The sequence below is a fragment of the Gossypium arboreum genome, chromosome 7 (assembly GCF_025698485.1).
Source record: "Gossypium arboreum isolate Shixiya-1 chromosome 7, ASM2569848v2, whole genome shotgun sequence".
Taxonomy (NCBI): domain Eukaryota; kingdom Viridiplantae; phylum Streptophyta; class Magnoliopsida; order Malvales; family Malvaceae; genus Gossypium; species Gossypium arboreum.
The window spans coordinates 72,397,700-72,469,788 of record NC_069076.1 but is presented as its reverse complement, the minus strand read 5'-3'; the positions used below and the strand labels follow the sequence as shown (position 1 = coordinate 72,469,788).

The window sequence follows — 72,089 nt, the reverse complement described above, 5'->3', positions numbered from 1 at the left end:
CCTCTTCGAACATATTTCTAAACTTTGTTCTTCAAGTGTTTTAATCATTTTTCTTGCACTTTTTCCTTTATTAGGACAATTTGATGCTATATGTCCTTTTTCATCACATATAAAACATTTACATATTTGTTTTTAGGTTTTTAGAAGTTTTCTTCTAATAAATCTTTTCTTTTTATTATAACTAAAATTTTCTTATTTCCTAGTTTCTATTTAACCACTTATATCTTCTATTTTTCTTTTTATTTTTCTTATAAGTATTAGGACGTCATTGATTTACATCCAAATTCCCATTCATTTTCTAGAATTTTTGTACAATGCTTATTACTTAATTTATGCTTAACTTGTTTAGAAGCCTTACTTTGTAAATAATGCATGCAGTTATTCTTTCTTTTGCAAAATTAATTCCATTTCCTATAGAATCTATACTTTTGATTCTACACTAGCTATTTTACTATGCTTTTCTAAATAAGAATCGTACTTTTTTATACAAATCTCATCCCATGGTGGTGGTAATTTATGAAAATATTGGTTTTTCCGAAATTTATATTTTTATTTTTAGTTTTTGATATTCATGAAGAAATTTTTTAGAAAATTCTTCTAGGTATCTTATGTCACATAATTTTATTTTTGACAATACATAACTAGACAGACAATCCTGATATTTTTTATTAGTATATCCACAAAATTTTGTTTTTAGAATAAAAATTAATCCTTTTAATAAATCTTTAGAAGTTCCAATCTGGTTGATTAACTGCCCTTTTTGTTCTTTTCCTTTTTCTGATTCTTCTCATCTTCTTAGGAATTGTAAAATATCATCTTGAAATGTTCCAACAAAGTAGTTTAAATTTTTTTCTTTTGACCACATGTTATTGTTAACAACTATAGTCATAGATTGTGCCCAATCATCTATGGTTTTTTCATAGTCTGCTATAGGAATATTAGTTAGATTTAAATATATTCCTCCTTGAACAACATTTCTTTTGTTTAGATCATCTATTCTATGTGGAACTGGTTGAGTAGATGATTCTCCTAAATTTTCAGATTTTATTTCATTTGTAGCAATATTTTCGATTTGATTACCAAAAATTCTAGTTGTATTTTCAACTTGTTCATAGATTTTATTAAAAGATAAATTTCATGGAAGAAACTGATTGTCTATATAAGGATAAAATTTGCAATCATGCTATGCATATTAATTCAAAAATGAAAACAATGTTTCAACTCTTAATAAGGGTTTTAATAGCTTAATAGATATTACTTCTATATATTTTCATAAGTTATATAATAAAGTAACTAAAATAGAACAACAAGTAAATAATTTAGGAGAAGTTATGAATTAGACTTGAACAACGAATTTAAAGAAATCTTATCTGAAGTTAATAATAAATTAGAACAAGTTCTTATTAATAAAAAATAGAATAAGAAATAGATTTAGGACTTTTATATTATGGAAACAGTAATATAATATTAACTCCGTCGAAGAAGAAGATACTTCCTCAAGAATCGTCTTCTACAAACAAAAGACATAAAAAAACTGAAAAACAGAAAATAAGATATACTCATCAACAAAATATGATTTCCAATCCTATAAACAACTTATAGAATATTGGAAGAACAAATTTACTAAGACATCGATAATAATGAAAGAATAGAATATCTAAAACTAATAGAACAACTTTATGAAAAACATAAAGATCTGCTTACATTATTTAATTATCATTATTTGTTAAATTATGACACTACTGCATGTAGTAGTAGTTCTAATAATTCGCTAATAATTCTATAAACTTAGAAGACATAAAGGTTACAAGTTACAATTCTAATAAAGAAAATACTTCAACAGATGAGGAAGAAAATATAGAAATACCAGAACCAATGGATACTGATCAAATAGATCCTCATGGAAAATGAAAATATAACACCTCAAACCCGGCCTAGACGTTATGGCTGAATCTGGAGATGTCACATGGAATGGAATTTTGAAAACTAATTTATTACTATAAAACCATGTCCGTTTACTACTCCTATTAGTTTCGAAAATCGCTTACTCATCTAGTCGATTGTTTTAAAACACAATTCGTTGCGAAAGCTTTAGAAATCATTTATTCTAATTAAGATAATTCATTTCATAGAAAACCTTGGTTATTAGTAAAATCTGTATTTTGTTAAGTCTGAAGTTGTAAGTCCATAAAAGTAGTTATAATTTCCAAAGTTAAAGCAAAACAGATTATAAAGTCCAACTATAAAAAAATACCCCATAATCAATAAACCATAAACGAAAGTAAAGCAGTTTAACTATGTGTGGCCACTGTCAAGTCTTCCGCCGCACCAAAACCGTCAGGTCTGGGGATTACCTGTATAGTTAAAACAGAAAGGTGAGTTTACGTAAACTCAGTGTGTAATCCCCACAGATAAGATGCATGCAGTCAATCACAATCAAACAGTCAAATGCAGTTTGGGCCTAAGCCCATTTCAGTCTCAGTAGCAGTTCGGGCCTTAAGCCCTTTCAGTTCAGTATCAGATATGCATTAGGGCTTTAACCCATCACAGTGATAGTAATGCAAACAGTAATCAGTAAACAGAGTCCTACCCAACTAGCCTCTACACACTACCTCCGTTCAACCCTACACTCCATGTGGGGATTAAATCAACCCACCCATCCCTATACTCCAAATAGTACCGAATGCGACACTAAAAAGTAGTTTGCAGTTGAGTTGCAAGTATGTTAGGCTTAAGAGCCTTTCTGTACACTTCCGCCAAATAAAATCAACCCAAACCCATGCAATGTAACATACAATAGAATGTCATGCTATCACAGATCTATCAAATATACATACAATTCAGTATACATACTTATATGTATAACATGCTTAGTACATAATTCACGTAATCAATTTCACACAGATAAGGGTTTAAGTAGTGCTTACCGACCCTATGGAAGGTTCACAGTCGACTTGGGCGACTCGTGTAACCTTAACAAGCATTTCAGTGAAAATGGGCTTACAAGCCCATGTGGGCCCAGATGGCCCAAATTTGCCTTGGCCGTATGGATCACACGGTCTGGCCCAAAATTCCACACATCCGTATGGCCCACACGGCCTAAGTTAGTCTAGCATGTGTGTCGCACATGGCCTAGTTGGTCATCACACGGTCATGTCTTGTGCGCACGGCCTAGCCTCATCAACCACACGCTCATGTTATGTCACACAACCTACCATATGAGGGATCACACGCCAGTGTGGCGTCGACAGTGAGGTTTTTTACTTTTGTCAAAACCTCATTTTCTGAGCAACCAGTACACACTTGTATTATTTTTTATGCAAAAGCCGCTCCTAAGTACTTCAAGGCCACTAACAATAGCTCCCTGGAAAGGATACCAAGACACGGTATACATGATTTATCACCCACAGCCTCTTCCTATGCCATTAATAGAAGAATAAACGCATTATTAAGTAATCACTATCAACCACGACGGCAGAGATCATGTTAGCCAAATAATTTTGGCGTTCTCTTATGATGAACACCTCATTATCCTCCTCAGTTCTCAATACGACCTTCTTGGTCGCACAATCCAAATTGACACAATGCTTAACCAACCAATCCATTCCCACTATTAAATAAGACTCCCCAAACGGAAGCTCAATCAGATCAGCTAGAAAGGTTGCCCCTTGAACCTCTAAAGGGATTTTTTTAAATAACTTGTTAACCTTTTATAGATTGCCCCAATGGACTCAATACAATAACCTCACTCGTAGTGCTCTTAACCAATATCCCCAAGTTTTCAGACACAGTACAGGCTATATAGGAGTGAGTGGATCCTATATCTATCAATGCAATATAAGGTACATCATGAATAATGAACGTACCCGTAATAACGTTAGGAGCATCTCTATCCTCTCGGTAACGTATAGCATATACTAGAGCCGGCTGCCTTGCCTCAGTTTGTCCAACACCTCTACCCAGTGCTCTCTGCCCACAGCCCATGCCATTACCACCCCTAGCCTGACCACGGCTTCTCAGTGGTTGTTGTACTACCCTCTGTGGCTGTGCCATACCAGTACCCGGAGCTTGCATCTAATCGGCCCTTAGCGGACATTCCCTAATACGGTGCCTCAATGACCCACACCTCAAAAATGCCCTAGTCATCCTCCAACACTCGCCCTGATAGCATCTACCACAATCAACACATGGCTTCTATCTAGTAGCAGCAACAGGGGGCCCAACTCTAACTGGCCCATCAGCTCTGGCCTTTTTCTTAGGCCTTTGCACAAAACTCAAGGGCTCCGAATCCCTCTTATTCCTATTCCTCTCGCAATCCTTGTTTTGGCGCTCAGCGCGCTTAACCTCTTAGGCAATCTTCGCCTTCTCAACAAGAACTAAGAACTCTTGCTCCCTCTGTAGAGCTATAAGCACCCTTAAATTATCTCTGAGGTTATCCTCAAAGCGGACACATCGCTCATACTCAGTTGCCACCATACCTCGTGCATAGCGGCTCAGTAGTAGAAATTCGGTCTTATACTTGGCCACAGATCAATCTCCCTGGGTAAGGTTCAGGAACTCCCTCCTATGGGTATCCATATAGCTCACCCCCACATATTTCCCCTAGAAAGCAGTCTTAAAAAACTTTTAGGTCAGACGTTTAGGCTGAGTACCCTTCTTAACAGTCAACCACCACTAATAAGCCTTATCCCGCAGCAGTGAGACTGTACCCTTTAATTTTTGCTCGGGGTTGCAATCTAGATCATCTATGATCCTCTCTGTGGCCTCAATCCAGTATTCGACCACATTAGGGGCGACTCCAGTGACACCCTTAAAGAGCTTAGCTCCATTGGACCGGAGTCGTTCCGTAACTGACCCTCGGCCTCCAGATCTAGTATTGGGCCTAACGACCCTTTCCAATATCCTTAACATAGCCTGGGACAATACGTCATCCCCAGCCATGAAATCTAGAAACCCAGTCTCAGTAGCAGACGACATTGGCATCTCACTCGTGTCTAGATTTGGCATACTACCCAATGAAGATGACTCAGCTCGAGCCCCTCTACGGCCTCTACCTCAGCCTCTAATACCACGTCCACGGATATCTCATGCGTTCATCGCAGATACGAGATTTTATCTACATTAACAGTTTTATGAATCAGTTACAATTTCGATATTTATTAGCAGGTGTTTTATGTAAACAGTTTCAGTAATTAAGAATGATTTTCGTAAATCGTAGTCTCTATCAGTTTCACTACAGTTTTAGTGTACAGTAACTAAAGTGTTTTCAGAATAGTCTATATCAATGTCTTCAGAATAAACTATCAATAGTTTTTAATCAGTTTATCAGCATATAAAAAACTTATAGGGTGAGCGTCGGAGACTCGGTGTACCACACACTTAGTTCAAAAAATCTCAAATCATTTGAAAATCAATTCTAAAAAATCAGGTTTTAAACCTAAACCCACAACCGAATTTTATAACTTGGCTCTAATACCATTAAATGTAACACCCTAAACCCAGCTTAGACATTATAGCCGAATCTGGCGATGCCACATGGAATAGAATTTTGAAAACTAATTTATTACGATAAAACTATGTTCGTTTATCACTCCTATTTGTTTCAGAAACCGCTTACTCATGTAGTCGATTGTTTTAAAACACAATTCACTATAGAAGCTTTAGAAATTATTTATTCTAAGTAAAATAGTTCATTTCATGAAAAACCTTAGTTATTAAAAAAATTTGTATTTTGTTAAGTCTGAAGTTGTAAGTCCGTAAAAGTAGTTATAATTTCCAAAGGTAAAGCAAAATAGTCTATAAAGTCCAACTACATAAAAATACCCCATAATCACTAAAACCATAAACGAAAGTAAAGCAGTTTAAATATGTGTGGCCACCGTCAAGTCCTCCGCTGCACTGAACCGTTAGGTTTGGGGATTACCTGTATAGTTAAAACAGAAGGGTAAATTTATGTAAACTTAGTTTGTAATCCCCACAGATAATATACATACAGTCAATCACAATCAAATAGTCAAGTGCAGTCTGGGCCTAAGCCTATTTTAGTCTCAGTAGCAGTTCGGGCCTTAGCCCTTTTCAGTTTAGTATCAGATATGTATTAGGGCTTTATCCAATCACAATGACAGTAATGCAAACAATAATTAGTAAACAGAATCCTACCCAACCAGCTTCTGCACACCATCTTCGTCCAACCCTACACTCCATGTGGGGATTAAAGCAACCCACCCATCCCTACACTCAAGGTAGTACCGAGTGCGGCACTAAACAGTAGTTTGCAGTTGAGCTGCCAGTATGTTAGGCTTAAGAGCCTTTTAGTACACTTCCGCCAAATAAAATCAACCCAACCCTATGCAATGCAACATGCAACAGAATGTCATGCTATCACATATCTATCAGATACACATACAGTTTAGTATACATGCTTATATATATAACATGTTCAGTACATAATTCACGTAATCAATTTCACACAGATAAGAGTCTAAGTAGTGCTTACTGACCCTACAGAAGATTCACAGTCGACTTGGACGACCCAAGTAACCTTAATAAACATTTCAGTAAAAATGGGCTCACATGCCCATGTGGCCTGCCCGTGTGGGCCCACACGACCCAAATTTTCCTTGATAGTGTAGATCACACGGCCTGACCCAAAATTTGACATGCCCTTGTGATTTACCCGTGTGGCCCACACGGCCTAAGTCAGTCTAACCCGTATGTTGCACACGGCCTACCTGGCCATCACACGGTTGTGTCTTGTGCACACGACCTGGCCTCATCGATCTTCCGCCTGTTTTGTGTCACACGGCCTACCATACGAGCCACCACATGCCCGTGTGGCATAGACAATGAGGTTTTCAGCTTTCATCGAAACCTTATTTTCTGTGCAATCGAGTACACACTTGTATCATTTTTTTATGCAAAAGTCACTCCCAAGTACTCCAAGGCCACCAACAATAGCTCCTTGGAAACAATACCAAGACACGATATACGCGATTTATCACCCACAGCCTCCTCCTACATCATTAACAGAAGAATAAACGCATTACTAAGTAATCACTATCAACTACGACAGAAGAGACGAGGGAGACTTACCGAACCCGAATCAAAATATAGATCTATCTAGCAGTTTAAACTTACCTTCGATCGAACCACCGCGATTCTCACGAATCCAAAATCTCCAGCAATTGATTATGTGTCCTTAAATATTCCCGAAACTGACATTAACACATTCCCATTAATCACCAATTTAAAAGAAACAAATAGAAACTTCGTCAACAGAAACTTACCAAAAAGGGGGAGAGAACCGTTGTACAGGAATGAAGCAAAATAAAGACCAAAAAGGGGAAGAGAAGCAAGGAAAAATTTCGACAGGGAAAAGATGAGGAAAAAGGTCAAAAAATTCCTTCAGTAAGAGGGAGAAAACTGAATTTGAGATGGGAATAATGATTAAACTAAAACACTAACCTAATCCCTTAATTCCCTCCCCACACTTCCCTCTACACATCCACTACTCGACATTTTAGTTCAGTTGAAACTACTACATGGCACAAATAGCGAAAATAACTCCCTTGCACGCACAGGTTTTTGAACTCAAGACCACCAACATACCAACATATTACTTAACCACCAGACTAGTAGGCCCATTCTGATATAAGTTTATCAACAATTAAATAAAAGCCTATTGACCAAAGGTTGGGCTTTAATCATAAAAGTACCAAAATTTGCCCAAGTCATGGCTTGAACGTGGGACCTCCCACACATACCCAGAACACTTAACCACTCAAGTAGATAGATATTTGTATCACACATTCGCAAAAAATTAAATTTTGGGGCGTTACAGAAAAATAGAGCAGATCTTCAAAAAGATGATTATTTAAGATCTTTTAATAAAATCTATGAACAAGTTGAAAATACAACTAGAATTTTTGGTAATCAAACTGAAAATATTGCTTCAAATGAAATAAAATCTGAAAATTTAGGAGAATCATCTACTCAACCAGTTCTATATAGAATAGATGATTTAAACAAAAGAAATGTTGTTCAAGGTGAAATATATTTGGATCTAACTAATTTTCCTATAGCAAACTATGAAAAAACCATAGATGATTGGGCACAATCTATGACTATAGTTGTTAACATTAACATGTTGTCAAAAGAAAATTTTTTAAACTACTTTGTTGGAACATTTCAAGGTGATGTTTTACAATTCCTACGAAGATGGGAAAAATCAGAAAAAAAGGAAAAGAATAAAAAGGGCAGTTAATCAACTAAATTGGAACTCCCAAAGATTTATTAAAAGGGTTAACTTTTATTCTAAAAACAGAATTTTATGGATATACTAATAAAAAATATCAGGATTGTCTGTCTAGTTATGTATTGTCAAAAATAAAATTATGTGACATAAGATACCTAGAAGAATTTTCTAAAACATTTCTTCATGAATATCAAAACTAAAAAATGAAAATATAAATTTCGGGAAAATAATATTTTCATAAATTACCACCACCATGAGATGAGATTTGTATAAAAAATACGATTCTTATTTAGAAAAGCATAGTAAAATTGCTGGTGTAGAACCGTAAAGTATAGATTCTATAAGAAATAAAATTAATTTTGCAAAAGAAAGAATAATTGTGCATTGTTTATAAAGTAAGGCTTCTAAACAAGTTAAGCATAAATTAAGTAATAAGCATTTTACAAAAATTTTAGAAAATGAATGGGAATTTGGATGTAAATCAAGACGTCCTAATACTTATAAGAAAAATAAAAAGAAAAATAGAAGATATAAGCTTGTTAGATAGAAACTAGGAAATAAGAAAAATTTTAGTTATAATAAAAGAAAAGATTTATTAGAAGAAAACTTCTAAAAACCTAAAAACAAATATGTAAATGTTTTACATGTGATGAAGAAGGACATATAGCACCAAATTGTCTTAATAAAGGAAAAAGTGCAAGAAAAATGATTAAAATACTTGAAGAACAAAATTTAGAAATATATTCAAAAGAGGAAATAAATCCGAGGAAATATTATACTAATTAATATAAAACAGATTCTAATACGATAAAGAAGAATATATATTTATGTTTAATATAGGAAGCAGTTCTAAAAATCAATTAGAAGAAATTCCTAAGAATAAACAACAAGATTAAAATTAGAAAATATAATCGGAGAAGAAAAGACTTTTCTAATGAAATGATAAAATAATTAATAAAAACATATTGCTAAAGAAGAAATTTATAAAATATCTAAATATAAGATATGGTGTCAAATACATATAGAAAAAATAAATGGTAATACAATAGCTAAAGATACTAGAAGCGGATTAATAGAAATTCCACTATTTAATAAAGATAAAAATTAAGAGGATTAAAAAGAAATATCCCCAAGTTGGATATATATATTTAGGAATAATAATGATAACTATAAGAGCTTTGTTTAGAAAAGATCATGATATATCAATAATAGCAGTTTTATTAGATAAAAATTTGAAAATCCAATAAAAGCACTTATTACAGAATTCAATCAAATTTACTGCCGGAGTAATAGGAAATCCCAATATTTTACACCACCAAGAAAAGAACAAATTAAACAATTTGAAATAAGTCATTGGTTGTTTAAAATATTATAAAATAATTTTAGTGAAGAACCATTAAAATTATAACAAAATAGCCTTAAATATTGTGAAATTAAATTAGAAAATCCCAATAAAATTATTAGAATTAATCCAATGATCTATACTAAATAAGATATAGATGAATTTAATATACAAATATTATTATCAAATTTACTCAGGTGTAAAAATAACATTATATGTCCATTTACACCTGTGTAAATGAAATTTTCTAATCAACACCTGTGTAAATGGACATATAGTAAGTAAATTTTCCTTTCCACTGGTATTAGGTTAGTACTACTAAAGCATTTACGAAAGGTAGAATACTGTATTCAAAGCATTCACATCCAAACTTAATATTTTTCAAAAAAACCTGGCTTCTATCAATCAACATTGTTCCCAATTGGACAAAAGATGGCGTACGAAGTGCATTCCTAGATAGGTGATTTAAATCACACCATAGTAGACTCAAACTTATTGTCATAATAGCTGACGAAGTTGATCATGCAAGATCCCAGTTTAGCTAAGTCAGTAAACGCTTGGCTTGCCAACTGATTATGTTGAGGTTTATTTATTTATTTATTTTATCAAGTGTAGTAGAATTCAGTTTAAAATTTTTCTAACTGATTAAGCCATCATACTCATCAAGGCTAAGCAAGATATTAGTTAAATCGAAAAAATCAAATCGAATAAATGAAAATAATTCTGTTTATGTGCCCAACTCAATTAATTAATTAATTTTATAAATAAATATTTGAAAAGTCCTTAAAAATTGAAAAAGTTTATTAAAATAATTCGAGAAATTTTGATTTGTTTGATTCAGCTTTAGGTCAGTTTATTTTGTTTTTATTTTAATGATTTAATTAATCTATTTGTAAGGACACGATTTTAATTGATATTGGAAAATGCAATTATGAAGTCGGATTTCGTAAATTGAATTAGTGAAAATATTAATTTAAGAATTTATGTTTATAGTATATGATTATAATATTAAATTATCGAGTAATAAAATTAAGTAAGCCATTAATTCTAGTACAATGACTAAATTTCAAGTATCACAAATGAGATTAGATTAGAGAAATGTGGGAGACCGTTTTCTTTTTCCTTTTTTTTTTTTTGAATTACAATAACAAGGTAAAGTCCAAACAATAAATACGATTGACGAGACTCGAACTCAGGCCACACCTGAGGCAATGAATACCCTTAACCATTAGGCCATCACATGGGGTTCGTGAAAACCTTTTTGACAATTGAACCAAAGACCAAATATATATTGTACCATCACTTTTTCGTAATTAGTGGATTGGATGATCCCATCCATCCATTTCCATTAAGTAAACTAATTTTAAATCTTACTGATCCATTAAGTGTTAATTAAAGATTAATTAATGTTAATTAGACTACTAATTATAAATGACCCGAATTTCAGTGGTGTTGAAAAATAGGTTCTAGAATTTCATTTTCGTAAATTGAGTTCGCAAATATAAGATAAGAATATTTACGAAGTTAATATAAAAATATATTGGCATTCAGTAATTTAACCAAAAAATGGTTAATTAAAGCTCAAAGGCTAAACTGTGAAAGTCCAAATTTTAATTAAGAAAAGGCTTGGGGACTTAGGTTGCAATTATCCAAAGGACCAAAATAGTTATTTAACAATTATTTATCATGATTTAGTGGATGATGACTATTTTTACTAATGATAAGCTTAATAATTTATTAATGAACTAATTAAGATTAAATAAACTAATGTAAGGTTAATCATAATATAAAAGCTAAGATGAATGGAGGATTGTCATCTTCTCCATCATCCACCGTCCACCAAAATAAAAAGAGAAGAAAACTTCCATTTTGAAGCTATCATTTGACCATTACAAATTATAAGGTAACCAAGCATTTTTTTTTTGTAATTTCTATAGATTTATGTTCATGAGAGCTTGATTTAGCTAGCTCATGTATCAATTTGTTCAATTTTTTAATTTTTTAGCAAGTTACCATTATAGAGAAATTGATGAATTAGGCTTTAATTTGATAGATATTAAGCTTAGATTAGGAAAAGAACTAGATTGTAAAACTAATAAAGCTTGTTAGATAACTTTGTAACATTAGTGACTAAATTGAATAAATTAAAAACTTGACCTAAAATTATGATATGAATAGAGAATTTAAGGTCCCTAATGAAATAAAGTGAAATCAGGTTTTGATCCGACGCTAGATATCGAAAGATACGCATATCCGGAGTATAAGGACTAAATTGAATAAAATGAAAAATATACTTAAACTTGTATTTGAATGTGAATTGAATGAAACCTGGTATTTTTTTATTTATTGATTTGCTGAAAGTATCTAAAGACGATGTCCGGCCATCAAGAAGGAAAGGAAAAGTGAGAGTCATTGACAAGTGATGAGAGAATTCAGTTTGTACTTTTATGATTTGAGATCATACTATTTATATGCATATACATATTAAATGCATGATTAATTATCGAGGTAAGCTTATGCTTGTCATATAAATTAGTGAATGGTATTGAATATTGGGAAATTGGACTGGATTGAATGAAGTAGAAAATATTATGATATAAAAGATGCATGATATATGTTATGAATATGGAATGAAACATGGTATGTGATATGAGATATTTATGATTTGATGATAAATTGAAATGAGATTATGATATTGAATATGGAATGGTAAATGAATTATATTGTATAAAGTAATTGAACATTGAATACTTTATTAACTGTTCAAGCAGAGTCGTATATAGTTAGCATGTCATAGAATAGATTGTGTATGAGTTACTTTTGTTAAATTGATAAGCAATAGGCGCATTTTTCTTCGGGCGTTCCAATGAGTGTTGGGTTCACCATTTACTTCAGTTATGCCGATGAGCACTGGGTGCAATTTATATACTTCAGACGTTTTGATAAGGTATTCGGTGCTAGATTTGTGTGTTGGTTGGAATCCATGTATCCTTCCCGAGGCCAAATAAGGTTAATAGGGAACATAAAATGTGAATCAATAAAATGATGCTCAAATTGATTTAATTATAAAAAATGATACTGCAAATGTATTTATGTGATATAAAGATATTGATAGCATGTGAAAGACTATGCGAACAAATTATACGAGCTTGAAGGGCCGATATGGAAACAAGGAAAATCAATGGGTTCAATATGGAAATGGAATAATGATACGTATAAATGGTGGGAATTTAATTAAAATTTGTTGATGTTAGATAGAAAGGGGTGATATGTTACATTGATTGCTAATAGTGATAGTTGATAAATTTGGCTAAAGCTGAATGCGCATTATCCCAGTTTTTGATACATGAATGGTGATGATTTTAGTTGAAAACTAGATGTTACATGGGATGTGTTATACATGATGTTGTTGATGTTTAATTGACCTGAATCATGAAAGTACCACTGATCTTTATCACCAGCATAGAGTTGTTACTCTGTGTGCTGGTATAGGCAAACCTCGAGGCTACAAGAAGTGACCCAACATCTAAAGCACGAAATTCGACTCAACAATGTTTGTATAGCTTCTTTTGTTTCAATAAATGGCATATACCTAGGTTTTTAGTTAATTTTGTATAAAAAATGGTCATTTTGGAAGTTTGGCTAATTAAGATTAACTTGAATCAAGATTTTGGTATATTTTGGCATGTATGGAATTGGCATGCCATTTGAAATGGTTGAACTGAGGCTATTACACAATTTTTTTCAAGTGTTTTAACTTGGTACCATATGTTTTTTTTTTGGAAATAGTAAGCTACGTCGCAAGAATGTACTCTCAACGTCATGACGAGATCAAGTCAGTGGGATTGCATTGCAACGAGGATCCCTCAAAGTCGCAACTTTAGCCCGATAATTTAAAAACTTTATAATTTGGTGCTTTTTCGACTCCAAGTCATCTTAAGAGCTTTCGTAAGCTCGTAAAGACCCAAAAATGATTGTATAATATATTGTAAATGAGTAATATAATTAGTAGAGTGTATACATGGTTAAATTGAATTGAATTTGATCATAGTTACTCCGACAACGGATGTGGCATCTCGTAACTCAGACCCAGCAATCGGGTTGGGTATGGCATGTTACAATATATATTAAGTGAGTGGAAAGAGAATTAAATTACCTTCATCTTCTTCAAGTGTCGTTTATGCCATTTTCATACCTAAATCCATCAAGGTAAGAAGATTTTCTTTGTTAATTTTTATGGATTTTTTTTTATCATGGAAGCTTGATTTAGTTTACCAACTCTTAGATTTTTCAATTATAAAGTTTCATTTAAGTTGTCATAGTTGAATTCTTGGTGATATGGGATCTTATATGTCATGAATGATGATAACTATGTTTAGATTATGTTAAGCCCATGTTAGAACATAGTGGGAAGTGGTAAATTAAGGTTGAATTTATGTTAAGCTATATAGTTAATTTTATAACATTAGGGACTAAATTGAATAGAATGAAATTTTTTATTTCAAAGTCGATCTCAATTTCTTCCTTCTATAACCTTTTAATATCTAAAATTTTAGTAATTTCATGTCACATTCAAAATTATTACACTTTAGTTCCTAGGTTCAAAACTAATAATTTTCACTTTACAAATAGATTCTTTTTCACACCTAAGCTCAAAATCTATCAATTTAACACTAAAAGCTTAAAGATTCGACAATGGTAACTTTTGTGAACTTTAACAGTTTCACAAATTAATCCTTAGGCTAGCTAAATTAAGCTCCCGAGATTCCAAAAACATAAAAATTACAAGAAAATGACTTGAATAACTTACCAATTTAAGGAACTAAATATCCAAAACCCTAACATGGTCTTCTTCCCCATTGAGCCTTATGAAATTTTGGTGGAATAAGTTGAGAAAGACTTTGTTTTTCTCTTTCCATCCACCACCCTTTTGTTTTTTTTTTACTATTTAATTATAATTTTAACATAATTTATAACTTAATAAAAAAAGGGTTTAATTACCATTTTAAGTCTTGGTTTAATAACTAAATAAGCCCTTTAGCAATTAAAATCTATGGCGATTAACTTTTGTCACTTATACGTTTTAGTCTTTGTACTATAATTAACCATCCATTCAAAAAAAAAATTCCAAACTGAAATTCAAAATAACACTATGATAGACTCATAAATATGAATTAATAATATTTATGAACTCGATCATTGAAAAATAAGGTTTAAAAACACCATTTTTGACACCACTGAAAAATGAGTTGTTACAATAGTATTGGTGTTTTGTCTCATGAATGGTAAAATTTACCTATGACTTGACATTTAGTTGAAACGGTGACTTGTTGAACAATTGAGATGTTGTGATTATGTATGTGACTGAGTTCATGCTATGATATATTGAAATGTTGTGATAAATAGATGAATGAAATAAATGTTATATGATAATGTGATTCCATTATTGAATAATATAAAGAAGTATGATAATGAAATGCAAATTATATGAAAATGATATGTAATTAGGAAGTGATATGTGAACTTGTATATATTGAAATGATGAATTCCCTATTAAACTATCTCGGATAGGGTTCGAATATTCGTAGTTTGCATGTGAATTTTGATTCATAAATTATAAATCATTCACTTTGCAAGTACATATGAAAACGTCTTTTACTCTTAAGATAAGTGGTAGATCCCTATCCTTCAAGCGAAGCCATTGAGCTTACTCTCATGACACATATCCCTATCCATTAATATTAAGCCATAAAAAGCTCTCTTCTTTTACTCCAATGGCATGTAGTAAAACCTTATCCCTCAAAGGAAGCTATCAAGCTAAAAAATGACTTTTATTTCTACTATTCTTATGGCATGTGGTAGATTTCTATCCTTTAGAGAAAGTTATCAAGTAAAGAAAAAATGGCTTCCATGTCTTTTGCTCTCGCATGACGTGGTAGAGCCCCCTTATCTCATAACAAAAGCAATTAAGCCAAAAAATGGCTCTTATTTGCTTTTCTCCCACAACATTTGGTAAATCCATATCCCTTAACAGAAGTTATCGATCCAAGAAATTACTTTCAATTCTTCTACTTGTATTCTTTCCCTATCTCTCAAGAGAAGTTATAAAGCTAAAAAAAAGGCTCTTTTCTTTTACTTAATTGCTACATGGTAGAGCCCTATCTTCAGGAGAAATTATCAAGCCAAAAAGTGGCTATCAATTCTTTTGCTTTCATGCCAAGTGGTAGATAGGATAAACTATTAAGCCAAAAACTGGCTGCCATTCCTTTCAACCTCCATGAAAGATTAGGTCTTCATTAGGCCACTTATAACTTTCTTTAGACTTAAATGAGGGCATATGTTACTCTAACCCATAAAATAAGCATTATAGCCCAAACAATAAGTGACCAAGATGACCCAAGCTCAATTACCACCTATCACAACATGACACTTAACAGTTTAAGGATAAACGTCACAACTTGATAAACATTTGAATCAAACATAAAATAGGACAATGATTAATTCCTTGGGCATAATCTTGCAGAATAAAAATGCTCTAACCAATAAATGTAGTGTCTTGAAATGTGATATTGACAAGTAAGTAAGTCTCAACCAATTAGGAGAAGACCAAGTACTCCTGTGCAAGAAATTAATGAGTAACAAAAGGAATGAAGCTAAATCTCAACTACAAAGAAATATGTATAACTGACTAATATGGATCATCTTTTACCACCTTTATACTTTAATATTATAATTCCTTATAAAAATACCTATTTATTTAAGCATTAGATAGTGCTCAGCATAATTTCTGGCCCCTCAACAAATTTCCCGTGTGCTCCTAAGTCAATCTTAACCATCTTATAGCCCATCTATAGTCAAATCCAATCACATCACCAAAAGGTGTAAACACATCCAATTAATTTTATATATTAATTATATATTTATAAATTTATATAGAGAGAGATCCACTTACACAAGTGTAAAACTAATTTTAACTATTGGATGAAAATAAATATAAGGTTGAGATTAAATTAACACTATTTTTACACTAAAACCTTACCATGTTATCCCTATTTTCATGATAGAATTAAATTTCCTCTTCTCATTTCCATTCTAAAGTAAAACAATCAATTTTTATGAAAGAAACTTTAATACACTTTCCTCTATCTGTTCTTTGTCCCCAACTTTCATTGACTACCCACAGTCTTTTGATTAATCAAAGTTTTTAATTCTTTGACAAATGAACCATATGTGTTTGGTAAGAGTCCTTGGTGGTTGTTGTCTCGAACTTGTAGCACCCTTACCCAACCCGATCGTCGAGTCTGAGTATGGAGTGTCACAATTGAACCCATCTGGTCTAATACTTACATGGATACTTCACCGAAAACTTTACTACTTTATCTCAAATATTTCTTACAACAAAAATCTTAAGCCAAACATGATTTGACTACCTTGAAATTTTAAACTCTAAGAAACTACTTAATTACAATATATCAACCCCGAGGCAAAACCTCTAAAGATACCCCTTCCTATGTACATGACACCTTACTGACAATGAATCCTTGATCTAACACGGTCTGGCTTGGTCCTTCTATAAGCTCTTTACTCATACAATTACTCCTGCAACATAAACCAAAATCCTATAATTTCAAAAGAACTTAGTAAGTTTCTTTACTGCATTACTAAAAAATAAACCCCGTCTTGTAAGGAAATTAAAAATGTTCAATTCCCTGATAACTTTGGGACGATTTCACTTAATCTAGAGTGGAAGTCTCTGATTCATTTTTTGATCTTATCTATTGGTAGATAGATCATTAGGCGATCTTCACCTGATCGATCCGATAGTTATTCAACTAGCTTTAATGGTTACACAGATGTCTCACAATAACTGCGAACTCAATTCATTCTTCATATACATTCTTTCTTCCAACCATCCCTTATTCTAGATATCCATCTACCTGTAACTTTTATGTTTGATCCTTAATTATAAGGTTTGAAGGTTAGTTACCACCATAGTTTTTCTTTCTCACCATGTACTTAAATAGTTGTCCTCCTAAACTTCCATCCTAAGGACCTTTTGATTTTGTCCCCCTTGGCGAACATTCTTAATTTGACTAGTCCTCGGTAGACTCTGTTTTCTTACTGTAATCCTGAAGGATTTCCTAATATCCCATTAATCAAGTTAACTAATGAGGACCCACGCCACTTTAGCGGTCTAAGTCCCATTTCACCCTACACTTGGGTTGAATGGTTGTTTGGATTACTTCCTCATAATCTGCCCTATTTGTAATACCTTACTTTTAAGGTGAAACATATCTATCTATAGAAGACCATTTTGGTCTACCATATTTAGCCGACTGTTATCTAAACGACTATTCGAGTCCCTACGGAACTAATTCTAAGGCGAGTACTTTCGCAATAGATTCTCTTCAAAGAGGTATAATCTTGACAAACATATATGTCACTCAGTTTATCCTTTTTAGTATCTCTTTCTGTCAATAGGTTCTAACTAACCCCTATTTATCAATTAGTTTATCCGGAGTACATACGATTAATATTCATTGTATAAACTACGGTTTCAATGATCCTTATATTAGGAGTGAATCTCCCGTTAACCTTCCAAAGTTTTCCTCTAACATACAGAGTTTCTTTGAGCATTTCTTGGTAGCTCTTAATGGCGGATTCTTACCCGTGATCCATGGCTAAATCTTCTTTCATTGCCTACATACAAGTCATTATCGACATATTATACCCCTAAATGATTTTAGTTGGGTTAACACCATATGTCTTATTGGCCTCATTGTTTATCATTTTGGTAGACTTTGTTTTTCCATTTCTTTTTCTTTTCTTCTTTTTCTTTGATGAATTCCTCAAACCTACTGATTAACTATCACTTTTCAATGTTTGCATTTTTCCTCATTTTCATTATCTTTCCATGATTACCACCTTGGTGGGTTACTTCATTTTTATTGTCCTGGTAGACTATTCCATGTTTAATGTCTTGGCAGACTCTCTATGTTGCCATAATCGAGCTATGATCTTACACATTATCCCTCATGTTTAATGTTATTGTAGACTACCCAATGTTTACTATCCTAGCGGACTCAATTAGTTGCCATAGTCGAGCTATGATCTTTCATATTAAGCCTCTTTCAGGTGTTTCCCCGAAGGACCTTACTGCCGTTGCGGTGTTGCCCCACAGAGCCTATTGATCGCTGTTGTGGTGTTGCTCTATGGAACCTAGTAATTGTTATCATGGTGTCGCTCTATTGATTGATAACATTTTATCTCACATCTAACCTTAATGCTTGAACACCACAGTGTCCCCTCCGCAAGGCCCGGAGCTTCCCACATCATGGTTTACACTTAGCAACACCGAATTGCAAAATTTAAAGGAAACTTTATTTCCTTATCCATCCTCCCATTCCTCCATTTCACCATCTCTAACATTGATGCTCGAATATCACAATGTCCCCTCCGCAAGGCCCGGACTTCATACAACACTATTTGCACCCATCAGTCCCGGATTGTAGTATATAAGAACATCATTTCATCTAACATGTCTATAATTTCCCCTCCGTACCCCACTATTATAATCATACAATACATGCATTTAATTTACATACTATCATGGAGTACCCTATCTTTTAGATATGGAATCATAACTATTTCATGCTTATTGAACTATATTGGTGGATACCCATATACCTAAACATTCTATATATGCTTAGCATTCATAATAAGCAGAAATCATACATCATCGCAGAACTCAACACAAAATCATGCTAGCCATACAACATCTCAAGAATGGAGAACAAAAACTCACTTGATGTTTTTTCATCTCCATAACTTAGCTTTTTCGAATGCCAGAGCTTTCATCCTCCTGGTAGCTAAGCATTTTAACCAAAATCATAAGTTAAACCTAATATTCCAGCTCAAACTCAGTTTCTAGAAGCATACAAATCCCCTCAAAGATTTTGGAAATTTCTAATTTTATTTCTTAAATTTACGAACACTAAAGGACTTAGAACCTTACCAGCTCATTGGATTCTTTATTTTTTTTGACTCAAACCTCACAATTACTACTTCATACAGAGCTTCCCTTAACTATCTCTTCTTTGGAGAAACCAAGAAGAAGATGAAGAAGGGAAGAAAATTAAACAGAATTGAGAAGAATCCACCCGAGAATTCCTTTCTTCGTTTTTATAGTCTTTCATGCATGATTATCAATCCTATAAAAATCATCCATTGATAATCATTTTGTCTCCCACTAATGAACCAATTGGTTCTCATCCAACCGAACCAGAATTGGATCTCAACTATGTTTAGATCGGTCACTAAATTTTTCCTATTTTTTAGTAAAGCCCGCCAACTTACTTCTTCTTTCATTTTAACCCCCCAATTATTCCATAATTTATGAACTTAAAGAAAATTGAGTGTGATAGAACTTGACCAACCTCTATTGATATATAAGTTCATCCCCAATAGAACCTTATTTGATCACCTCCATTGTATCTTTCTAGAACATATTCTCTTCTATCTATGCCAACTTAGCATTACTCACCAATCTTTTTAAGGTCTTTATCTCCAATCCGCAACAATGTTTCCCATTTACCATTCAGATGTGAAGTTAAGTAACATTTCAGTTCATGAAAAATCAAGTTACTAAAGAGGTTTTTGAGTTGTAAATGTGAGGATTCTCAAAGCTATGATTTTTTCTTGTCTAATTGGTATTGCCCTAATTAATTGTTAAAAGTAAAATGATGTCATCCCAAATATTTCGCCAATTCTATATCTCATATTTACAGTCTTCATGATTAATGTTAAGGGTTCTTTTGGTAAGGTGAAGACATGTTACAATCCAACAAAATAACATAATAAGAGGCTGAGAAAGATGGAGAGATGGTGGAGCAGACTCTAGAAAACAAGTGTGGTGGCAAGTGGTGGTGATGAACACAATAAAAGGCTAAGAAAGATGAGTGCCAGAGTGATTGTTATGATTGTAGAAAGAAAGTTGCAAAGAGAATTTTAGAGAGCTAAGTTTGTCAAAAGATTCAAAAGTCCCCCAAAACAAGACCTTCAAACCTCTATTTATAGGCCTTGGAAAGGAAATTATCTCAAAGAACGATTATGAAACAATTGACTTATTTTATGGAATGTGGGAGAAATGTGAATTAATTCACAAGAACGTGTTATGAACTATTGGATAATGAAAATGAATGAAATCATGTTCACGTTACCTGTAGGGAGTAATGGGAGAGAATTTATAAAAAAAATAGCAGATATAATGGTAGTTTAATAGAAGTTACGCACATGTAACTTATTTTAACAATGAGACTATTACTTACAAACTTAAGTGCAAGTGCACCGTTTGATCAATGAGGAGAGGGAGCGATAAAAACACTTAGTGCTCCAGAGAAATGTTAAGAAGTAGAGTTCTTAACAATATCCATATCTGAGCCTTCAAGTCATGCTCTTCAAGATATCCCAACAATGAAGCAAACCAAAAAATCTTGCCAACCTTCTTAAGCATAGCTCCACAACCTTCTCATTATGGACTAATTCTACAAGAAATAATATTTCTTAATACTACTATTGATAAAAGCATTAATAACAAAAAATGAGTATCTACATTTTACCTTTGGACGAATTTTTTTTTGATGAAAAGAAATTCTAGAAAAGTAATAGTGATAATGATATATTACAAGTTACCAACAAAGTCCAATAAATAAATAATTTACTGCCCCCTTGTAAGGCATCTACTGATGATTGCTTTATTCATCTAGGTAGGAGCAATTAAAAATATACATGTGTGTGTGAAGAAAGAGAAAATAATAATATGACAGAACCCAATTATGTGTAAAAATTAGTAAAAGGAAAAAAAGCAATAAATAATAAATAAAGATAATGATATGACAACATACCATCCCATTCACTCGAGGTGCCGTGACTTTGATGATGATTTTTTATTAACATTTTTAAAAAAATATATATTAATCTAATATCATATATATATATATAATAAAAACTTTTAAATAAATAGATGGTTGAAATATTTAGATGAAATTTAATTGCAACTAAGGTCTTAGGATTGAACTTACCAGCATGAGAAGTTAGTGGGATCAAAGCTAGCTAGATTTTATGCTAGTGGCAGAGGGGATTCTAACATGGGCCCGGCCTCTTCAAAAATAAAATTATTATTTAAGTTTTTAAAATTTTAAGTAAAATTATATTTTAACTCTCTTAAAATTATAAAATTTAATTTAATAATTTAAAATTATAAAATATTAAAATTTCATTCGGTTTTCTATAAAAAAATTATTCTTGACTTTGTCCCTTACTACTGGGATCTGAAGCCAGCGGATTGCAGAGTTAGCGATATGCGAAGTTAGTGGGACGCGAAACAAGCGGGATGCGAAGCTAACGGGATCAAAGTTAACAGGATGTGAAACTAGTAGGATGCGAAGCTAGCGGAAGTGAAACTAGCAGAAAGCGAAGCTAACGGGATTGAAGCTAGCAAGAAGCAAACAAGTGGGATCGAAGCTAGCGGAAAGCAAAGCTAGCGAGATCGCAGCCAGCGACATTAAAACTTTTATCAAGATTAAAGTTTATTTCGAAGTAAATAGTAAAATTTGTAATAAATGTAAATTTGAAAACCCTGCTAGGTGCCTAAACCGTAGCATATATAGACAAAAACTATGGAATTGACTAATAATAAAATAAATTAGAAAACGTATACTTAACAGTTGATTTATGTTGACAACTTCCAGTTTAATTCCTTTTAAATAACTATATATTAATCACATCTTAATCTAAAGCCTGTGAATTATAGAGTATCAACTATATCTACAGATTAAGTAAGAATTTTAGCATTTACCAAGGAATAATATCGCTACTCGTGAGGTATGGTGATCATATCTCTCAAGATTACAGTCATAAGGAGTAAATATAATTTAACGTAGATCTCTCCCTTTTTTTTTTTTTAATTATACTTTAAAGCATTTAGGTGCAACAATTACTTTTCAATTATATAACAACTTTTAATTCAATGTGTTTATTTCAAAATTTTCGAAGTGAGATTGGAAACTCATATTAGACCATCTTACATGAAATTCTAGCAAAACATATCATGTATCTCCAAAATTGTGAAATTTGAAGGTATACTTACCTGGCTTTTAGTTGTTTTGCAAAATTTCCAGCAACCATTTTTTAAGAATAATGTCAACTACTTCATTGGCAGAACACGTATATATATATATATAACTGCAAAAGCGGTGCTTTCACCATAATCGTCGACTTTTTTTACTAAGAATATTTTTATTTTAGGGGATCAAAGGAAGTGGTGCTTTGACCATAAAGGGCGACTTCTCCATTAAGAGAATATGTATCTAGCGAGCAAGGAGTGACTTTCGTATAGAAGAAATTTTATTTTTGGAGACTGACGAAAGTGGCGCTTTGACCACGACCATGAACTTCTTTAGCAAGATAATTTGTATTTTGGGAGAGTAACGGAAGTGATACTTTAACCACAACAATGACTTCTCCATTGAAAAAATTTGTATTTTGAGAGAGTGACGGGAGTGATGCATTGATCATAATGATCAATTTCTCTACTAAAAGGACTTGTATTTGGAAAAATAATGGAGGTGGTTTCTAACCACAATGGTCGACTTCTCCACTAAAAGAATTCGTATTTGGGAGAGTAATAGAAGTAGCGCTTTGACCACAACAGTCGGCTTTTCCATTAAATATACTTACGTAAAATAATTAGTTGAATTGACCAAATTGAGAACAGCAAGTTGACAATTCAAGCTTGCAATAATGTACTTAAATATCAATAAAGAATTCCCTTCAAACATATGTAAAACCATAAATAAGATACGTTAAATTGAGATACACCTTTTTTATCATCTTTCTATGGTAAATTTTTCTTAGAACATTATACTATTGTGTAGGATATCTAACGATCCTATGGAAATGACAATACATAGGATTAAATTTTTATCCATTTGTAGGTTGGCACTCAGTACTAGGTAGATGGGCACTACCCTCTTTCACCCATTTATTCAAAAGTTCAAGTACTTTTTCCATAGAGCATAAGAACCACGGTGGAAAGTCTCTCCATCCCTACTATATATGTTTAGGTTTCTTAAATGATTTCTTTTTATTTGAAATAAAAAAATACCCTCTTTTTGGTGAAAGTGATGCGTTTGTCTCTTATTTCCCATGATAGTATTATTGGCTCTTCAAGTAGCCTCTACCAAGCTAGAAAAAGAAGGTAATGATAATTTTTTCAAAGTAAAGCTGAAATTCGCAAAACATACCTTGGATGCACACTTTAACCAATTTCTTCCCATCATTAGGCTTCTTGCACATCTAAAACTCTCTCTAAAGCATTGAATGTAATCCATGGCATCCTCTTTTGATCTCTGATATTATCTACCTAAGTCAACAAGACTAACCTTCTCTTGAGTGGATAAGATCTTCTCTCCAAATATTGCACACATCTGGTTCCAAGATTCCACAAGAATCAGGTTTGAGGTTAAGAGGATTTTCTAAGTCATTAACAGGAAGGCATATATTTTGTAAGTTATTAACAGGAAGGCATATACTTAGCATGCTCAAATCATCGTCTAACCCAACTACTCCTACCATCACAAAAATTTTATTAAATGCTGAAAGGCATCATACTTGTCATTGAATTGCTTAAATTTAGGACTGATGTAATCTTTGGGATATGATGTGGCAGCTACCCTAGCAAGGTATAGCAGTTTGAGATCAAATTCGAAAAACAAAGGCTTTTTTTTTTTCTCTAGCAACTTTTAAAGTTCTTTGGTGACAAAACCCTGGGTTTTAGTGGATTGTGCCACCAAGAAGGATATGGTCCAGGTTGGAAGTTTATGGTGATATATTTTCCTATGATCAAGGTGTGGGTTATAAGTGTGTTGGTGTTGGTTGCGCCAGTTGTCATAAGAAGCACAAAATTAGAAGCACCGAATGTTGCCATTTTTTATAGGGGTGATTTCAGTGAAAGTATTTCCTATGGGCTGGATGTGAGAAGCAATGTCATTTTGGATAGTTAAACAGTGTGTTATACTATGTGATTATACCAACTGATATTAAGAATTAGAGTCACATCAACAAAGCATTGAATTTAAAGTTGATGTAAAATTTGATATAAGACATGTATAAACTAATTTAACCTTCATATTTGTTTCTTATAATTCATGTATTTTAGATTTTAATACTAACTTTAAATTTGAGTTTAGACTCCATTTCTCAGTTGTCTTTCCAAACATAGTGTAACAATTGTGCTGAACAATTAAAAACCAAAGTTTTAATGACTGTCTGCATCTGCCTGTCAACAAAACTAGCAAACCAATCCAGTCACCAGGGGAAGACAGATACGAGCTACTGTTCCAAACGACTAAAAGAATCATGTAGGTCACTCTCTTGAGCATCTCGTGAAAGGTTGGTGACCCTGGTTGAAGGAACATATGGTTGTTTTGCTAACCATTATTTGTAGAAACTGAGACAAGGAAAAGGAAAAGTTACTGTTTTCCGTGAAATTTGGGATAGAAAAGGGGAGGCTTTAATGTAGAAAAAAAAGGAAGTGTTACTTAATCTTAACCTTATATTTATTTTAATCTATTTTAGGTAAGTAGATTCCTCCAATTTTTATATTATTAACAAATAAATTATAATTACTCATTAAAAATAAAATAATTTATTTTATTTTTAAATATTTCAATAAAATGACATCATTTTATTTGTTATATTCATTCTAAAGTGTAAAGACATCTAAGTTTTTATTTTTTAATAACTTAACAAAATTTTAAAAATAAACTACCACTACATTTCATTTAAAACTATATTTAATCATTCAATTTTAAAATTACATAATAATCAATAATGTTATCTACTTGTTATATTTTGATCACTCATATATTAACATGATCATATACTAATTTGGGATGACATGACACATTAAATGTTGCCAGTGAATTATAATTAAAATATCATCATGATACTTTTAATTTTTTAACAATAATTTTAAAAATATATTTTTTTAAAAAAGTAAAAAATATAAATAATTGAAATTTACAACAAAATTAAAATAAAAAATTCCAAAAAGAAACATTGTACCTTATCTTCTTTCTATCGCAAATACATCAACCTTTTTCTTGGTCTTATCGTTGCGTTCGATGGTACCAATCTAACCATGGTATTGAATGAGGAGGTAACCCATGATTTTTTGAAGCATTTATGGTCCAAGTTTTGGATCCTTGAAAACACTATCCTCGTTTCTTCATATGAATCGAACACTCGAACTTTTCTTTTTGAAAATAAAATTGAAGTGCTAATTTTGAAATAAAATGAACAAATAAAAAGTACTTTTCTAAAAGAAAAATGCCAAAAAAAAACTTAAATTTTTTTTTAAAAAGAAAAATGCCAAAAATAAAACTTAAATTTTTTTTAAAATGATAAAAATTATCGGCTTTAAATTAGACCTGACCATGGGTTGAGTTACTTGACCTGACTTGAAGGTTTATTCGAAAAATGAGAGGATTTGAGTAAAAATATAGTCTCGAAAAATAGACTTGGACAAAAAATAATACTCGTTTTTTAAACGAGTCAGGCCTTATATAAAGTTTTTTTGTCCGAGCCTAGCCCAAATTATATACTAATTATTTTATTTATTTTATTTTATTATTTTTAATTTTTAGTTTTAGCTTTACCAACCATTTATCTCCGGTGCCCCCTCCCTCTTATTCCCAATTCCAAACCAAAATCCTCAAGTGTCACCACCTCCACCTATCTAGTGCCATTGTCCGTCGGCGCTGCTCACTACCTCCACCTCCCACTTGCTTCCTTTGTTGTCGGCACCTATCTAATTTCCTCAGCCGACTTAGGTAAGAAATCTCCTTTTCGTTTTTTTTCCTTTTGTTTGGTCATCGAGAAAATGAAAGAAATTTTTTTAAAAAAATTGAGGGTTGTTGTTAATGAACCATCTCCTTTTCACTTTCTTCCTTTCCCTACCGTCTCCTCTTCCACTGAACCCAACCACATCAATTACTCTAATAGTAATTAATGACCTAGTTGCTCTGACTAGAATCATGAGTAAATTTCAGAAAATTAGTTCACATACACACACAAACACATATACAATCTATTGTCTCTAACGAAAAATTCTTTCATGGATGATTTTGTGTTATTTTATGACAAAAAGAATACCCCAATACAAAAATAGTGAAATTATGGATGTTGAGATTCGAATCTTTGGACTAAAGAAGGTAACGCCATGAATCAACTGGACTAAACCATGATTGAAGTTCATGATTTATGTAATTTATATTATTTTTCATTTTTAAAAAGAATTCTGTCATGATATCATTGTAAAGAGCTAGAAAGCTATTATACCTGCTCCTTTTCGTACTGTTTGGATATTAAATATTAAATACTTTAAAATGCAATACAAGAGATAATGGTATACTTTTATGCAATAATTGTTTAGTTGGATTTAAGTTAAAGATTAAGGGGTTATTTATGTACCGGTTAAAGTTTAAGAATTTATTTGGATATAACAAAAGTATAAGAAAATTTTTAAATAAGGTAAAATAGTTTAATGGCTTTTTTAAATATAGGTCCGGTTAGGCCGAGCTCAGGCTTAACTATTATAATTTGAGTAGGGATTAGGCAAATTTTTAGGCTCATATTTTAAGCCGAGTCGAACTTAAAATTTTGTTGAGGCTCAATTCGGCTCATGATCACCTCTACTTTAAACCCACTATAGAGAGAGAAAGATAGAGAAAGAAAAAAGATGATAAGAAAGTGAAAAGGGAAACGAGTGGACTTTGTTTTTAAAATGGGAATGATAGATTTTGGGCTAAATAAGGCCAATAGGCTTTTTTTTTTTTTTAAATTAATTAGCCATTTAGGCTAGTTTTAAAATTAATTAGAGAAATATGCCGATTTAAATGGAAAGCGTGTTTAGCTAGGGAAGCTTTTTGCACAGGTGTCAAGAAAACGCGCTTAGCTGGATGCGCTTTCCTTCAGCGGTAAAATAAAAATAAAAATACCAACGGTAATTTTTTTACCCTATAAATACCTCCAAATTTCTTTTCTTTTTTCATTCACATCCTTCTCTCAACTCTCTCAAACCCTCTCAAGTCTTTCAACTCTCTCATTTTGATTATGTTCGATATTTTCATTTAAAAATAATATTTTTATTAATTATCTCGTATTGTATTTATTCAAAATCAATATTTCACGAATGGTCGTCTCTCTAATCTGCTTCGACGACAAGCATATTTCCGTCACTAAAGCAATAATGGTAAGACGAAAATTTAAATTTTGTTAATTTCAATAATGTTAAATTTATTTTTTTAATTTGAAATTATTGTTATTGTGTAAATAGGTGGACGATCGTGTTTTGGAAGGCTTCATTCATGATATGGGAAAGCTTGTGATCCCTGAAATTCATGGCCTATTGTAATCGGCTGGATTCTTACATGCGTCTCACATCTTTGAGGGCTGCAAACTCGATTTGGCACTAATCAGTACGTCGGTGGAAAGATGGAGGCCCAAAACACACACTTTCCACCTTTCATGCGGTGAGTGTACAATCACACTCGAGAATGTAGTGCTACAACTTGGTTTGCCAGTGGATGAGCCAGTCATCATGGGATCAGCGATCGTTTCGAGTAAAGTGGGCCTCTGCATATCACTGTTGGGGAAGGTCCTAGACAAGTTTGAAGGTGATCGAATATTGATGAACTAGTTGAAGGATAATTTTGACGAGTTCCCTAAAGATCGAATGGAAGAGGTCATAGAACAAATGAGGTTAATTTGGGGCATTTTAATGCCTAACAAATCTCAAAATTTGGTGCATGTAAGGTGGCTACTATATTTAATGGATTTCAATAAGTATGAAAAACTAAGTTGGGGATCTGATGTATTGTCCACCTTATACCAGGAGATGTGTCGAGCCACAGTATCGAATGCGATATCAATCAGTGGTTGCCTTCTTCTACTGTAGTTGTGAGCTTGGTGGCCACTACTATTTCTACGTCCCAAGGTGACTGACCCATATATGTTCTCATTGGTGATGAGATAAACATCATCTATTAACAAATACGTAATCTGTATAGTAATTTTATTTGTTATACATTTCTACTTACATATCACTTATACAGGTGGAACCATGAGCCAAGCTACGTGGGATTGCCCGAGGAGCTAAAAGATATTAGGCTGTTGTTAGATCAACGCTCGAAAGCCAAAGTTAGTTATTTATTCTTTCGAACATATATTAATTGTAATAGCCTGGTTTAGACCCTAGCCGGAACAGTGGTTTCGGGACCATAAATCCAAGTCAAAAAATATTTTAATATTATATTTTGTGCTTAAAGTATGTGAATTGATATGTGTAAAATTTTCGTATGAAAATTTTATCGTTTGAGTGTTTAATTTGTGAAAAGGACCTAATTGCGTAAAATATAAAAGATGTGTTCTATTTGTTAAAGTGCTTAATTGTTATGTCTTTATATATGTTGATATGAACTCGTCTCGTGAGTTGATTCGAGTCATTTGTTGCCCGATCGTTAAAATGGAGAAGTATCGTTCTTGAACAGAGTATTAGTTGAATTCGTTGAATTCGGATAAGTAAGGCTCTAAGCAAAAGGGTATGTGATAGTTTGAGATAATTAAGGGATATGTTTTGGTTTAACAAAGGAACTCAGGTGGTTTGAAAAATGGTAATGTGGATGGTTCGAATGGCTTTAAGGTCAAGAAAGAACTAGTACTAAAATAGAGTATTAACCTAAATCTTATAGAACACTTAAACGTGGATAGAAGGATAGCTAAACCGTGACCCATTATCTATATGGAGATAGGAACCAATCGGTATAAGGGTGAACGCCACACTCGGTTTAGGAGTGATAAGTTCAAAAAGAAACAGGATGATGCCACTAGCAAGCTAGATAAGTCAAGCTGAGTCTAAAACGAAATAGGGGAGTTGAAAAACTCATAAATTGTTATAAACATTAATCAAAGGATCAAAAGTCTTCTAAACAAGCTGATTACAAAATATTTATAGTGCTACATGAGACCTAGCCGAAAAGTCACTTGAATTCAACTTTAATATGTGGTTATGAGCTGAAATAAAACTCAATTACTAAGGAAAAACTCTTGAAATCTCTAAGCCTAAGTAACAGCAACTATTAACATGATTTAATGTTCTAATTCAGCTGAATAAATGAGCTGAAAACTTAAGCTGGAAGAGCTCAACGTTTTGAGCAGCCAAATGACTTCAATTCCTTCATTAAATTAGCCTTGGGCAGCTGAATAAACACTAGCAACATGTATAATGCTCTCCTTTAATTGTTGTCCATTGCTATTCTTGAACAACTCATTGGAGAAGAGGAATAGGCTGCTGAAATTTAATGGTGCATAATGCTCTTCTTTAATGTTGTAACAGCCCCTTGAATGTAACTGATCCCAACTGAATAGTCACATTTAACACTTTGTAACAGCGCCCTTGGACTTAACTTATTCTAGCTGAAAAGTCATCTACAAGCATTAATAAACACATTAAAAACACATTTAAACACACTATACTTAATAAACACTTTTAACTCTTAACTTAATTTAATAAACTGTAAATAAACATATTTAAAACATTTAATAGGCTGGACATATTAAAATTATGTATGAACTAACACTTAATTAAAATGGCCAGAATTTAGACACATTTATTTAGACTAAACTATATTAACTAAGTTAATTAAAGAGCTAGCAGCTTTAGAACACATGGACTAATTGAGCTGAACCAAATTAACTAATTTAACTAAGCAAGTAATTATTCCAGCAACTAAAACGAAATAAATTAAAAATAAATTCAAAACGAGCAAACAAGATTATTAAGTTGGAAATGTGCTGAATTAAGCTCAACGAGCTGTGATTAAGCTTCATTTTGCACTTGGGCCCCTCGAGCTTAGGCCACTCTCGATGACATCGAGTTGTGTCGAAACATGATGCAACCAGGTTCGCATCATATGTGGGGTCCTTATGATGCAATTAGACCATTGAAAGAGTTAATGGACATTAATGACCATTATTTATGTGTTTATTATATGTTTTAATGAAGGTTAAAAAGGTAAATGATATATTATTACGAATAAATAAAACAAAGGCATGAAATTAGTCCATTAATGTTTGTTCTTACTGAAAATATTAAAGAAAAAGAAAAAAAAACTTGCTAGGGTTTCGACACTTATCTTGGCTAAATAGGTATGTCTTTTTGATCGGTTTTTTATAATTTCTACGCTTTTATGATCGTTGTTTAGTGTTCTATCAAGCCCATGTCTCAATTTCTGATTTTGTTGATGATTTTGAAATATGCCATTGATGAAACTATGAGCTTTGTGATGTTAGGTGTTGGAAAATAAAAGATATGTGTTGGGTTGATATATTTTGTCTTTGAATTTTTGATGAATTTGTGTAATTTGGGCTAAATTGTAAAAATGAGATTTTGAGGGACTAAAATGAAAAATAAATAAAATATGTAGGCTTGTATGAACACCGTAAAGATTCGTCTAAGCATGGGTGTATAGAAATTTTGTGTATTTTGTGATTTAATGAATTAGGGACTAAAGTGCAAAAATGTGAAAAATGAGGGCTAATTTGTAAAATACCCTAAATGTGTGTGTGTAGATTGATTTGAATGATTTGGTGAATAAAAGAGTTAAATTTGTATTGAATTAGATCAATAAAGATGGAAAAGGAATTTGGATCGGGAAAATCGAAAGTTATCGTAGTCGTTCTAGTCCGTTCTCGTCCGTATGAGGTAAGTTCATAAGTAAATAAATGTTGTTAAATTGAAATGTATGTGCATTTTAGTGCCGAATTGAATTATTACTTGTTTATATGTATATTCCAAATTGAATTAAGCATGAAAGCAATATTTACGAGCTTGAATCGATCAAATTACGACGTCCGAAAGCCCCTACAAACCTTAGGAATAGTTAGGATACATATGTCATGACATAGGATTCTGATATGTGTTATCGTGTAAGACAACGTCTGGGATGTTGGCATCGATTTGTGACTTACGTGTAAGACCATGTCTAGGACATTGGCATCGTATATGATTTCGTGTAAGACCCTGTCCGGGACAGTGGCATCAATATTTGATTACATGTAAGACCACGTCTGGGACGTTGGCATTGTACGAGCTTATGTGCTATCTGAGTATCCTTATTGATTTCGAACGGTTCAACGGGCATTCTGAGAAATAAATGAGTATATGAATGTGCATCCGAATCAGGTATGTTGCGAGGTATATGAAATTAAGCAATGAAAGTGTGTATGATTATGATCAGTTGATATATGATCTATGTGAAAATGAGGTGTAGAGACTAGCAAGTGAACTATGATCAAATGAATTATATGAGAAATGTGGAATTATCATTGTGTTTTGCCATATATGATTCAGGTATATATGATTTGTATATGAAATTCTGATATGAAATATGAGTATGATTCAAATGACGATATGTGAAATATATGAAAATGAACGATGTGTTATATATACTCGTTATATGAAATTGTGGTCCTATGTTTAAAACATGAGAATTATGAAAATCGGAATATGGTTTGGATGTGTGATTTGTTATGGTTATTCGGGTTTTGAAATGCATAAAAAGAAATTGTTATATTTCTATGCATGAAATGTAATAAATGATCATGTTTTGATTGGTTATGTAATGAAATTGTGCAAGTTTAATTTATATGATTGATCTAATGATCGTTATTTGAAATTGAAATCATGGTTTATATGTTCACCGCTAAATAATCCTAATGAAGTTACTTAATGTGGTGATGTTGGATTATATAAAGAAAGTGATTGAGTATGTGCATGAAGTTAACTAAACTTGGCTTATTCAAGTTGAATTATATACATGATCTTGTAAAAATTTATTTGTTGATGGCTTACTAAGCTCTTGAAGCTTATTTTGTGTATTTTTCCTATATTTATAGATTTTCGGAGATATGCTCGGGTTGGAAGTCGATGGAGACATCATCACACTATCCGATTATCATTTCGGTAAATAATGTTTTGAGATTTGGTTATGTGGCTTGTATAGGCAAGAAGTATGTGAATATGTTTTGAAATGTAAATATATGTTTTTCCAAGTGATATTGCTTGATAATGGATGTCAATATGATTTGGTTTGGTTGTGGTTTATGTGATGAGAAAATGGTATGGTTTGATACATATGAATGACTAAATGAAATGGTCAATTTGGTATGTGCTTCATTGTTAAATTTGGTATAAGTTTGGCATGAAGATGGATAAGAAATTGAGATATTGGTAATGTATAATTGAATGAATTTAGCTTATGATTTTGTTATATTTCGGCATAGATATTAAGCATGAAATGGTTTAATGATTACATGACTTCAATGGTGTATGTTTTAAGATTGCAATTGGCTAAAAATGTGGTATACTGATGCTTGAATGATGCTTGTAGGGAGGAATCAAATTGGGTGGCATTTTGGCCTTGTAAATGGCCTATTTTGTGCCCACACGGGCGTGTGTCTCTGCCGTGTTGCTCGAGGGCCATTTCGAAATGAACTTTGGGCAGACTACACGGTCGCACACATACGGGCGTGTGCCAGGTCGTGTGGCCAAGTCAGTTTTGACCACCGGCTAGACACACGGACGTGTCTTGTGGCCGTGTGAATAAGTCAGTATGTATGCCCTGTTTTGCCACGATCTAGACACACGGTCGTGTCTAATGCCGTGTGAGGTACACAGCCTATTTACATGAGCGTGTGATCTTTGTAACTTAGAAAATTGTTAAGTTTTCGAAAAATTTTGTATGTGTTCGGTTTAGTCCCGACCCCTTCCTAATGCATGTTTAAGGTCTAGTTGACCTAAGAAATGGACTTTATGTTGATTTTTTATTATGAAATGATAATGTATGACTTTTGATTGCTAAATATTCTGATATGTCCAGTAATACCTCTTAACCCTAGTCCGGCGACGGATACGGGTTAAGGGTTTACATTAATTACGTAATGATTTGTAAAAAATATCATACATAATGATATTTACAATTTTGCTTTTTAGTTTGAATGGATGCCTATGTCGACATCAATGTTATATCTTGCATCCTATTGGAAGTGTTGGACAATCAGCAGTTGTAGGACATCAAGGTGTCTTTGGTAGTGTACGCGATTGTGGAAATGCATGAATTGGATCGGGTGTTACAACAGTTCGAGTAGAGGTAATGAATTTCGCATCCACTGCGAGACCTGAAGGAGCTGCACAAGGTGGACGTATGAGGGAAGGACAACAATGACTGGGCAGTGCAGCATGCCCAGACATTGAGGTGGGGACCGTAAGACGCAATCCTTACCCGTTCGCGAACAATTTTTCTCACAAACATGACACCAGCTGATGATTACTTGGCATGGTTCATAGCTATCGGCAAGTCGTATTTGCTACTACCAGAGGTTAAGAGTAGGCAAATTCAAGTGAAGAGGCAATGTTGACCGCTACAACAACGTAAGAAGGTACGCGGTTGCATGACGGGTTCGTCATTGGCTTTGGTAGAAGATGCACCGCCTGTGGCTACACAATATTCGGGTTAATTCGCTCCACTTATTCCTGTTCAATTAAGTAACCTTATATTTTTTCACAAGTACCATTGTAGCACGTAGCCAATTCTTCTACTCCTGCAGGTACATATTTCGTGGCACCAACATCCCCCGCATGCTACACTCCCATGCATATGTCAATGTCGAACCTCATTTTGGGATAGATGCCGACGTATACATTGCCACCAATGAAAATACCGATGCAAACGTCTATTTAGTATTCGATGACAATGTTGATGCTTGGTACATTTTCGATGTACCCGAAATTTAGGGCACATTATGGTTACATGCCTATAGTGACCCAAACACCGCGCGCATCACTATTTTATAGGAGTAGCTCATCGTCACAACTATTGAATGCGGGAGTGACAAATACATGATGACAGGTGAAGACGATGCAACAATCGATCATGGAGGAAGATAATAACATTGTTGATACCGAAAAATGATTGCCTAAGGGATCGTGCTAGGTACATCTTCACGCGATAGGAAGATAATGACATTGTTGATACTGAAAAACGATTGCCCAAAGGGTCATGCTAGGTACATCTTCACCCCATAATGACGATGCGAAGGAATCTTACAGGCTCATACCTCTGAATACACGTCTAAACACCTCTGGTTGTATTGCCGATTGTACATAGAGATCCCCCAGTTGGGCGAGCTTTCTCTAACAAATTTCCTATTCCCCGGGGAGAAAAGCCTGACACTTCGGATAAATCTAAACACTTTAAACATGTTTAGAATATGTTCTAGCACTTTCAAGGTTTTTCTTTGCAAACAGACCCTTCTTTGTAGTTATAAAATGACTTACACCAAGCTTCATCATCCCTCAATCATATAATTTCTCCCTAATCCTCTCCATTTCTCCATTATAAACCATTTCCAAATCTAAAAAATTTCTATTGCTAAAAGTATTTTGTTTATGTTCGAGGTATTCTTGAGTCATCAATGATGCGATATCACTCAGAGTCGCACACATTTCATATATCATGTCGAGATGGGATAATTGTCTCCGAAGCTTATCCTAGGGAAGTTGGTTATGAAGTGATTTTTCTTTCTACGGTTAAGGGTGGAAGTCGACGTCGTGGTCTAAATCAATGACCGTTATGTAGTAACGGATTGGGGCATAAAGGCATAACGGAAGAGCCAGTTGACAGTCACTATACGGCCACGAGCTCAATCTTTTCGAATACTCGAAATTGATGCCCTATAAATACCATACAGAAGTTTGATGGCATATTGGTGTGTCGTTGGAAGCACAAAAAATAACCTATCTCTATAAAATAACGAAAAGAATAGTATAAGGGAAGTAGGGTCAAATCCTCAGGGATTGGATTTGTACAACTTCTTATTCCTCGAGCTCCCAAGCACAGTCGCGCCCAATAAAAATGACTACCTGAAAACATAAAAAAAACAAATTAAAAATATGGACTAATTAAGATTGTATAAATTGAAATTGTAATTGTAAAAATAAACAGAATTGAGAGAAAGGATTCTTCGATTTGAGGGGTTCCAGCCTCCGGTTATCTCGATCCTCCTTGAGTTCAATCCTAGGCTTTTAGGTGATCCTTCTCATGATAGAATAAGCCAGTTATAGTGGAAGAGGACGCCTACGACCACCAGCTCAATTTAGATTTTAGACTTACAATTTAGAGGAACCTAACTCTAGACAACTGTCACTTTTGTGGGTCTGTCTTACACTAGATCATTATTTCTCAATGGCAAATGTCACGTCATTTTGTCTCTTGGGCTCGACAACCACTGACGCAGTAAGCTAACGAACCGACTTTGCAGCCTTCCAAAACATACAAAGCGGCCGCCTTGCACAAGATGAAAATATCACTTTTGGAAGGATATGGACAGAACATCAGTCCTGTAATGCGGAGAAACGATGAATACTCGTTGAGAAGGCTAAGTGTGGATTCTAAGCCTCATGAACCTTTTTTGAGGAATCTTGACAACCTTTGGCTAGATGAGTTTAGTGGCTTATGCTTTTGGGAAAAAATAAATAAGCTTAATAAAATGGAATTTTATTGAATAAATAAAAGAACAAAAAAGCTAAGACCTTTAGGGAGACGGAGCTTTTTATCAAAAATATTAGTCTCCCTTTATAGTACACAGAAAACCTAATTTGTTCCTATTAAAGCTCTAAAAGTTAAATAAAGATAAAAGCTGAAATTAAATCCAAATAATAATCCTAACAATAATCTTAATAAAATTCAAATTTAAATAGAGTCTTTTTGTTTATAGATCTCTTCTTTGAATTTTTACCCCCAAGTCTTTCACACTTTGTATTTTTGGCACCATTTCTTTCCTATTTCGCATGCTAGCCTATTTTATCTTTAAATTCACGCTTTTTGTCCCAAAATTTCCTTTTGCCTTCAATTTAGTCCCTACAAGATAAAAAACCATAAAAAGCACAAATTAGTAGAATCATACTCAAAATATATATGCAATTAATATGTAAAAGTATCTCATTTTAGAGTATTATCACATATTTATACGGAAAAACTTTGAGGCTTCTTGCTATAATTGGTGTAATTTTTTCTCCATTTCTAGGCAACCGGTACCTTTAATCTTCCTTCTTATTCAAAGGTCGACACCGTCATAGACGCAAGAGGACTCTCAAGCAGGGAGCGATTGTTCCTGTGTAGTAAAGGTGATGCTCCTTTCGGGGCAACGATAGTTGTCGTTATTACACAACCCATTAATAACTACAACAGTTGCCCCGCCGACCCGATTTTGACCTATTCTACGCCGGAGCATCTGTTCTCCACTTGAGAGCCTTTTTGTGTCCATCTCATTGTTAGCCTTCGAATGAGAATGAAAGTTTAAAGATACCGACTGCTTGAAAATAGAGAAAAAATTATGTTGATTACACTGGAAGTTCTCAGAGTTTTTCCGTATGATTATGGCGTCAATCTTATGCATGGTATATGTAGGGCATTTTTTGTGGGTATCCAAAAAACTTGAAATCCTGACCGCGTAACGATTGTCACCTAGTCCCCCGGCTATACTCAAACCCGTGACTGCATCACGACCGCCTAATGGGATCTCCATCTAGACATCGACCCCTAATTGTATCAAGCATTATTATCCTGAAACCGGATTTCCCACGATGGGTTTCTAAGGTGATGGTCCTATCCTGTAATGACATATGAAATGTATGTGTGTTGAGGATCATTATCACATCCCCGACCCTCAAAACTATTTAAGAACTTTCGCCATTTCAGTCGAAAACCCTAAACACTTTTAAAATACCTTAAATCCTAAAAAAATAAAGACCCTAACCCTAAAAAAAATAAAAGCCTTAACCTTGGAGAGAGAAAGGCTAGACACGCTTTCCTTTTCTCTCTCCTAAAAACAACCTATTTCCCTAATTAAATTTAAAAATGGCCTAAAGGTGTAATTATTTTAAAAAAAGGCCTATTAGCCTTATTTAGCCTAGATTTTGATTTAAATATTATATTTTTAGTATAATTATTATGAAAGTATAAATAGAATGGACTGAATTCATGTTTTCTCTTTCAACTCACCCGTAAAAAAAATAATGAGATTGATGATAGAGAAGAAGGATGAAAAGAAAGGCGTTTTCTATAAATTTTCTCACTTTATTCTTAGAATTTTAATATTTTTTTATAAATTTTAATTATTTTATAATTTTTATTTATGTTTAGAATTTTAAAAGTTTTAGAATTATTGTTAAGAAAATTTTAAAAACATCAAAATAATATTTTAATTATAATTTAAGGGCAAATTAGTTATTAACCTTTTGAATTAATGTGCCGTGTCATCCCTTTAAATGGATGTTAACGGAAGAGTGATCAAAATGTAATAATTCAAAAACGTTATTACTATAACGTAACTTTTGAAAGTTTGATGACCAATATGTAATTTTAATAAAAGTGTAGGGATTTTTGTTGGAATTTACCCAATTTAAAAAAAAAAACAAATTATAAGAAAGAGTGCATGGTGGAGAGCCTACCGATTAAAGCACCTTCTGGATGTGCAGTGGCTTTGGTGCGGTAGAATCTTTTACCTCACAACTATAATAACTAATCTCAACACCACCGTTGCTTTTAACATAACTGGAGTTAAACACACCGTCCATCCAAAGGCACCTTAAATTTGTCTAAAAGTATTTAGTTGATACTTGAATTTTTTTTGATGTATTTGGTACTTGAATTTGTATTCCATCACCTAAATTGGTTTCTCTACACTAATACCGTTAGTTTATATTGACATGGCATTGATAATCAATTTATTGATGACACGTTGCAACCTTTTAGTATGTCACATGGTAAATATAAATTTCAAGAATTAAAAAAACTTTAAATATATATAAATTAATAAAAAAAGTTATAATTTTTCCAAACTTAGAAAAAAATTTATGGGCAATTTACAAGATAAGGCCCTTTTTTTTAATATTCACGGAAATGGGCCAACTTTTTTATTATTTACCGGAAAGGGTCGAATTCCCCGAAAGCGCATCCAAGTCAGCGCGATATCAGGTGACATGTCAGCAAAACGTGTCCCTGGGGGAGCGTTTTACCTATTTTACCCCCAATAACTATTTTTTGACCTTTAGAACTCTCAACGGTAAAAAAAAAAAAACTTATAAAACCTCCTCTTTCATTTTTTTCACACTTCAATCCTTTTACACTTCAATCCTTTCAATATTCTCTCAAATTTCTCTCAAATTCCTCTCAAATTCCTTTCAAAGCTCTTTTTAATTTTTGCAAAAAAGCTCTATTTAAATTTTTTCTAAATAATTTTTTTAAATAAAAAAAATATTCGATTGTGTTAGCAATGGCTAGAGAATTAATTCGTCTTAGTAATAAACATATCTCCGTCGAACAAATGAAAATGGTAAGTGTTAAATTTAATTTTTAAATATTAATTACGATTTTTTTATTTATGCAATTTTAATTAATTTTTATTTTATAATTTTTTATAAAAGTCTATGGATCGGGTGTTGCAATGCTATATTCGTAATATATCTAATCCTCCATCACCATTGATAAAGAATACCTGCGGGAAGTGGGTTTTTGGCACGTGGCCATGATAGACTGGGGGTATAAGTTGAACCCGAAACTCATTAGTGCGTTGTTAGAGAGGTGGAGACTCAAGACGCACACATTCCATCTTTCATGCGGAGAGTGTACTATCACTCTGGAAGACGTGCATTTGCAATTGGGATTGCCGGTGGATGGGTACGCAGTTACCGGGTCCGCTCAATCTATTGATTGGGAAGCCGTATGCTATGAGCTTTTAGGTGCTATTCCGGATAATATTAACAGAGGTTGGATCGAGATGGACTGGTTACAAGACACATTCCAGGAGCCGGATTATGATTCGACTGAACTAGAAAGAATACGATATGCTCGGGCATACATTCTTGAGATAATTGGAGGTTATCTAATGCTGGACTTGTCACGAAACCTCATACATCTGAGATGGCTGCTGAAACTTGTTGATTTTAGAGCAGCTAGTGAATTTAGTTGGGGGTTTGCTATGTTGGCAACATTGTACCGGGAGATGTGTGGGGCAACGCGACCGAATAAAACCAAAATCAGAGGTTGCCTATCATTACTACAATCATAGGCACGATTTCACTTTCTATTTTTACGTCCTGGATTGGATCACCCATATACATTCTCATTCATAACGAGGTAAATTTTATATTAGATTTTACAATTATTACGTAGATTTAAAATATAATCGTATGCTAAAAAATTTCTTAATTAGGTGGAACCGTTTGGCAAGTTATGTTGGATTACCTACCTCTCTTGAAGATATGCGGCTTCTATTAGACCAACAGTTGGAAGCACAAGTAAATATTAAATAAAATAGATATACATACAAAATAGTCGATTCGTATTTAGTATTTAGTATTTAGTATTATGTATATAACTAATATTTTTTATCATGTTCATATAGTTTCAATGGGCACCATACGAGGATCCAGAAATTCGGGCAGTAATTTCGGATGAATACTTTCAAAATCCAAACATTTGGCATGTGAAGATCACATTGCTCAACTATGCCATTGTGGAGATACACTAGTCAGATAGAGTATTGCAGCAATTTAGATTCTGACAACCGATTCCTGTGGCACCTGAAGTGGTCGATGATAAGCACGAAATCGACTTACGGCAGTTGCATGCGGATTGACCAAGATTTTGGTCAGCATATATCGAAATGTGGAAAAATCTGTATGATTACATACCTACTCGGAACCGATCATCGTTCCAGAGTTAGCGTGCGTGCCAGAATACATGCCATGATTTAGGATCCATGTCAAGCCATATTTACTATCGGAAGATAAGAGGCGACGGCAAATTCATGTCCAAAGGGAACGACGGGGCCCTTTAAATCGAAGAAGAAAGGATGACGACGCGGGCTTATCAACAACGCCCACATAATCACCGGGCCGATCAACAGTGCCCATACAATCACCATGCCCATCAACAGTGCCCACACAATCACCGGGCCCAGCACTTCGACCGACGACACCTACATCACAACCTTTTTAGATTATGGTAGGTGCGTATCCTAGCCCTTTTATGTATCTTAACCCTTATATGTTTCCTTTTTCCAATTCTATGGTAGGTTAGAATGCATGGTCTGGTTCATCTCCACTCCCGATTACTCCGAGTGGACCACCAATCTATAGGGCAGCGTCGCATGAGGGATTGTACGAGGCACTATCGGGGAGCTCTTCTTTTTACCAATCCCCATCGCCTTATGGGATTCAAACACCTTCACCATGGGTGATTCAAACACCTCCATATTCACTATTCTATCAATGTGGGTCATCCTCCCAACACCCATAACCAGATCCCTTGCCGGAGGAACCAAAATTCCCACCGGAGTAACCATAACCCCTTCTGAAAGCTGGACAAAGGAGGAATCCAATGCGTAACTGTCGACAACCCCCATGTGGCACTAAATCCGGCCAGCACCAACATTCATTTTCTTTAATATATTTGTACAAAATTTTTTATATAATTTCATTTAATAAAATAAAAGTTGTTTTGAATAAAGTAATTGTATGTTACTTTTATATTTTTAATAAAATAGAAGTTCTTTTAAATAAGGCAATATTTTGAATATTTTATATTTTTAATAAAATATAAATAATGCAGCATAGTTTTATTACAACAATTATCAGCTATTTCGATTTGGACATGATCGACTTGTATGGCCTTGGTTCCTACACTATCTGTACAACTTCTATTAGTTGGCTATTTCTCGAATATCCATATTGTTACGTATTCTAGTCGAGCAAGGTCAACCCTTTGGTTTGCTACGCAATTCTCTATCCGGTAACAACTTAAACAGAGCAAGCGATACAGATGGCCACTTATGTTCATCTAGGACCGGTGGGAATACGTGTCCCCACATGTTGTACATGTATTCTATTTTTTACAATTCATCGACATAGCTCATAGGATCTAGACGGAGATTTTGACAAGCTGTAATTACATGAGCACATGGATAATGAAGTGCGTCAAACCTCCTACAATCGCAAGTCCTATTTCTCAAGTGTACACGATATTGCCCGCCAGTAATACCTTGGTACAGTCTGTCAAACTCCGTCACACGAAACCATAGGTTGTCTCGATCATGACACACTATGTGCATGATGTTCGCCCGCGCCTTCACCTTGTTAATTTCTTGCAATACCTTCATGCACCATACATGGCCTCCCTGCATTTGGCCTTCATAACTCGCTGCTCGTTTTGGAAATAGTGTCACTAAATGAAAATATATCTCTCGCACAACTGATGTTATCAGCAAATGACACATTCCTTTTAGAACAGAATTTATGCATTCAGCCAGGTTTGAGGTCATATGACCATATCGTAGGCCACTGTCATATGCTTGTGTCCACTGTTCGAAAGGTATGTTATAGAGGTAGCCTGCGCCTTCTTCGTTAACTGAACGCAAAACTGCCAACATCTTATGAAAACGGTCCTCACTTATCTCATACCCTGGCAATATAAGTGTATAGCGAAAATTACATACCATTCTTCCATTTAGAATAAATTCAATATTACAAACAAATTATATTAATAGAGATTAAATATCCATGTTGGTCACTTGTCGTTTTTCACTTGTAGATCGAAATTGCCCGTAGTAGTTGGATGCAACATGCCTTAGGCAATACCGATGATGTGTGAGATGCCATAGGCTTCCTTGTCGCTCAATTGTAGCTAGTATTCCAGTGCCCTGATCTGATATAACGTAGATATCAGGTTAGGGGCAGACATGCCTCCTTAATCTTGAAAGAAAAAAATCTCAGTCATCAGCTGACTCCCTCGGTGTTATTGCAAGCGCAATTAGAAGGATTCTCCCACTACCATCCTATGTCACAACTAGCAATAACCGATGGGTATACCTACCAAACATAAAGGTATCATCAATTTGTACCAATGGCTTGTAATATAGAAATGCGTCTCAGTATTGCTTAAAGCTTCAGAATAGATGCTTGAACACTTTGTATCCACGGAGCAATCGGTCGTTGTAGTACAGAAATGCCGTTTCAAGGTCTGTTATGCAACCTGGGACGTATCTCTTTAGCACTTCACACCACTGCCACATTTCATTATATGAAGCGTCCTACCCATTATCCATCTTTTCCAATGCCTTCTGCTTAGTTATCCTAGCCTTGCGATAAGAAGGCATGTACCTCATTTGGCTACGAATATTGGCAATTAAGGCCGGCACTGAAGTCTTGGGATCTACCTTCACCGTCGATAGTATTAAGCTAGCTAACATATCTGAATCCATCTTGGGATGATCTTGTGAAACACTTGTCGATGAAGTACGTTAAATAATGCAACATTACCTAATAACAGTATTATTCAAAAACCCTAAATACTGTACCTTCAGCACATGTATGTGGACCTTTGTACTTTTTTATCTCCCACAACCCTGTCCTTTTCCTTAACAAGGTGTAGATTTTCTATGAACATGTACCGTCTTGCACTACACACTTCACCTCAAACTTATTGGATTTGGATTTAACCACGTGGTAGTTAACCCCGTTCATGATGCTATGTTGTTTCAATACACCAAGAAAACTATCTTTATTGGAAAACTCATTACCAACTTCCAATTCACCCGAATCCAATAACAAACTTGTATGATCACGAGTTCTGTGTGGTAGATCTAGAAACTCTAATGCATCATCTGCAGATAGATCGATATTATGCATGTGGTAGACGAGTATGCCCTAAATCGTTGATCTTCTTTTTCATCTAAACCCCCTTCAACATCTTCAAGTTCAGTTGGAATAGGCTCCGGTTTAGCAAATAATGCAAATTTTGCACCAACGGAGCTGGGCTCTCGAGGTGGATCCACATCAAACTCATTATCTAACCCACTATCATCTGCAACGTACGAGTCCCCTCATCGGTAGACCTCGTAGGTAGTACATCATCCCTTCTTCTGGGCATTTCATAACATCCCCAATTAGATGTAGATTGCCAACCACTAGAAGTTGATGTCATTCCCCAGTACGTATTTCCAGTATCAACCATCGACCCACTGAGGTGCATGTCCCATCCACTGATGGAGTGTCATGCAGGGGTTGTGTATTCCATACTGCTACCAAACACGGGTGCTTTCGGGTTTTGCAACCCATTAACAGAGTGTCTGGCAGGGGTCATGTATTCCTCTCGAATAGTAGTAGATGTTGAAGTCATAAATGCATCATTTGGCGATGAAAATTGTACATATAACTCAATATAGGGTGATCCGCTAGCGAGATAAGTCTGCACCATTGCCTCAAAGATACAAGCACCTTTGATGTCAAATGAGTCATATGTCATGGGATCAACAGAAGCACAAAACTGATACCTAATAGACAAACTTTCATTGGCGTCGTTCCGAAGATTTTACGCCTAATTCTTATACAAAGTTCTGTCAAATCTATGTTCTGGTTAAAAACCAGTCTCACTGTATTCTCTGATAAAAAAACAATGCCATTCTCGGTGTGACAGACCTCACCATCATAGTAAATAACAGTACTAATACGTTCACTCATCTTCAATTTCTATTCTACTTAACGTCTCTAATTTTTCTTGCTGTAACTTATGCAACTTGAGAATAAAATTTGGCTCATTTATAGCCTCAAGCCAAATAGGAACTACTGTAGAAAAAAAAGCGTCCATGTGAGAGCTTTTTTTAGTACTTTTGCTGACAATGCATCTTGCTTGAAGCGTTTTTGACACTAATTGTTCAGAAACATCTTCTCAAAATTATTTTTTCAGAAACTACTGTAGAAAAAAAATGTCCACGTGAGAGCTTTTTTCAATACTTTTGCTGACAGTGCATCCTGCTTGAAGCGTTTTTGACACTATTTGTTCAGAAACATCTTCTCAAAACTATTTTTTCAGAAACTACTATAAAAAAAAACGTCCACGTGGGAGCTTTTTTCAGTACTTTTGCTGACAGTGCATCCCGCTTGAAGCATTTTTGACACTATTTGTTCAGAAACATCTTCTCAAAATTATTTTTTCAGATACGTCTTCTCTAATTTATTTTTTTTGAAACTATTGTACAAATTTTTTTTATTGCTAATATATTTTTTCCATAACCCTAAACACAAAATTATTTAAAAAACTAATCCATAATTTAATTAATTAACCTTAAACCCTAAACCCTAATCTAATTTTTTTAAATTAATAATTAATTTAATTAAATAACCCTAAACCTTAAATCCTAATTTATTTAATTTTTCTTGAAAACCCTAAACCTAAAACCTTAACCATAAATCCTAACCTTAAATGTAAAAAAATCCTAACCCTAAAAAAATGGGCAAAACGCTCCCCCTAGGGACACGTTTTTCTGACATGTCAACTGACATCACGCTCTTTCGAGGAATTGCCCATTTCGTAAATATTAAAAAAAGGCTTTTTCTTGTAAATTGCCTAAAATTTATATTCTTTTTATTAATTTATTTATTTTAAATATTTTTAATTTATGCTCATCACATGACATATTGAAATACTATCATCATATTAGTTATTAATATCATATCAATATAAATTAATAGTGTTAGTACGAAGATACCAACTTAAATAACGAAATACAAGTTCAAATACTAACTAAATATAAAACTTTTTAGTACCAACTAGATATTTTTAAACAAATTCAAGTGGTAAATTACATATTAACCCTCTTAAGAGACTATACTACTATATACAAAAATAAAAAAAAATTTTAAAAAAAGGTAAAGGAAAAAGGAAAAAAATAATTTCCGCGAATCCTCTTCCTCTCTTCCTTTCCACTCTTCTAAAGTTAGAAATTTAGCTAGAATTCTCGGCCTTTTCTCATCTCCGCCGCCGCTGCTATAGGTTAAATCTTTACTAATTTTTCCTCACTGATGAAATCGATTTTTATTGATTAGAACTTTTTTTCTTTTTTCCCCTCGTGTTATATATGACTTTCCCCTTATCCTATTCCAGACCTCTTGAATTAGGATTTATGAAATTGATATGAATTCCATCTCTTTGATTTTTTATAGGATTATTTCTCTATTTTTTGTTATTCCAGTTAACTTGTGATTAGTTTCGGGTTTTTTTAATCTGAAACTGTTTCTGCAATTTGGTTTTAACTGTTAGGTGTTCTACTTAGCTTCAAATAGTGATGTTTGGATTGTCTTTATGGACAATAGATGTCAAAAGTGTGAAAGTTATTAATTTGCTTGTGATATTTGCAATTTTAGTTCTTTAGGGTCTGCTTTATGTTCCATTTTTTAGATAAGCTGGACATTTGGCTAAGAGGCTAAATTTCATGTTTTCCAGCTTATAACCAGCTGGATTTTGCATGAAATGCTAAAATTTTATTGACAAATTTCCTTCCAGAGGCACTAGAACACATGGGATAACTTAACCTCGTGTTTATTCTCCATTTATGGAGCATTATTGAGTGCCTGTTTGTTTTTTCCTTTCTCAGGTTGTAAATTGTATGCCTTAGCATACTTCTGTGCTATGTTCTGTAAGCTAGTAATGCATACTTCAGTTCTTTTCGTTAACCTGCTAGCTTGTTATCCCCAGCTAACCAAAGACTCTGGTGTGATAATTCTCTGAAGATTTTTGACCAAAGACTCTGGTGTGATAATTCTCTGAAGATTTTTTGCTTTCTTTATGTGAATTTGTAATGATGTTTGTTTGATTGTTCTACCACTGGCGCTATGCTCTTTTCAAATGGAAAGTTGACCATGGTTATTTGATGTATTCCTTGGCTTTTTCATGGTTCTTGAACTAGTACATTAGCTGTTTTGTTTTATCTTTTAAGTTGTTTTCTTTGTCCCCCATGTGTTGAACCTATAATAATCTATTTATCCACTGACATCAAATAACAGGGGAAAATGCAACAAGCTCCATTTGCATTGGGTGAATGACAAAGATAATTGTGGGATATGGGAGGCTGCTGCTGTTCTTCCAGGAAACCTCTTCTGCATGGGACACCTGTGTATTACTATGTTAGTAATATGCTCATCTTATAAACATTTCTAATGCCTGTGGTATCTTATGACTTTTTCTTTCTTCACAGTTCACAGTAGAGAAATGGAAGTTCTCTTTAGGAATATTGGAAGTAATCACTTATTACCATCCATTATCACAGATGGAAAACCGAGCAAACACTAGTATTCTGAACTACCCCTAATTCACTCTTCCTTCGAAATTGATTATTTGATGAAACTGTTATTCTTAATTCCTTTTCTTTCCTTCCTTTACTTGAACTAGTTGTAGAATTTGTGGTCTGCTGCTGATCTTTTGAGTCTGATGAATGGTGGAAGCCTTTTCTGACTTCAGGATTTTCTGCCAAAACTAGAAACTTCATTCTGTCCTTTGAGCTTCTTGATGTTAGGTGCAAGCTGAATATTAGATGTTGTGTATGCTCAAATTTCTGAAAATAGTTGTGATCTTCTGCTTTGACTTATTTGATTCTTTTAGTTTACTTCAATTCACTCTTGAACCTTGTGTTGCTTGTTTCAGTGGCCTCTAGCCCATTAGATGATGATTGCTTCCCAATAGTTTCTAATTTGTGTTGGTGGGGATCTCTTTTTATCTACTATTGTGATATAAAAGTTCTGAGAATTTCTATCTATTAAAAATCATTCTTTGAATTTTAAAACTCCTGCAGTGTCCACCAGCTTTGGAAGAGAATGAGTCTGTAACACCTCATGATGGATCAGCCTCTGCAATGGCTGCAAGATTCCTGGTTAATTTGGATTTAGAAGTACCTGACACCTTTAGACCACCTCCTGCACCATTGCCATATGATGTGGTCTTGGGATGTCCACAATCAACCGATTCGGAGTCCTTCAGAGAAACTCTTAGTAGAGGTAGTTTCGAGACTCTGCCAACATGTGAAGATCTTGAGGAATCAGACTGTAAAACACAGTCTGGTTTGCTTCTTTCGCCAAGGAAATCAGAAGTCTCAAAATTAACCGAGTCTAAGGAATCAATGGCAGAAGAAGAGGATGCTTGTCCTATTTGTCTTGAAGGTAATGTAATCTCTTTTCCTAAGGCTTTAATTGCCAGTAAAGCTAGATCTGTATCCTGTGCTGCTGCTAACTGATTTGTGCATATTAAAAATAATGGCAGTTTCCTTGTTAATACTTTAACAGCTCATAAGTAATGGCTTGCTTATGGTATTTGCACATGCAGAGTATGGCACAGAGATTCCAAAACTTATCACTAAATGTGAACACCATTTTCATCTCTCATGCATTTTGGAGTGGATGGAAAGAAGTGACACCTGCCCTATCTGCGATCAGGTTTGCCTCTGTTAAGTTGACTTTATTTTAGTTGATTATACAGCATAGGTTTGCCCAGGGTACATTGATTAACTTAGGACAAGGCTTAGACTTGGACTTATTGGCTCCAATTTACTATACCCAACAATAAGGACTAAAATTTTGTCTGTCTTGCAGATTGTGTAAGTTCTTGGGCTTTGCATGGTTCCTCCACACACACAAACACACACACACACACACACACACACACACACATTGCAGTGTCTTATTTTATTTGCATCTCAAATGAACCGCCACAGCTTCTATTCCTTGTGCGGAATATTATGCTTTGCATCACCTGGCATGTTTAATATGTATATACTTATGTCTACAGAGTAGTGACAAGTTCTACTTTAATGTTGCAGGAAATGAAATTAAACCAGACTTTTGATCAATGACGCTTGGTATGCTGCAGATACATATTTGTTTTTGGTTCTGCAGCAGGTCTGATGGTGTGCCCCCAAGATTGAATTTTATCAGATATCTAGTTATATAAAAAGGTTAAATTGTTGTGTTCAGGCTGTTAAATCTTTTCTCCAACTCTTCAAGTTTGTGACTTGTGAGAGTAAAGAACCAAGTTGACACAATATTAAACACAGCTTGGGATGTTAAATGCTCCTCTGTTGCAGTTAAATAATTTGTCATCGATTTTCAGATTATTGGGGAGGATGGCGTAAACTACAAGGTCAATGGAGGGATCAGGTTCAGATCGAAATGAGCTTTATTTTGTGGAAGGGAATGAGAGTCGTCAGCCTGCCTTGCTTCAAGTAATGATAATCAGAGTTTTACTTGTACAGGTTTCCTTAACATTTACCTTTTGTTTATTTCTTACCATGTCATATGGTATGAATTTTAGATCAATCTAATTGTCTATAGTCGTCTGCTTTGCTGTTTTGCCCGGTGGTTGAGCTTGAGCAAATGATTCTCTCTTTTCTTTCTTTTTTTCTTTTTAACAAAACAAAACAATATGTGATTTTAACAAATCAAACAAAATCGAATCAAATATTAGAGTAATTGAACTGTACAGAATTTCACAAGTTCGGTTCATTTTTTTTCAAATAAAAATTATTTATATATTTTAAGTTAGTTTTACTAATTTATATAGAAAATATTTATTTTATATCATAGAAATTACAGAAACAAAATAAAAGCTAATTGTAAATTAAATAAAAAATAAAATTTGGTTTGGTTTGGTTTGGTTTGGTTCAGGCAATAATATATATATTTTTATTTTATGAATCAAAAATTAAAATCGCATTGAATAATTTCAAGTAATGACAAATCAAAACTAATAAAATAGAACTGGAATATCGAATCAATTTTCATTTTTTCTTAGCCTTATACATCGTCTCCCTTTTCAATTTTTCTTTATGAATACCATGACGCTTAATATCCATGCAACTTTTTTTATACCCCGTTGAATTCATCTCCATCAACTCTTTGATTTTGCATAAACGTTGAGGCATTGATTGTCTTCCTCTAAAATTGTAATTATACTTTTCTTTCTTTTTATTTCATTTTCACATTGGTTAGGGGTTGGATTCAAAATTCTAATTACACTCATTGGTGTGGCACTCACGAGGTCAACTTACTCCTCAAACACCTCATACAAACATTCTTTGACTTGAAACTCGTGTGGACCTCACTTACTTATCGTCATCTCTAACTTCAACTATCTCATCCCAATATCTCATCTATAGTGATTGAAAACATGTCCAATTACCACCCTATCTAGGCATATAATGGTGACCATTTGGTCACTTGTTCTTAACCTGCTAATAGGGACTCGATAGTGTGGCACCTCAACACTGCAACTTAGAGTATAAAATCCCTCAACTTTGACAGAAAAAAGGGGACTCTCTTTTCTCTCTCTTCTTCCTCAATCTTCTTTCCCAATTCTACGCTGACCTCCTTGAAACACCATCTACGATGGCTCTCTGCCTTGTACCTAACAAGGTGAATAACCCAACTCTGCCTTCCTCACTGCCTTGTTAGATTCAAATATTTAGGTGAGCGTGGTCTCATACTCGTCATGATATTTCTCTGATGGCAAACCCAAAAACATTATCCCCACTGATCAAGCTTAAAACCAAACCCAAAATGTTAACCAAACTTAGACAAACCAAAATTTTGGAATGTACTACTATGACCCTTACAATTATTATGCCCCGTCATGCCTGTCTCGATAGAGGTATTATGAAACCTATCGAAACTACCAAAATCAAACATACACAACCCAAAATTAGAATGTTATCTCCAACAGCTCTTAGAGTTGAAGAACAATTCCAAAGCCTACAATAACAATTCAAGCGATCTCATCAATTCCAAAAGCAACAACAACAAACATATAAGCAACAATAGGAGTTGCTTCAACATAGCATGCAAGAATCATTAGTCACATAGAGGCAAGACAAAAGAAGATGAAATGACGAAGAATAGAGGTCCTCTAATATTCACCAAAAGCAAAACCATAACCCAAACCACGCGACACCCTAGCAAGATGGTGTTGGGGTCAAGTGCCCTTTGTGTAGCTATCTTGTCATATATACTTGTAATTTTTTTGTACAGATTGATTTAATAAAATTCTATTGTAATTTTTTTGTATAGATTGATTTAATAAAATTCTATCATTTACATTATTATCTTTTGCATTTTTCCTCAATGGTTTTTGCATGCAAAGCAAAAGGTACAAGCCAATATTAGCTGACTAATTACCTAATCTTTAACTGATATCAAGTTTCATCACGTGATCAGATAATAAAGCAAGAAGACAACTTATATTAGTAGCTAATCAAAATGGTCAGTAGTCTAAAGAATCAAATCTGAGCAAATTGATCCAAGGGACTGACATTAAATTAGTGAGGGTCGAAGTTGAATCTATATTAGATCCATTTATAGATTTAGTCGCTCGTGACGTTTGTGATGTAACTTATATACTTTGATATATTGAAAGCCTAATTTAATTGGTAATAGAGCCAAAAGCTGGTATGGTGAGTATATGACTTTTGAATGGTATGGTCTCATTTGAAATAGTGGAATTCATAACACAATATAAGGTAAAAGATATCCTTTCATCGGCATTTCATGATTGATTAAAAAGTAATGTGACCACGGGTTATTTGTCAAGGACAAATGATTTAATTACTATGTGTTAATAATTGATTTTTCCTTGAAGGAAAATATAATGGTTACCATGAGATAAAACAGGATCATATTTGGTGAATGAATTTAACCTAAAGAGATAAAAAAAAATCCTATGAGTGTAACGTCACACATGACAAGGTCATTGGATGAGCATAAAATGGGTTGTTTTCGTAATGATATATAATAATGGAGAGTTCAATCATGGTACTTTAGTGGATTGACTTGATGATTACATAATGTTGTAATTAATAAACGAAGAGTTAGACTTAATTATAAATTATTTGAACCCTAATTATATATTTCCAGTCGGTCCTTCCGTTAGCTCAACACAACCTTTTATGGATTTGATTTGAACCAATACAAATAAATGAAAACGATGAATAGAGAAATAGTTTGCATGTATCACTATCCGCAGTAAATGCATTTTCTCACCAAGAACAAGAGATGACATAGAAATTAAATTTATTTCTTCAAATTATTGTTTAATTGATTGCAATTAAATAATTGAAGTTCAAGAAATTAAATTGATTAGTCATCACAGTTTTATAGAACGAGGCAATTAAATTTATTTATTCATAGATTCTAGTACAGTAAAGTTGTCATGAATTTGACATAATTAGAATTAGGTTGAGAAAATAATTTAATTGAGTGAATTAATTAATTAGTTTTAAATAAATAAATAATATTTTGAGAATAGAAAATTGGTTATTGGGTTGGATAAATTATATGAGTTGATTTAAATACCAAGTAAGCATATAATTGTACCCAATACATGAGATAAGCCCAATAAGCCTGCGTAAACATGTGACAGGTGGCACACTAGTTTTCAGTAAAGGGGTGTGCATTGCCTACCATTTATAGTCTTACTAGGACTATGTGTTTTCTATTAAAACATTATTGTTTTGTATCTTATTGTTCTAGTAGAAATTTTGTATTTTTTTCCCTATAAATAGCAATTATGGGCTAAACCAATATATACCATCATGAGCGCAACCATTTTATTGAAATTTAATGAGATTTCTTTTCTAAGTAAATTATATCTTTCGTGGATACTTAATTTAGACTTTTAGCCTATAGAGAATTGATTTTTCCCACTATAAATTTAATAGTTTTAATTCTATGACCGATTTTGGTGATTAGAGCCCAATCTTTAAGAAAATTGGAGGTTCGAGAATAAAGGAGAAGATCGTATAAAAGCCGAGAAATGACTAGGCTGCTAAGTTGAAAACACATGTACTAGGTTTTAATTAAATAAATAACACAAATAACATGCCCAATAATATTTTGGCTAGGCGGCTAAATTGCTACACATAATACAAAGACTCGGTTTTAGAAAAAAATAAATTTTCCACTGTGCAACAATGTAACACTCAATGCCCAACTCGGATTCCGAGTTTGAGCTACGGGATGCCACATCCATTTTCAAAGCAACTATGTTCAATTATAAACACAATGAAATCATTTATACATGCAATAAAGTATATAACACATTCATAATATGTTACATAATCATTTCTGAGTCTTATACGAGTTTACAAAAGCTCTTTTGCTAACCCGAGGTCAAACTGGGACCAAATTGTAAAATTTGTAACATATTGGGTTGATGTCACGACTTTGGGGGTTTCTTGTCGTGACGTAACTCACTAATGATTTCTCATTGTGACGACAAGGGTTCGACATCGTGATGTGACCGTCTGTTTCCAAATGGTATAAATTTTGGGACACCTGAAACAAAGTCTATACATCTCAATCTCAGCCATTCAATAATGTACCAACTCCATTCATGCCACAATATGCCAAATAATTTATTCAAATTAACATTAGTCAACAAACTTTCAAAAAGACTATTTGAGATACAAAATTGACTCAAATCCTAGGTACATGCCATATATTAAACAAAAAGGAACTATACAAACATTGCTGAGTCGAGGATAACTTTCTAGATGCTGGAATCACTTCTTGTAATCTTGATATTCACTTGTACTTCTGGCACAAACTATACGTTGAGCGATAAAGCTCAGTGGTACTTCCATGATCCAAGTTAATATAACAAAAACATTAAGCAATTGTATACTATCAATTCAAGATCAATTTTAATTGTTACACAAAATTCATACCAAAAACTTCCATTAACATATGAACTATGTATTTAACCAATTTGCACACCATTTCATATGATAATAACATTTAAACTTATCATATTATAACATTCAACAATAACGTTCAAATAACTTCATTTCACTATAGAACAATTTCTTATTTATTCAATTCAAATCATACCATTCATTTATACCATTGTTCATTCCTGTATCGAATTTATTGATTCTCTTATTACCATATTGTCCTTTTGGGCTTGTATAATCAGTTCGCATGGTCTTTTTATTGGATCTGGTACCCTGAGTGTAGTATATTCATTTGTAAACTTGTAAATTTTTTAAACAGATTGGTTAATAAAAAAATTCATTGATTACATCAATATACTTTGTATAATTTTCCTCATGTAGTTTTTGTATGGAAAGCAAAATAGAAGCAAATGTAATACTAAGCGGTATTACGTGGTTAAATCATAATACAAAAAGACAACTTGTAACACCCCAAACCCGTGACCGTCACCGGAATTGACCACATGGTGTTACCGGGCTTACTTCCCTTATTTCTCTCTTGGAAATATTTAATTTCTGTTCTAGGTAGGCTAGCTAACTGCGTCACTGTCACCTTAAAAATCATATCTTGAGTTCCAGAACTCGAAAATCAGTTCCGTAAATTTTCCCTGAAACTAGACTCATAATCCCATCTACACATTTTTTTCTAGAATTTTTGGTCAAGCCAATTAGTACAGTTTATTAGTTAAAGTCTCCCCTGTTTCAGGGTTCGACTACACTGACCTTTGTGCACTACGACTTGGATATCTTACTGTACAGGGTTCCAACACTTATGCCGTTTGTTTCTAGAGAAACTAGACTCACAAGGAAATCTGTAAATATAGAGTATGACTTCTAATTCTCTCTGGTTAATTTATAGTGAATTTTCAAAGTCGGAGCAGGGGATCCAGAAACTGTTCTATCCCTGTTTCACGAAAACCTAAATATATCTTAAAATACAACTCATATGGTCATTTTGTTTCGTCCATATGAAAATAGATTCATCAAGGTTCAATTTCATAATTTATTCACTATTTAATTCTACTTCTACTATTTTTAGTGATTTTTCCATCTCACCTCACTGCTGCTGGCAGCATCTGTTACTAAAGCAAACAATGACTATTTCATAATTCTTCCATGGCCAACTATTTCATCATACATAATACAAACTATGGCCACCTTATCAAAATTAAGGTTTCTAAGGCTCGTGACTATAGGTTTTAGAATCACACTCAACCTACCACATAGGCCATTTTCGCATGGCTTAAAGTTTACAACCCACAATTCAACACAACAAAATAGCCTATACATGCCAAATGTTCTCCTAGTTCAACTACGAAGACAATACCAAAAGATTTCCAGCCGGTGTGATGACTTCAACGACGGTTCCGAGCACGCAAAAGGAGACGAGTCCAAGAGACCTAAAATGGGTGACAAGAAAACACCGAGTGAGTTTATAACTCAGTAAGTCGTAAGCATTCTACAACCATCAATTAATAAAATTATCACAACATGAAACAATGCACGAGGCTAGGTACCCCATCCATATCGAACTATACCATAGTTCCTTGGACCTTTCGGTTCAATCTCATACCAACTCACCCAATGACATTTTATATACTTATTCAATAGAGTAATTGAGGCATTTCCATACATCATCTCATTTCCGTAATAATCATGCAATCAAATGACTTACATCTATTCCACGTTACCTTATTTACGGGAATGCAATTGAAATCATCACATAGATTTAAACTTACCAACTCAACCCCGAGCATGAACATAGCATCTATTAGCCATGAACTCAAGGTGCTTACTCTTCCCACTGTCCATACTCAACTCGATAAAATCACACCTCCATATAAATATTCAATCGATAGAACATACATATTAAATTCGCACATGTAGTGCTTAATAAACGATCTCGCACACTTAGTGCCATGCGATTTAAGCTCGCACACATAGTGCCATATAATTTAAGTTTGCACACTTAGTGCCATATAATTTAAGTTCGCACACTTAGTGCCATATAATTTAAGTTCGCACACTTAGTGCCATATAATTTAAGTTCGCACACTTAGTGCCATACCTTCCAAGCCCGCACACTGAGTGCCAATCTTGTCACCGTGCCCATTTATTGCCCGCACACTTAGTGCCGAGACCAAACGCTCTACGCAAGTTACTACTTTTATACATTCAGCAATGTCATCATTCCATACACATACATTTTATATACACATCATCTCATTAAACACAATTTGCATGGATATTATGACCATTTAAATCAATACCAAATACATGCTTAATGACTTACCTTGTGTTGGGTAAAATAGTTCCAAGTCGGCTACTCGATGACCTTCGCCTTTCCCTTGCTTGATTCTCCTCCTTTAACTCCTTAAGCTTGATTAATAAATCAACTAGTTTAATCATCTTGCTAAACATTTACAATTCAATTACACATGCATATGTATGTTTGTATATTCGGCAACTATTCTTACTAATCACCCATTTGGTCGATTATACACATAACCGAATATGCACCAAAAACTTGATTCAACATCACCTACATACTCACTTTAATGGCAGAATATATACAACATCTTAGGTACTCACTCATGGGCCGATTATGCATGTTGATGTTGAGGCCAACTACATGGTTAGTACCACTCATGAATGGCACCCATTTTACTAGCTAATGCTTTACATATTGTAGCTCAATACACATCTATCATTTACTTCATCACCGAAACAACATCACAAGAAAATACATACTTTGAGATAGCACATATGTCCTACCAATACATCATGTGCAAACTTATATATACATATAGGTGCAAGGCCGAATCTCAAGGTGTTCATAACCATCCAAAACACAAATTTTTACCAATCAAGTAACAAGCATAAATCATGCTCATGAATGCACCATGGCGAATTCATCACAACCATACCCTTTCAACTTCGGTCATGGTTAAACAAAGAATTCAATGTCTTACTCAAGAATGCTAAAAGGAATTTCAAGAGTAGTCAATCCATCATTGCATGCATCATCAACAAGCTTCACATTTAGCATGCAATGGCTTTAACACAATATCAACCTTGGCCAAATACCATTTCCATGGCACAACAAGGATTTGAACCATGGGCTAACATGAACATCAAGTTAGCAACTAAAACATGCATGAATCTCATGACACAACCTCATACATACCTTAATCTTGGTACAAGTATGGCCAAATCTCCTTCTAGTTCTCTTCTAAACCAAAATGGAGCAAAAATCCTTTCTTCCTCCTTATGATTTTCGGCCAAAAGATGAGAAAGGATGAACACAACAATTTTTTTCTTCCTTCTTTCTCAACTCACGGCAAGGGGGGATACCACACTCACACACATTTTTTTCATTCTTTTATCACCCATACACCTTTGTTTATTATTTCACCCTAATGCACCAACAAAACATGTTTCATGACATGTTTAGCCCATACTCTCTTGTCATGGCCGGCCACTTCATGTTAGGGGAATTTGACATGCAAATCCTTATTTTTGCATGCATTATCAACTAGTCATCACACATTTCCCATCATACTTTCAAAGTTTACTACTAGGTCCTTTCTAGTGAAATTCACATTTATAACTCTAAATCGAAACATCAAAATGTCACACATGAATTAACACATATTATAGGCATCAAAATAAATTTTAAATTATTTTTATGCCTCGGTTTTGTGGTCCCGAAACCACATTCCGTCTAGGGTCGTTTAGGGTGTCACAACTCTCCCCACTTAAGAAATTTTCGTCCAAAATCTTACCGTAAATAGGCTCGGTATCGCTCTTTCATAGAGTCCTCAAGTTCCCAAGTGGCTTCTTCAATTCGTGTTTATGCCACAACACCTTCACTAATGGGATTTTCTTATTGCGCAACTCTTTTACTTGCGCATCGAATGCGAACCGCTCTTCTTCATAACTCAAATTAGGTGAACCTCGACCTCAGATGGAGTAATTACGTGTGTCGGGTCAGACCTATATCGTCGAAGCATCGAGACATGGAAAACATTGTGAATCTTTTCAAGCTCAGGGGGTAAAATTAATCGGTACGCTACTGGCCCAACTCGTTCGGATACTTCATACGGACCGATGAACCTCGGACTCAATTTGCCCTTACGGCCAAATGTAAGCACCTTCTTCCAGGGTGAGACTTTAAGAAATACCTTGTCTCCAACCTGATATTCAATGTCTTTTCTTCTCAAACCGCATACGACTTTTGGCAATCCAAGCGACTTTCAAACTTTCACGAATTACTCGAACTTTCGCTCGGCATCCTTAATCAAATCAACCTCAAGATTTTACTTTCACTAAGTTCACCCGAATAATGGGTACGACATTTACGATCGTATAAAGCCTCGTAAGGCGCCATCTTAATACTTGATTGAAAACTATTGTTGTGCGAATTCAATCAAAGGTAAATACCGTTCCATGAACCACTAAACTCAAGGATGCAACATCTCAACATATCCTCGAGTATTTGAATTATCCGTTCGGATTGACCATCGGTTTGGGGATGAAAAGCGATGCTAAAATGCGTTTGGTACCCAAAGCCTCTTGCAATTTCTTCCAAAATCGCGACGTAAATCTTGGGTCTCTATCCGACACGATAGAAATAGGCACCCCATGCAATCGAACAATTTGGGAGATGTATAATTCGCCAATTTATCGAGCGAAAAATCCGTATGACAGGATAAAATGAGCCGACTTAGTCAATCTATCAACAACAACCCAAATCGCATCCTTCTTACTCACGACAATGGCAAGACGGATACAAAGTCCATAGTGACTCGATCCCATTTCCACTCGGGTATCGTGATCGGTCAAGTAATCGATGGCACTTGATGTTCCGCTTTCACTTGTTGACATATCGACACCTTGAAACAAATTGAAATGTCTCGTTTCATACGGGCCACCAAAATTGGCATTCCGTGTCATTGTACATTTTAGTACTACCCGGTGGATTGACATTCGACTCATCGTGAGCGCGTTCAAAATCATCGAAACAAGTTTCAATTCCTTTGAATACATAATCGACCCTTGAACGTCAAGCAATCATGGTCGTCAATCTGAAATTCGATTCCTCATTCAAACACATTCGCTCACTTAGCGACCAATTCGGCGTCGACCTTCCGAGATTCAAGTACTTGATGAATCAATAACGGTTTGGCCTCTAGTTCGACTACTAGCACCTCATCGGTGAAACGGATAGGTGAGCATCCATCGCTCTCAAGGCAAGCGGTGCCTTGCGACTTAGAGCATCGGCCACCACGTTGGCCTTTCCCGGGTGATACTCAATGATGAGTTCATAGTCTTTCAACAACTCAAGCCAACGTCTTTGTCGCAGGTTTAAATCTCTTTGAGTCATCAAATATTTGAGACTCTTGTGGTCCGAATAAATATGACACCTTTCTCCAAACAAGTAATGCCGCCATATTTTCAAGGTGAACACTATGGCTACTAGTTCAAGGTCATGGGTCGGATAGTTTCTCTCATGCGGCTTTAGTTGTCTCGACGCGTAAGCCACAACTCGACCTCTTGCATCAACACACAACCTAACCCAAGCAAGGATGCGTCACTGTATATGACAAACTCTTTACCGGACTCCGGCTGTACTAGTACCGGGGCCTCGGTTAAACAGGTTTTTAGTCGATCGAAACTTTCTTGACAGCGTTCCGACCACTCGAACTTAACATCTTTTTGGAGTAGTTTCGTCATCGGTAGCAACTATCATCGAAAAACCTTTCACAAATCATCGATAGTATCCGCAAGCCCCAAAAGCTCCTAACTCCGTAATATTCCTTGGAGGTTTCCAATCAACTATGGCTAAAATTTTGTTCGGGTCCACTCGACACCGTCGCGGACACCACGTGCCCCAAAAGCTAACCTCTCTCAACCAAAATTCACATTTCTTGAACTTTGCGATAATCGCTTATCTCGTAAGATTTGCAACACTAGCCTCGGTGTTCAAGATGTTCGGTTTCATCTCGAATAGACCAAAATGTCATCGATAAATACAACCACGAACCGATCCAAGTATGGCTGAAAATTCTATTCATTAAATCCATAAATACCGTAGGGCATTAGTGAGCCCAAACGGCATCACCAAAATTCGTAGTGACCGTACCTCGCTCTAAAAGCGGTTTTGGTATGTCGATTCTCGGACCCTCAATTGATAGTACCTCGACCTCAAATCTATCTTTGAAAACACTGAGGCTCCCTTTAATTGATCAAACAAATCGTCAATTCGTGGCAATGGATATTTGTTCTTTATCGTCACTTTATTCAACCGACGATAGTCGATGCACAATCTCATAGTTCCATCCTTCTTCTTCACAAACAATCTTTGGTGCGCCCATGGAGAAAAACTCGGTCGAGCGAAACCTCTATCCGTTAATTCTTGCAATTGAACCTTTAATTCCTTTAATTCCGTTAATGCCATACGATACGGAGCTATCGAAATTGGAGTGGTACCGGTACCAATTCGATGCCAAACTCTATTTCCGAACGGTGGTAAACCCGCAATTCTTGAGGAAAACATCCGGTATTCACAAACCAGCGCACGATTCGGGTTTCCTTTCTAACTCCTTGTCATCTAGAACATACGCAAGGTATGCTTCGCACCCTTTCTCACGTATTTCGGGCCAACATTGCTGATATTATAGCTGGCAACCCCTTTAAGTCCGTAGACTCAACCCGAATTATCTCGTTATTCGTGCACCTCATATCAATGGTTTTCCTTTTGCAGTCCACCACTGCATCATGTACGGTCAGCCAATGCATACCAGTGATAACGTTAGTGGAGGATGCCTCCTCTCGTGCGCGGATGGCATATGCTCTAGCAGGAGCACGGGTCTCGGATCGAACAGCCGTATCAGAGGCTCCTCTCTGATTACCACCCCTACCTCCAGAAATTCTCGGGGGCCTACCTCTAGCCATCGTTCCACTAGGTCTTGCACCTTGCATCTTATTCTTCTCATCTAGCTCCGTGCAATCTCTAATGAAGTGGTCCTTGAACCGCATCCATAACAGCCCTATTAATGCACTTACCCCAACATTCACCTAGGTGTCGTCTTCCACATTGGGGGCATTCAGGTCTCTCTTGACGATTATTGCCTACACTAGCTACCGAAGTAGCTCGGGAGTCCGTCAATGGTCGGGCTCTGATGGAAATTTCCGCAGTCGCCCTCGACTTATTAGTGTCCTCCCTGAACTTCTTTACCGCCGAGAACGGAGCTTTACTCACCGATCTTTTACGATAATCTCTTGCTTCAAATTCAGCCTTCTTCTTCTCCTTTCCAAGTTCTTCCGCCTTGTAGGCTCGTTCGACTAGTGTTACGAACTCCTTTATCTCCAAAATACCCACTAGCAGCTTTAAATCTTCATTCAATCCTTCTTCAAATCTTTTGCACATAGCAACCTCATCAGCCACACACTCCCGAGCATACCGACTAAGTCTTACGAACTCATGTTCGATTCGAGATCTGATCATATGGCCTTGCTTGAGTTCCAAGAAACCCTTATGCTTCGATCGATGAACTGCTGACTAATGTATTTCTTTCAAATTCGATTGAAAGAAATCCCAAGTAACTCGTTCTGTGGGACTATGGAAATTAAAGTCCTCCACCAATAGTAAGTGAGTCTCAACAAGGATATAGCACACTTAAGACATTCATCGGGTGTGCATGACAGTTCATCTAACACTCGAATGGTGTTATCGAGCCAGAACTCGGCCTTTTCGGCATCATCAGTAACTATGGCATTGAACTCCTCAGCCCCGCGCTTCCTAATCAGGTCTACAGGTGGTTTACTCAGCCTTACAGGATCAGTAACTGAAGGCATTACGGGCTCTTGGGGTGGAGTATTTAAATTCGGGAATGGTTGGACAGCCGGGTTGGTTCGGGCATATTGCGCGACCCACACATTCATCATAGTGAAGAAGGCTTGTTTCGCCCCTTCATTTTGATTATTCGCGGATGACTGAGGCTCAACAGGCGGTGTCCCTTGCGTGGGAGCAGCCGCTACACTTTCAACATCATCCGCCAAGGGTCTCTCTACCCCGGGTTCCATTTGCTAATCAAAACAAAAATTTCAACCGTCAGAAGTCATCACATTTTTAAACACTAACAATTTGGCATGTATAGCTAGACTCACACGCGCTATGGTAGTCCTAGAACCGACTAAACCATAGCTCTGATACCAATTAAATGTAACACCCCAAACCCGTGACCGTCACCGGATTTGACCACGTGGTGTTACCGGGCTTACTTCCCTTATTTCTCTCTTGGAAATATTTAATTTCTGTTCCAGGTAGGCTAGCTAACTGCATCACTGTCACCTTAAAGATCATATCTCGAGTTCCAGAACTCAAAAATCAGTTCCGTAAATTTTCCCTGAAACTAGACTCATAATCCCATCTACACATTTTTTTATAGAATTTTTGGTCAAGCCAATTAGTACAGTTTATTAGTTAAAGTCTCCCCTGTTTTAGGGTTCGACTACACTGACCTTTGTGCACTACGACTTGGATATCTTCCTGTACAGGGCTCCAACACTTATGCCGTTTGTTTCTAGAGAAACTAGACTCACAAGGAAATATTTAAATATAGAGTATGACTTCTAATTCTATCTGGTTAATTTATAGTGAATTTTCAAAGTCGGAGCAGGGGATCCAGAAACCGTTCTGGCCCTGTTTCACGAAAACCTGAATATCTCTTAAAATACAACTCATATGGTCGTTTTGTTTCGTCCATATGAAAATAGATTCATCAAGGTTCAATTTCATAATTTATTCACTATTTAATTCTACTTCTACTATTTTTAGTGATTTTTCCATCTCACCTCACTGCTGCTGGCAGCATCTTTTACTAAAGCAAACAATGACCATTTCATAATTCTTCCATGGCCAACTATTTCATCATACATAATACAAACTATGGCCACCTTATCAAAATTAAGGTTTCTAAGGCTCGTGACTATAGGTTTTAGAATCACACTCAACCTACCACATAGGCCATTTTCGCATGGCATAAAGTTTACAACCCACAATTCAACAAAACAAAATAGCCTATACATGCCAAATGTTCTCCTAGTTCAACTACGAAGACAATACTAAAAGATTTCCAGCCGGTGTGATGACTTCAACGACGGTTCCGAGCATGCAAAAGGAGACGAGTCCAAGAGACCTAAAATGGGTGACAAGAAAACACCGAGTGAGTTTATAACTCAGTAAGTCGTAAGCATTCTACAACCATCCATTAATAAAATTATCACAACATGAAACAATGCACGAGGCTAGGTACCCCATCCATATCGAACTATACCATAGTTCCTTGGACCTTTCGGTTCAATCTCATACCAACTCACCCAATGACATTTTATATACTTATTCAATAGAGTAATTGAGGCATTTCCATACATCATCTCATTTCCGCAATAATCATGCAATCAAATGACTTACATCTATTCCACGTTACCTTATTTACGGGAATGCAATTGAAATCATCACATAGATTTAAACTTACCAACTCAACCCCGAGCATGAACATAGCATCTATTAGCCATGAACTCAAGGTGCTTAATCTTCCCACTGTCCATACTCAACTCGATAAAATCACACCTCCATATAAATATTCAATCGATAGAACATACATATTAAATTCGCACACGTAGTGCTTAATAAACGATCTCGCACACTTAGTGCCATGCGATTTAAGCTCGCACACATAGTGCCATATAATTTAAGTTTGCACACTTAGTGCCATATAATTTAAGTTCGCACACTTAGTGCCATACCTTCCAAGCCCGCATAATCGAAAGTGCCAATCTTGTCACCGTGCCCATTTATTGCCCGCACACTTAGTGCCGAGACCAAACGCTCTACGCAAGTTACTACTTTTATACATTCAGCAATGTCATCATTCCATACACATACATTTTATATACACATCATCTCATTAAACACAATTTGCATGGATATTATGACCATTTAAATCAATACCAAATACATGCTTAATGACTTACCTTGTGTTGGGTAAAATAGTTCCAAGTCGGCTACTCGATGACCTTCGCCTTTCCCTTGCTTGATTCTCCTCCTTTAACTCCTTAAGCTTGATTAATAAATCAACTAGTTTAATCATCTTGCTAAACATTTACAATTCAATTACACATGCATATGTATGTTTGTATATTCGGCAACTATTCTTAATAATCACCCATTTGGTCGATTATACACATAATCGAATATGCACCAAAAACTTGATTCAACATCACCTACATACTCACTTTAATGGCCGAATATATACAACATCTTAGGTACTCACTCATGGGCCGATTATGCATGTTGATGTTGAGGCCAACTACATGGTTAATACCACTCATGAATGGCACCCATTTTACTAGCTAATGCTTTACATATTGTAGCTCAATACACATCTATCATTTACTTCATCACCGAAACAACATCATAAGAAAATACATACTTTGAGATAGCACATATGTCCTACCAATACATCATGTGCAAACTTATATATACATATAGGTGCAAGGCCGAATCTCAAGGTGTTCATAACCATCCAAAACACAAATTTTTACCAATCAAGTAACAAGCATAAATCATGCTCATGAATGCACCATGGCCGAATTCATCACAACCATACCCTTTCAACTTCGGTCATGGTTAAACAAAGAATTCAATGTCTTACTCAAGAATGCTAAAAGGAATTTCAAGAGTAGTCAATCCATCATTGCATGCATCATCAACAAGCTTCACATTTAGCATGCAATGGCTTTAACACAATATCAACCTTGGCCAAATACCATTTCCATGGCACAACAAGGATTTGAACCATGGGCTAACATGAACATCAAGTTAGCAACTAAAACATGCATGAATCTCATGACACAACCTCATACATACCTTAATCTTGGTACAAGTATGGCCAAATCTCCTTCTAGTTCTCTTCTAAACCAATAATGGAGCAAAAATCCCTTTCTTCCTCCTTATGATTTTCGGCCAAAAGATGAGAAAGGATGAACACAACAGCTTTTTTTTCTTCCTTCTTTCTCAACTCACGGCAAGGGGGATACCACACTCACACACATTTTTTTTCATTCTTTTATCACCCATACACCTTTGTTTATTATTTCACCCTAATGCACCAACAAAACATGTTTCATGACATGTTTAGCCCATACTCTCTTGTCATGGCCGGCCACTTCATGTTAGGGGGGAATTTGACATGCAAATCCCTTATTTTTGCATGCATTATCAACTAGTCATCACACATTTCCCCATCATACTTTCAAAGTTTACTACTAGGTCCTTTCTAGTGAAATTCACATTTATAACTCTAAATCGAAACATCAAAATGTCACACATGAATTAACACATATTATAGGCATCAAAATAAATTTTAAATTATTTTTATGCCTCGGCTTTGTGGTCCCGAAACCACATTCCGTCTAGGGTCGTTTTAGGGCTGTCACAACTCTCCCCCACTTAAGAAATTTTCGTCCCGAAAATCTTACCGGTAAATAGGCTCGGGTATCGCTCTTTCATAGAGTCCTCAAGTTCCCAAGTGGCTTCTTCAATTCCGTGTTTATGCCACAACACCTTCACTAATGGGATTTTCTTATTGCGCAACTCTTTTACTTCGCGCATCAGAATGCGAACCGGCTCTTCTTCATAACTCAAATTTGGCTGAACCTCGACCTCAGATGGAGTAATTACGTGTGTCGGGTTAGACCTATATCGTCGAAGCATCGAGACATGAAAAACGTTGTGAATCTTTTCAAGCTCAGGGGGTAAAATTAATCGGTACGCTACTGGCCCAACTCATTCGGATACTTCATACGGACCGATGAACCTTGGACTCAATTTGCCCTTACGGCCAAATCTAAGCACCTTCTTCCAGGGTGAGACTTTGAGAAATACCTTGTCTCCAACCTGATGTTCAATGTCTTTTCTTCTCAAATCCGCATACGACTTTTGGCGATCCGAAGCAACTTTCAAACTTTCATGAATTACTCGAACTTTCTGCTCGGCATCCTTAATCAAATCAACCCCGAAGATTTTACTTTCACTAAGTTCAGTTGTAACATCCTGATTTTCGGGTTTTTCGCGATTCTTGATATTTTAAGTAAATTTCTAAAATTTGGTATGTGATGATGGAATTCATAATTTGGGTATGTAAATGGGCTTATGGAAGGCCCATGAGTTGGCCAAACCAGGTAGAATTTTTAAATTTTGGACTTAGGAGTTAGGGGTTACGCTAGGTGCCCTTATATTAAGTTGTGGGTAAAGTGTATCACAAAAAGAGCTTTGGTAGAGTGGCAAGGGTGACGCCACTAAGCTCCTAAAAAGGTGGCGTGTGGGCATAGAGGAAGACCTGGGTTCGATTCCCTGTGTTGGCAAATAGGAGTATTTATTTTTGTGCAGGAAGGGTAAGTGTTGGAACCTGAGTGGATTCTGTAAGAGGAGAGAGTTGGATCAAGTCAAATGCATAAATTAAGGAGGGATAAGGGGAGAGATTTTAGGGATGTGATATGGAGATAGAGTTGGCCGAATAAGGGAGTTTGGAGAGGGGATTTTCGGTAGAGGGGCATTAGGTTAGTAATTTCGGCATTAGGGTCTTAGTTGTGCCGATTTTGTTCTTTGGTGTGTAGCTTTTTCTCTCTTTCTTGTCCAGCCGAATCTACCTCCCTTCTACTCAATTTTCTTCCTTTTTCTTTCTTTCAAATCAGCCCACTATTTCCTTTCATTCACCATTGTTTTCCCTTATCTCTATTTTTGCCGAAGTGCCGCAAAAAGCCGAATCAGTGAAGATAGGAGGTGCCGATTCTTTGTGACCAGCAACCTTTTTCTTCCTTTTCAATAGTTGGCGTTCGGTTCCTTTACCTTTTAGGCATCTGGATTCAAGAGGAGAAAGACGTGGTAAGTGTTCAAACTCTAAACAATTCCTAGTGTAGCTTTGGTCAAAAGTCAAACTCCAAGTTTAGGAGATGGCGAATATGGGCATAGACTCTATGGGGTCTTCTTTTAATATTTTGGTTTATTTATTGAAGGAGCAGCAAGGTGTAGTGTCGATTTGGAGTAGCTTGGATCACGGAGTAGCTAGGCCTAGTCATCAATCGCGACAAAGGTAAGGTGCCTAAGGCCATTATGGATGGTGGCCGAATGTGTAAGTGTTAATATTGGAAAGTTCTTAATTTGGTTCAATTATTGCGAGCTGATCTATTTAACAATTGATTATAGGAGAAATCGCATAGGAGATCTCGTCAAGGAATATCGCAAATCAGGTGTGTAACGAACCCTTTCATAGCTTAAAGCGATAAAATGCCGAAAAGCCGAAATGCCGAAATTCTGGCATTTCGAGGACTTGTGAGCAAGTGAACGCTCACTAGTTAGTTAGAATCGATGAGACGGTGATCGAGAACGATGGAAATGGTAAGAATGTGATTTTTGGCGTTCTTGGTAAGTTGGGCCTCGAGGGGCCGAAGTGGGGCCCAGTGGGCTTTAGGGCCCATTTGGGTAAAATTGGTAGAAAACGAAAATCTGTTAAATTGCATGATAAGACTGTTAAAACCGTTATGGAATATAGGCTAAATGGGCCTAGATGACGAAATTGGCTAAGTAGGGCCCATTAGAGGTTTCAGGCCCAATAACTCGATTTCGCTAAAAATGGGCCAGAATCACTGTTTGCACCCATGGATTGTTAGTAATCGTTAATGAACATGGAAACCCTAATTTTTGGTAAAATTATGAGATTACCCTTATACCATGAAAATGACCGTTTTGCCCCTAGGTAAAAATGACCATTATACCCCTAGGGTTTATGTATGATTTTAATACATGGGATTTTGATAAATATGGTATGTATGAGATGCACATGACATGTATGATATGCACATGATATGTATGATATGCACATGAGGTAATCATAACTACATTGGGTTGGGTTTTTATATGGATGGAGGAAGTGAAAAAGGGCTTATGCCCCAGTTATCAAAAGGGCTTATGCCCCAGTTATCAAAAGGGCTTATGCCCCAGTTATAAAAGGGCTTATGCCCCAGTTATTGAAAGGGCTTTTACCCCAGTTATTAAAAGAGGCTAGGCCTCCAGTTATATGATAAAGCAGCTATGCTGCCAGTGGAGAGTTTGGCGGGGTGGGTCGAGTTAATCCCCACATGGTGTATTGGTTGGTACGGGTGGAGAGTAGCGGATGGTGGGTTGAGTAGTCTCCCCAATTGGGTTGCATTCTTTCATTGAAATTATATGTGACATTGAAATGGGCCTAAGGGCCATACCGTTTACAGAAAAGGCTTCGGCCCAGTAATATGAAATATGAAAAGGCTTCGGCCCAGTATTATGAAATATGAAATATGAAAAGGGCTACGCCAAAGTGCATGATTGAGATTGGATTTGGGCTTAGACCCAACAGTCGTTATTGTTTTGGGCTCGAAAGGGCTTGTTGCACACCGAGTTTCCAAACTCACCCCTTTCCTTAACCTTGCGGTGAGCCTTGATGTGGGGACTTGGTAGGAGAGGATTTGAGTAGCCACGGTGATCATCTTTGGGCTTTTAAATAAGTGTTGGTTTTCATTTAATTTCCTTTAATTATTATTTATTTTTGGGTTGTAATAAGGCTAATTTTAACTTTCCTTTTATTTCTTTTCTAATTATTTTAATTTTAATAACTTTAAAAATTGGTTAATAATTATTCAAATGGGCTAGACTTAGGACGTGTTTTCAAAATGATACTTGTTTTCAAAATATCTCAACACCACGATTAATCGATTTATCAAAGACGTCCACTTAAACAAATTTAAACTCGATATAACCAAGTGTGGCTATGGTTGTGGGCATGTCTAGGATTGGATCCAATTAAAGAGCTTGGTACTTAAGCAGCCTTCATGGCTCACCTCCTCTGTCTCCGATACCTACCTGGTGCCCAACTTCCATACACTTTGTTAACTCAATAAAATGTATGGTTTTAAAACACTTAAACGGAACGTGGGTTTTCAACTCCAATGTGGCACGTCAGATTTGGCCATAACGTCTGGGCCGGGTTTGGGGTGTTACATCAGTCCAGAATAATGGGGTACGACATTTACGATCGTATAAAGCCTCGTAAGGTGCCATCTTAATACTTGATTGAAAACTATTGTTGTAAGCGAATTCAATCAAAGGTAAATACTGTTTCCATGAACCACTAAACTCAAGGATGCAACATCTCAACATATCCTCGAGTATTTGAATTATCCGTTCGGATTGACCATCGGTTTGGGGATGAAAAGTAGTGCTAAAATGCAGCTTGGTACCCAAAGCCTCTTGCAATTTCTTCCAAAATCGCGACGTAAATCTTGGGTCTCTATCCGACACGATAGAAATAGGCACCCCATGCAATCGAACAATTTGGGAGATGTATAATTCTGCCAATTTATCGAGCGAAAAATCCGTATGACAGGATAAAATGAGCCGACTTAGTCAATCTATCAACAACAACCCAAATCGCATCCTTCTTACTCGCTGACAATGGCAGTCCGGATACAAAGTCCATAGTGACTCGATCCCATTTCCACTCGGGTATCGTGATCGGTTGAAGTAATCCCGATGGCACTTGATGTTCCGCTTTCACTTGTTGACATATCAGACACCTTGAAACAAATTCAGAAATGTCTCGTTTCATACCGGGCCACCAAAATTGGCGTTCCAGGTCATTGTACATTTTAGTACTACCGGGTGGATTGACATTCGACTCATCGTGAGCCTCGTTCAAAATCATCGAAACAAGTTCAATTCCTTGGAATACATAATCGACCCTTGAACGTCAAGCAATCATGGTCGTCAATCTGAAATTCGATTCCTCATTCAAACACATTCGGCTCACTTAGCGACCAATTCGGCGTCGACCTTCTGAGATTCAAGTACTTGATGAATCAATAACGGTTTGGCCTCTAGTTCGACTACTAGCACCTCATCGGGTGAAACGGATAGGTGAGCATCCATCGCTCTCAAGGCAAGCAAATTGCCTTGCGACTTAGAGCATCGGCCACCACGTTGGCCTTTCCCGGGTGATACTCAATGATGAGTTCATAGTCTTTCAACAACTCAAGCCAACATCTTTGTCGCAGGTTTAAATCTCTTTGAGTCATCAAATATTTGAGACTCTTGTGGTCCGAATAAATATAACACCTTTCTCCAAACAAGTAATGCCGCCATATTTTCAAGGTGAACACTATGGCTGCTAGTTCAAGGTCATGGGTCGGATAGTTTCTCTCATGCGGCTTTAGTTGTCTCGACGCGTAAGCCACAACTCGACCTCTTGCATCAACACAACCTAACCCAAGCAAGGATGCGCCATCAGATATGAAAACTCTTTCTGGGACTCACTGTACTAGTACCGGGCCTCGGTTAAACAGTTTTAGTCGATCGAAACTTTCTTGACAAGCGTTCGACCACTCGAACTTAACATCTTTTGGAGTAGTTTCGTCATCGGCGCAGCCTATCATCGAAAAACCTTTCACAAATCATCGATAGTATCCGCAAGCCCCAAAAGCTCCTAACTTCGGTAATATTCCTTGGAGGTTTCCAATCAACTATGGCTGAAATTTTGTTCGGGTCCACTCGACACCGTCGCGGACACCACGTGCCCCAAAAGCTAACCTCTCTCAACCAAAATTCACATTCTTGAACTTTGCGTATAATCGCTTATCTCGTAAGATTTGCAACACTAGCCTCGGTGTTCAAAGATGTTCAGTTTCATCTCTCAAATAGACCAAAATGTCATCGATAAATACAACCACGAACCGATCCAAGTATGGCCTGAAAATTCTATTCATTAAATCTATAAATACCGCAGGGGCATTAGTGAGCCCAAACGGCATCACCAAAAATTCGTAGTGACTGTACCTCGTTCTAAAAGCGGTTTTGGGTATGTCTGATTCTCGGACCCTCAACTGATAGTACCTCGACCTCAAATCTATCTTTGAAAACACTGAGGCTCCCTTTAATTGATCAAACAAATCGTCAATTCGTGGCAACGGATATTTGTTCTTTATCGTCACTTTATTCAACTGACGATAGTCGATGCACAATCTCATAATTCCATCCTTCTTCTTCACAAACAATACTGGTGCGCCCCATGGAGAAAAACTCGGTCGAGCGAAACCTCTATCCGTTAATTCTTGCAATTGAACCTTTAATTCCTTTAATTCCGTTAATGCCATACGATACGGAGCTATCGAAATTGGAGTGGTACCAGGTACCAATTCGATGCCAAACTCTATTTCCCGAACATGTGGTAAACCCGGCAATTCTTCAGGGAAAACATCCGGGTATTCACAAACCACTGGCACAGATTCGGGTTTCCTTTCTAACTCCTTGTCATCTAGAACATACGCAAGGTATGCTTCGCACCCCTTTCTTACGTATTTCTGGGCCAACATTGCTGATATTACAGCTGGCAACCCCTTTAAGTCCGTAGACTCAACCCGAATTATCTCGTTATTCGTGCACCTCAGATCAATGGTTTTCCTTTTGTAGTCCACCACTGCATCATGTACGGTCAGCCAATCCATACCAGTGATAACGTCAGGGGAGGATGCCTCCTCTCGTGCGCGGATGGCATATGCTCTAGCAGGAGCACGGGTCTCGGATCGAACAGTACCGTATCGAGGCTCCTCTCGATTACCACCCCTACCTCCGAAATTCTGGGGCCTACCTCTAGCCATCGCTCCACTAGGTCTTGCACCTTGCATCTTATTCTTCTCATCTAGCTCGTGCAATCTCTAATGAAGTGGTCCTTGAACCGCATCCATAATGAGCCCTATTAATGCAGACTTACCCCAACATTCACCTAGGTGTCGTCTTCCACATTGGGGCATTCAGGTCTCTCTTGACGATTATTGCCCACACTAGCTATCAAGTAGCTCGAGTCCGTCAATGGTCGGGCTCGATGGAAATTTCCATGATCGCCTCGACTTATTAGTGTCCTCCCCGAACTTCTTTACCGAGAACGGAGCTTTACTCGCCGATCTTTTACGATAATCTCTTGCTTCAAATTCAGCCTTCTTCTTCTCCTTTCCAAGTTCTTCCGCCTTGTAGGCTCGTTCGACTAGTGTTACGAACTCCTTTATCTCCAAAATACCCACTAGCGACTTTAAATCTTCATTCAATCCTTCTTCAAATCTTTTGCACATAGCAACCTCATCACCACACACTCCCGAGCATACCGACTAAGTCTTACGAACTCATGTTCAGATTCAGATCTGATCATACGGCCTTGCTTGAGTTCCAAGAATTCCTTATGCTTCGATCGATGAACGTTGACTAATGTATTTCTTTCAAATTCGATTGAAAGAAATCCCAAGTAACTCGCTCGTTTGGGACTATGGAAATTAAAGTCCTCCACCAATAGTAAGTCGAGTCTCGCAACAAGGATATAGCACACTTAAGACATTCATCGGTGTGCATGACAGTTCATCTAACACTCGAATGGTGTTATCGAGCGAACTCGGCCTTTTCGGCATCATCAAGAACTATGGCATTGAACTCCTCAGCCCCGCTTCCTAATCAGGTCTCTGGTGGTTTACTCAAACCTTACAGGATCAAGAATCAAGGCATTACGGGCTCTTGGGGTGGAGTATTTAAATTCGGAATGGTTGGACAGCCGGGTTGGTTCGGGCATATTCGCGACCCACACATTC

At 35.5% G+C, this 72,089-nt stretch overlaps 1 protein-coding gene and 1 long non-coding RNA gene across 5 annotated transcripts; both read left to right on the top strand.

Moving 5' to 3' along the window:
* The first annotated feature begins 28,568 nt into the window (after positions 1–28,568).
* Positions 28,569–29,052, top strand: LOC128295233 (uncharacterized). The gene is made up of 2 exons (XR_008285576.1): positions 28,569–28,653; positions 28,772–29,052. It is a non-coding gene; the product is annotated as an uncharacterized LOC128295233 (long non-coding RNA).
* Positions 29,053–45,456: 16,404 nt separating this feature from the next.
* LOC108463000 (probable E3 ubiquitin-protein ligase RHB1A) lies at positions 45,457–49,086 on the top strand. 4 transcript variants are annotated; one of them, XR_008286148.1, is made up of 6 exons: positions 45,457–45,607; positions 46,618–46,737; positions 47,403–47,766; positions 47,930–48,039; positions 48,423–48,509; positions 48,713–49,086. XR_008286148.1 is itself a non-coding variant. In XM_017763265.2 (6 exons), the coding sequence occupies exons 2-5, from the start codon at positions 46,675–46,677 to the stop codon at positions 48,453–48,455; spliced, it is 570 nt and encodes a 189-aa protein (XP_017618754.1). In that variant the 5' UTR covers positions 45,457–45,607; positions 46,618–46,674; the 3' UTR covers positions 48,456–48,501; positions 48,713–49,086. The 4 variants fall into 4 exon arrangements, 2 of the variants coding, with proteins under 2 accessions (XP_017618754.1, XP_017618654.1); XR_001868042.2 differs by having other exon boundaries at positions 48,423–48,557; XM_017763265.2 differs by having other exon boundaries at positions 48,423–48,501.
* Positions 49,087–72,089: the final 23,003 nt, after the last annotated feature.

What these genes read in the sequence shown, in the direction of transcription:
- LOC108463000 (XM_017763265.2), top strand. Translation starts at nt 46,675, where the DNA reads ATGGGAGGCTGCTGCTGTTCTTCCAGGAAACCTCTTCTGCATGGGACA. An exon ending in GGACACCTGTGTATTACTAT is followed by an intron (nt 46,738 to 47,402) that starts GTTAGTAATATG and finishes AAACTCCTGCAG; the next exon opens with TGTCCACCAGCTTTGGAAGA. An exon ending in TTGTCCTATTTGTCTTGAAG is followed by an intron (nt 47,767 to 47,929) that starts GTAATGTAATCT and finishes TTGCACATGCAG; the next exon opens with AGTATGGCACAGAGATTCCA.